This window comes from Nicotiana attenuata, chromosome 7, assembly GCF_001879085.1.
Source record: "Nicotiana attenuata strain UT chromosome 7, NIATTr2, whole genome shotgun sequence".
In the NCBI taxonomy this organism is placed as follows: Eukaryota; Viridiplantae; Streptophyta; class Magnoliopsida; order Solanales; family Solanaceae; genus Nicotiana; species Nicotiana attenuata.
Window position 1 is genome coordinate 3,366,659 of NC_031995.1, and position 72,089 is coordinate 3,438,747.

Sequence of the window (72,089 nt, forward strand, 5' to 3'; positions counted from 1 at the left end):
TATTATTGGAAAATGTTGTACCGTACTCCCTTAGAATCGCAAAATCTCACGTTGCTAGTGTGCTAAGAAATCCCGTTGGATTTTTGGTTGAAGAATGAAAATCTTCACTGCCGTAGTGAACTTAATTTGCTAAAGAACGATTTGAAGTTGGTAAACATTGGTGATCGTTGGCTGCTAAGTTGGTGAACATTGGGTTACGTTTGAATTCTCTTAATTCTCATCAGATGCAAGCTTTTTCACTTGGATTATTACATTCCAAGACTTATATTGGCTTTTCATTTACTAAATGAATGCCAAATCTTATATTCTTTAATTGCCACGTACTACAATGCCTTAAAGAGTCATCATGGACTTTGAGGGGGTGCTGCCACGTTACTTCTTCCATCCTTATCCAATGTTTCTCAATTAATTTAATTAGGTAATACCCCGCTACCCGTTAATTAATTAATTACCCGCATAACTAAGAATTGTCTCAAATTACTTAAAATTCTACTTATTTTTAATACACTTTATATATATTCCACTATCATGGTCACATGGTACTTTGTATGGTACTAGTCCGTAAATATCGGGTATTAACACTCGACCCGTATTTTACTCCCACATGCCAAACTTGGACAAAAATTCATTTTTTTTTTACTTGCTTTCCCTTTCACCTTCACGAATTACTCATCACTTGTGAAATAGCATAATCCTCATGGTCTCCAAATAATCTTTTACTTGGACTGATGACAATTACCTTACGATAAATTCAACGTACAATACTACAAGGTGCGACATTGCCATAATTTAATACTGCGAAGCGTAACATCATCGTAATGTATTACTGCAAGGCGTAACATCATCGTAATATAATACTGCGGGACATAATATCGACGTATTATTGCGGGGCGTAACATAGTATTTCAGTTTCCGACATTTCAATTAACAATCTATACTTCAAGGCATTTTAAGTAGTTCAAATCACAGAAGGTACTAAGCAAATAACATGCGCAAATAATGCCGAGGTCGTACGGCCCGATCCAACATAATAATAAAGTGTGCACTATCGGAGGGTCGAACGGTGCGAACCATAGATGCATCTATTACGCCGCTCGCGAATCATACATGCGACGCGGTAAAATACAAATAAACACATCAAGCAGTCAATCAAGAATTCATCAGGAAGGCAATTACCCAAAGAAATGTTAATTTCTCTTTAACGGTCAAGCAAATGATGTTTTAACTTTTTAGAAATTCATTTGCCAACTTCGATATGATTTACGCAGTTCAAATTGACAACCAAGTTGCAAGTACGGCAAGTAAAGCATGCTTTCGGGTCCTAGACTACCCGGACTTAAGCATAATAGTAGCTACGCATGGACTCTCATCACCTCGTGTGTACGTAGCCCCCACAAATAGGAGCACATAACCAATTAATTCACTGATGGGGACTATTTCCTCTTACAAGGTTGGAAAAGAGACTTACCTTGCTCCGAAGCTTACATCCAAATTCAAGAATGCACTCAAACACTCAAATCGGAGCCGAACGATCCAAAACTATTCAAATAGGGTAAGAACTAGTCAATACATACTCAAGAGTTCATATTCTAGCTATTAAAGTAATTTCCCAACCCTAAATGCAAGGTTCCTAAAATTCATCCCTGAGCCCACGTGTCCGGATTCCAGAAATTTTCGAAGAAAGTTGTTACCCATAACCTAAGGATCAAGAATATATGATTTTTACTTCATTCCATAACGAATTTCGTGGTTAAATCTTATTTTTATCAAAACCCTAGGTTTTACTCTAGTCTCATGATTTTTACTAATCTTTACATGTTAATCTACCCAAAATCCAAGTATTTAACTCACATATAGTAGGAATTACTTACCTCCAAAAGCTTGGTGAAAATCCCCTCTCAAGAGCTCTAAAATTGCCCAACCAATGAGTGGAAATGAGCCAAAATGGCTAACTCCCGCAATAAATGAAGGTCTCTGCCTTCAGTGGTTTCCACATCTGCGGTCCTAGGCCGCACCTGCGCCCACTGCATCAGCAAAAAAGGGTCCGATCTGCGGAACTCCAATGGGCCGCCAGGGCCGCATCTGCGAGAAGTTAACCACTTCTGCGGAAAGGAGGCCACTTCTGCGGTTTCTGGGCTGGACACCCATGGCCGCATCTGCGATGGCTTAGCCGCTTCTGCGGGCTTGCACCTGCGACTGGCCAACCGCAGGTGCGGTTATGATAGATGCCTGGAGCTTCAGCTCCTTCTCATATTTTTCAACTAATCTCGAGCCTCGTTCGATTGATGCTCGGGGCCCCCCGGGGCCCCGCCCGAATATACCGACAAGTTTGGAATGATAAAACGGACTCGCTCAAACCCTCGGAATGCCCGAAACAACGTTAAATATAAGAATCACACCCTAAAACCAATTGAATCAAAATTATGAACTTCAAGTTCTTCAATCTACTTCCAGTGTGACGAAACACATTTATGCTACTTGGATTGACACCAAATTTTGCGTGCGAGTCTTAAATGACATTATGGAACTATTCCCGATCTCGAAATTCTGTTCGGACCTCGATATCACAAAAACCCGCTCCAAACCAAATTTAAGGAACTTCAAAATCCTTAAGGAATCAACTTTCGCTATTAGCCGCCAAAATGCTCCCGGGTCATCCAAAGCCCTATCCGGACATACGCCCAAGTCCGAAATCATCATACGAACCTGTTGGAACCTTCAAATCCTGATTCTGAGGTCGTTTACTCAAAACGTTGACCGAAGTCAAACTTGGCCTTTTAAGCCAACCTTAAGGAACCAAGTGTTCCGATTTTAACCCAAACTCTTCCAAACCCGAACCAACCATCCTCGCAAGTCATAAATCAGTAAAAACAAGTACGAGAAGTCTTGTTTAGGGGGACGGGGTTCTAGAAAGCAAAATGACCAGTCGGGTCGTTACATTCTCCACCTCTTAAATAAACGTTCGTCCACGAACGGGTTTTGATTCATACCTGGAGTGCTAAATAAGTATGGATATCTGCTCCGCATGTCCTCCTCGGACTCCCAGGTGGCCTCCTCGACTGGTTGGCCCCTCCACTGGACCTTTATCGCAGAAATCCTCTTGGATCTGAACTGGCGATCCTGTCTATCAACAATTGGCAAATCGCTCCTTGTCGCGCCCCCTTTTTCTTGCGAAATCGGGTTTATGACATTTGGGAGGACAACTCATTCCTTTTGGGAATTGGGTTTGATTTAAAGAGTTACCTAATGATTAGGGTGCATTAGGACACCAAGGAGATTTGATTTGAGTAACCAGAGATTGGGTTAGGGCTTGAAATTATTCTAAGGGGAAGGTGTTAGCACCCCTCAGAATCCACTAGTGTGGTTTCCGGCCAGACTATTATTGTGGATTTGGGTGCAATTATCATATAGACAGATAGGTCTCAGATAAGAGGGGATTTCATCACATAAAGGTTTGAAAGTAAACAAGGTTTGAAAGAGTAATAAAAAAACTGGTTTTAAAAATAAAGAGTTAAAATGCTGAAAAAAAAGAAATAAAGGGAGAGGAGTCCTAGGTTTATTAATAATATGGATCACCCCACATAATATCCGGTAATCACTCCTCAATGAGGGGCTACACGTGACATTATCGCGTGGTCATCATATCCATATCTACCCTTCCCACCCTGTTAAGGTATTAAAGCGCGGAATGGTCACGTTTACCTATTGCATGCTACTACCCGTCCCAATCCTGTCAGTCCCGGAGGCACGAGGACTACTAATCCTAAAGGGAAGGGATGTTAGGCTAATTTGTGGCTTCAAAGGCAAAAATTTTAAGGCGACATACAAAACATGTATAGCAAGTTGGAGGAAAGTACATAACAAGCAGAGGGTTAGATATACCTCCTTGAACAAGGAAACACGAATTAGCATGACTTATACATACTAGTTAAGGTCTGATTAAGTACTGAACATGCAAGAGCTTAGAGGTTGAGGCAGACTGATTTATTACACGATTCAGATAAGAAGCCCGAATCAGGCATGCCAGCTGGTTGTATTTATTAACAGAACTGATTTAATTTATAACTTTACCCTAAGGCTTGCCTAAGTGTTGGACAAGGATCCTATAGGCATGGTATCTATTGAATTCAGAAAGCAACGATATAACATGGTTTAAAATAGACTGGACACATACTGATTAAAAGAGGAGTCAGATTGTCAAAAGAAAGGCCAGTTTTTAACGAAGATTATAAGTTCTACAACTAACAGTACCCGTTGTTACTGATTTTAGTTCCATATGTGAATGAAGCGATTCAGATTCGATTAGGAGTTCCTATAGACATGCTTTCTACTCATAGTTGATTTTGAACATGGTATAAAATGCAGAAGGCTCGTTTTAAACTTATGAACATGATATCTAGGTGCTGAATTTTGTTTAAGACCTATGAACATGATATCTAAGTGCAGAAATTATTTAAGACCTATGAACATGATATCTAAGTGCAATTGAACGTACAGATTTAGATAATCCTGTAAACATGATTTCTATATGAATGTAGCAGTCCTATGATCATGATTTCTATGTGAATTATGGGCATACAGAATTCAGAAGGTCCTATAGACATGATTTCTATGTGCATATACAGAATTCAAAATTCCTATAGGCATGGTGTCTATCCTTTTTGCATACATAGTTACCCGTCCTTTTCACTAACCATCCCAAGAGTTTATTATAAATTATTACAGCCCGGAATAAGGTAAAATACATCAAAAAATAAATAAAAGTACAACCAAGGAGAGCCTGATTTAGACTTCATGTTTGAAATATGAGATAAACCAACTCCAAGAAATCATGATCCAAAGCCTTTCTCCTATTTGAGTGTGTCAAAGTTACCTAAGAGCCTCGAAGGGACTCTGGGCAATGCTCAAACTCACATGCATTATCATATTGGGGATGAGTGTAGTGTGGAAGGGCCAGCCCTCAAGTGTCCAAGTTCAGAGGGAACTCAAAGGGTCCCAAGGCAAGGCTCACAAGAGGGGGGCAGATCTTAAAGGCTAAAAAGGTGTGTGCAAGTGCAGAACATAATACTAAAGGGGAAAGGGAGAGGGAACAGCTACAAGTAAGCACACATAAGGGGTTCAGGGGAGAGAGGAGATTGTAAAGAGCCTATTGCTTAGGCAAAGGCAGACTTTAGGCATGCCTAGCAATGGAGAGTGCTGGCACACCTATAAGCCTGATAGAACACATACTATTAGAGGCTAGGATCCCAGGGGATCAAGTCTGATTCATGGACAATAACGTGCAGTATTGCCATGCATCAAACCATAGCTTAAACACATAGGGGGTAGGGGTTTTGGATTCCTAGTAGAACATGCAGAAAGAAATCAGTATGATAGAGTAAGTGTTGAACTATACAGAAACAGTAAGTAGACATGGATATAAAGATAATAAATAAACACATTGTTATGGTGCTGAAACTTAAATCAGGACATACCAATTTCAAAGAAAATCGAGAGAGAAAGCAAGCAAAAGGTCTTGTAACCGGCCACAGAATAAGCAAACAAAAGAGAATAATTTTTGAGTGTAAGTATAAGTTCAGAAAGACTATGAGTGACGGCCCCTTGTGTTAATGAAAGAGTCGTGTACTTATAGTGTGAAAAACAAGCAGAAATAAGGTAAGAAAACAATTAAGGAACTGGGTATCAATTAAAATCAATCAGTACAAGACTTCCTTTAATTAAGGAATTCAGACTTAAACGGTAATGAGTAATAAAATTGTTTAAGGAAAGAGATCAAACAAGCATCTTGTGCAAAGTAGGCATTTAGGGGTAAATACATAGGAGTTTATTTAATGCCAGAGCTTTGAAATACACGATTACATAAATAAGGTAAGAAAAATGAATTAGTAGACGGTAAATCAAGGATCAAAGATTTTGTAATCACTGGTCCATGAATGAACCAAGTCAGAAAAGCTGAGGAAAGTTTTTTACTTAAATCGAGTCACAGGGAAATCAGCAAACAAGGAAAGAAATCAATCAAACCTATACAAATGGAAGTCTGGAATTAATCAAAATTGAAAGCTATTTTAGAGGGAAGTCCAGCACATATAAAGAGCACACAAACATGCTAAGCTGAATTTAGGGCAAAGAAAGAAAATGTCATGTCATTGCAAGATCAGTAGGTAATAGGCTATAGGATCATGGTAGTCACATAGGTCAGCAATGTAGAAGAGAGATAGTATCAAATAGCATACAAAAGGTCCAGTGTAAAGACCTTAGAAGAGCTTAGTGGAGAATCAGAATTGCTTAAAGAAACAGAGGTTGAAACAAAGATTTCAAGACTCAGTTGAGCAGTAGATGAAACAAATTCAGAAACTCGAAATAGTTAGGGTTTCTAAAATCAGACAATTTCAAAGATGAAGTCATATCACATAGCCAATGATCTCAAAGTCGGATGAATCCCCAAATTCTAGGGTTTTACCATCAATCGAGTTCAGAGATGAGAGGACAAGTAATCAAGGAAAAAGATACTAATCGAAATAGGTTCAGAGGTCTCAGAAAGGAACTGAGACCTTTAACATTCTCTTTCAGTAGCAGGAGCTCATGAGAAGCATAGTAAAAGAACAACATGTGAAACACAGTAGAGGAACTCACAGAAACATAGTAGAAGAACTGATAAGAAACCTAATGGGAGAAACTAATAAGAACAGTAGGAGAAGCATATTAAGAAGCATATTAGAAGAAACTTAACAAGAACACAGTAGGAGAAACATGTAAAGAACACAATAGAGAAACATATAAAGAACACAGTAGAGAAACATATAAAAACAGTAGAGGAAACTGATAAGAACATGGTAGAAGAAACAAGAAACATAGTAGAAGAAACACACAAAGAACACAGTAGAAGAAACATCTAAATAACCCAAAAAAGAAAACCCTAAATCGGAAAAAATATAAAGGTTTTGAAAGCATAACTTTTGAAAGAAATCGTTTAAAAGTTTAGGGAAAACACGGATCTAGAAAAGATCCAAAGAAAATAGAAGAACCTCAAAAGCTAGAGTTTCAGAGGAACCCAAACGGTGAGAAAGGCTTGGATAGATTTAAGCAGGAGGAGTCGAGGCCAGGCTCGAAACAGACATGGCTTGCCGGAGCAAGGCCGGAGATGGCCATAAAACTTGAATCCAACAAAGTCTGGATGAAGCTTCTTCATGGTCAGACCATGAAACCTCAGCAACCAAGCGTGTATGCACCATGGAAGGCTAGTAGGTGGTGAGACCACCATAGATTCAGGCCAGGACGTGGCCGAAGAAGGTGAGTAAAACTCATCGGAGCGGAGGGGAAGGGGGAAGGTTCTAGAGAGAACCAGAGATAGAGAGATAGAGACGAGTGAGGAAATGAGAGGGGTCTTGGGGGGTCGTTTGGTTTAATTTGGTAAGGGCGGATCTAGACCGTTGATCAAAATTGATCAACGTCCAAGATTTAATCCGGGTTGGGTTGGGTAGATTTAGGATTGGGCTTGGTTATTTGGGTTGGTTTAATGTGGGTTGGGTATTGGGTTTAATTAGGCTAAATTAGAAGGCCAAATTTGGCTATAAATTAAATAGCCCTTTTTTCCCCATTTAATTTATAGAAAATAATAAACAAATTTATGAAAATAAATTGAAAGCACTGAAATAATTTATAACATATAATTGTCGATTTAAAAATATAAAATCCCGTTTTATAAACATGAGACGAATTTAAACCTAAAATGGCTAATATTGCAATTATGCATTTTTATCCTTAAAACTGCTAAATAAATTTGTAAAAATATGTAAAAATATCTTAGCTATATTTTAGTATAAATATGAGAATCCAATAAATGAATCACCAAAAAAATGATAATTTTGGTGACAATTATTGGGTTTTTCTTGATAAAATAGGGCAGTAACTTGATGTAAAAATCTTTTAAAAATTAAAGAAAAAATAATGTAACCTTGGGATATACTTATATATGCATATATAGGCTATTTTGAAGGTATTTTGCATATTCTAAAAAAAATATAGGGAAAAATTGGGTATCAACAATCCCTGCCCTCATCTTACCTTCCACGTTCGCGAGACTACCTACGCGAACGCGAAGAAGGGCATATCAGAACAACTGCTGCAGCAAAAATACCAGATTTCTATGTTTAAAACATCCCGTAGCCTATTCGAAACTCACCTGAACCCTCGGGGCTCCAAACCAAACATGCACACAAGTCGAAAAATATTATACGGACTTGCTCGTGCGACCAAACCACCAAAATAACACCTAGAACTACGAATTTAGCATCAAATTGCATGAAATTTTCAAGAAAGTTCAAAAGTTCTATTTTCTCAACCAATGGTCCGAACTACGTCGAATCAGTTTCGTTTCTTACCAAATATCATAGGTAAGGTATAAATATCATAACGGACCTATACCAGGCTCCGAAACCAAAATACGGGCCCGATACCAAAAAGGTCAAACATTATTCAATTTCTAAAAACCATTATATTTCCAGTTTAACAATTTTCTTCAAAAATTCATTTCTCGAGCTAGGGACATTGGAATTCAATTCCGGGAATACGCCCACGTCCCATATTTTACTACGGACCCTCCAAGACTGTCAAAGTACGGGTCCGGGTCCGTTTACTCAAAATGTTGACCGAACTCAACTTAAATCAATTTTAAAGGCAAAACTTAATATTTTCTCAAATTTTCACATAAAGGCTTTCTGGAAATGCGCCCGGACTGCGCATGCAAATTGAGGAGAAAGAAAATGGGGTCTTGAAGGCCTCGGAACCCTGAATTGGGTTCTAAAACACGAGATGATCTTTTAGGTCATCACATTCTCCACCTCTAAAACAACCGTTCATCCTCGAACGGACATAGAAAAGTACCTGAGCTAGTGAAAAGATGGTGATATCTGCTCCGCATATCGGACTCGGACTCCCAGGTAGCTGCCTCAACAGCCTGACCTCTCCACTGCACACAAACCGAAGGATAACTCTTCAATCTCAACTGACGAACCTGCCTGTCCAAAATGGCTACCGACTCCTCCTGCTAGGTCAAATCCTTGTCCAACTGGACAATGCTGAAATCTAATACGTGGGATGGATCGCCGTGATACTTCCGAAGCATGGACACATGAAACACTAGATGTACCGCTGATAAGCCTGGTGGCAACGCAAGTTTGTAGGCCATCTCTCCCACTCGATCAAGAATCTCAAAAGGCCCGATGAACCTAGGGCTCAACTTGCCCTTCTTCCCAAATCTCATCACGCCCTTCATGTGCGACACTCGAAGCAACACTCGCTCTCCGACCATGAATGCCACATCACGAACCTTACGGTCGGCATAACTCTTTTGCCTGGACTGAGCTGTGTGAAGTCTATCCTGAATGAGCTTAACCTTATCCAAGGCATCCTGTACTAAATCTGTACCCAACAACCGAGCCTCCCCCGGCTCAAACCATCCAACCGGCGACCGACACCGCCTACCATATAATGCCCCATAGGGAGCCATCTGGATGCTCGACTGATAACTGTTGTTGTAGGCAAACTCCGCTAAAGGCAAGAACTGACCCCAAGAACCTGCAAAGTCAATAACACAGGCGCTGAGCATATCCTCCAAAATCTGAATAGTACGCTCGGATTGTCCGTCCGTCTGAGGCTGAAATGCTGTGCTCAACTCAACCTGCATACCCAACTCACGCTGTACTGCCCTCCAAAAATGCGAGGTAAACTGCGTACCTCGGTCAGAAATTATAGACACGGGTACACCATGAAAACGAACGATCTCACGGATATAGATCTCTGCCAACCGCTCCGAAGAATAGGAAACTGCCACACGAATGAAATCCGTTGACTTAGTCAGCCTATCCACAATAACCCACACTGCGTCGAACTTCCTCTGAGTCCATAGGAGTCCAACAACGAAGTCCATAGTGATACGCTCCCACTTCCACTCAGGAATCTCAATCTTCTGAAGCAAACCACCAGGTCTCTGATGCTCGTACTTTACTTGCTGACAATTCAAACACCGAGCTACATATGCAACAATATCCTTCTTCATCCTCCTCCACCAATAATGCTGCAGCAAGTCCTGATACATCTTAGCGACACCCGGATGAATAGAATACCGGGAACTATGGGCCTCCTCAAGAATCAACTCACGAAGTCCATCCATATTAGGCATAAATACGACCCTGCATCCTCAAAACTCCATCATCTCCAACTGTAACCTGCTTGGCATCTTCGTGCCGCACCGTGTCCTTAAGAACAAGCAAATGAGGGTCATCATACTACTGATCTCTGATACGCTCAAATAATGAAGACCGAGCGACTGTACAAGCTAGTACACCGTTGGGCTCAGAAACATCCAACCTCATGAACTGATTGTCCAAAGCCTGAACATCAAAAGCAAGCGGTCTCTCACTGATTGGAATATATTCAAGGCTACCCATACTAGCCGACTTTCTACTTAAAGCATTGCCCACCACATTGGCCTTCCCGGGATGATACAAGATGGTGATATCATAGTCTTTCAATAGCTCCAACCACCTTCTCTGCCTCAAATTGAGCTCCTTCTGCTTGAACAAATACTGCAAACGCTTATGATCCGTGAACACCTCACACGACACGCCATATAAAGAATGCCTTCAAATCTTCAGCGCGTGGACAATGACTGCTAGCTCCAAGTCATGAACTGGATAATTCTTCTCGTGAGTCCTCAACTGCCGCGAAGCATATGTAATAACCTTGCAATTCTGCATTAACACCGCACCAAGTCCAATATGAGATGCATCACAATATATCATATATGGCCCTGAACCTGTGGGCAACACTAACACCGGTGCCGTAGTCAAAGCTGTCTTGAGCTTTTGAAGCTCGCCTCACACTCGTCCGACCACCTGAATGGGGCACCCTTCTGGGTCAATCTAGTCATCGGGGCTGCTATAGATGAAAACCCCTCCAAAAACCGACGGTAATAACCCGCCAAGCCCAAGAAACTCTGAATATCTTAGCTGATGTGGGCCTAGGCCAGTCTTTGACTGCCTCAATCTTCTTAGGATCCAACGGAATACCCTCTGCTGATACAACGTGGCCCAAGAATGCAACTGAACTCAGCCAAAACTAACATTTCGAAAACTTAGCATATAATTGGGTGTCTCTTAGAGTCTGAAGAACGATCCGAAGATGCTGCTCATGCTCCTCCCGACTGCGGGAGTAGATCAAGATATCATCAATAAAAATAATCACGAAGGAATCCAAATAGGGCTTGAACACTCGGTTCATCAAATCCATGAATGCTGCTGGGGCATTTGTCAACCCAAATGACATCACTAGAAACTCATAATGTCTATACCGAGTCCGAAAAACTGTCTTAGGGACATCAGATGCCCTTATCCTCAACTGATGGTAGCCAGACCTCAAATCAATCTTTGAAAACACCTTGGCGCCCTGAAGCTGATCAAATAAATCATCAATCCTCGATAATGGATACTTGTTCTTGATGGTGACTTTGTTCAACTACTGATAGTCTATGCACATCCTCATCGATCCATCCTTTTTCTTTACAAACAACACTGGTGCCTCCAAGGCGAGACACTGGGCCTAATGAAGCCCTTACCCAGCAAATCTTGCAACTGCTCCTTCAACACTTTCAACTCTGGCGGCGCCATACAGTATGGAGGAAAAAAAATAGGCTGAGTGTCGGGAGCCAAATCAATGCAAAAGTCAATGTCCCTGTTGGGTGGCATCCCCGCCAGGTCTATAGGAAATACATCTGTAAACTCACGAACAACCGGTACGGAATCCATAGAAGGAACCTTCGCACTGGAATCACGAACATAAGACAAATAAGCCAAACACCCCTTCTCGACCATACGCCGAGCGTTCATATAGGAAATAACCCTGCTGGTAGAATGACCAAGAGTCCCTCTCCACTCCAATCGAGGCAACCCTGGCAAGGCTAAGGTCACGGTCTTGCCGTGAAGTCCAATATAGCACGATAAGGTGACAACCAATCCATCCCCAAAATAACATCGAAGTCAAACATATCGAGAAGTAGGAAATCTACACTAGTCTCAAGACCCCCAATAATAACCACACACGTGCGATAAACATGATCTACAATAATAGAATCACCCACCGGTGTAGACACATATACAGGAGCACTCAAAGAATCACGAGGCACAACCAAATACGAAGCAAAGTAAGATGACACATAGGAGTATGTAGACCCTGGATCAAATAGAACCGAAGCATCTCTACTGCAAACTGAAACCATACCTGTGATAACGGCATCAGATTCCTCAACCTCAGGCCTGGCTAGGAAAGCATAACATTGGGGCTAGGCCCCACCACTCTGAACTACATCTCTGGGATGGCCTCCTGCTGGTTGACCTCCACCTCTAGCGGCCCGACCTCCACCTCTAATACCTCGACCTCCACCTCTAGCTGCCCGACCCCTACCTCTAGCTGGCTGAGCGAGCGGTGGAACACCCGGTGCCTGAACCATGGCACGAGAACCCTGATGCTGAGAACTGCTCGATGCTCTAGGGCAAAATCTAGCAATGTGCCTCGAATCGCATTAAGTATAACAAGACCTCGGCTGCTGAGACTGCTGACCCTAAAACTGACCCTGTCGGCTGGAGTAACCACCCTGAATACTTTGGAGCGGAGGTGCACTGATAGGAGCTAGTGGTGCACTGTAGGGTAGCTGATTAGAATACTGCATATGAGAGACACGACCACCTGAAGCACCGTGAGAAGCCTGAAGTGCTGAATGAAATGGCCTGGGAGGATGACCTCTACCAAAAGAATCCCTGTCTCCAGATGAGGCACCACTGAACCTACCAGAATGATGAGGCCTCTTGTCAAACCCCTGACCACTCCCCTGAGCTAAAACCATCTCAACCTGCCTGGACACATTGGCCGCATCCTAAAAAGAAATCTCGCTCCATGTCTGCTTAGCCATCTGGAATCTGATAGGCTAAGCGAGTCCCTCAATAAAACTCCTCACCCTCTCTCTCTCTCTCTCAGTGGGGATTATAAGAAGAGCATGACGAGCCAAATCCACAAACCTAGTCTCGTACTAAGTGACAGTCATAGAACCCTACTGAAGATGCTCAAACCGCCTGCGATAGTCCTCTCTCTGAGTGATAGGAAGGAACTTCTTGAGAAATAGCTGAGAGAACTGGTCCCAAGTCAAGGCAGGCGACCCAGCTGGTCTAGCCAACACAAAATCATTCCACCATCTCTTGGCGGACCCTATCACCTGGAATACCGCAAAGTCGACCCCATTGGTCTCCACTATCCCCATGTTCCGCAACACCTCATGGTAGTGGTCAAGATAATCCTAGGTGTCATCAGAAGCTGCCCCACTGAAATGAACCTGGAAAAGCTTGGTGAACTTTTCCAACCTCAACAAAGCCTCAAAAGACATAGATGGTCCACCAGCGGCCTGAGCCGCAAGAACTGGCTGAGCTACTCCCACTGATTGAGCTGCTGGAATCTTAAACTGAGGAGCCATCTGCTCCGGAGTGTGGGTAGCGGGAGTCTGGGCTCCTCCCCCAGCCTGAGAGATGACTGGTATTATAGGAAATATGCCAGCCTGGGCTACGCTCTCCATAAGGCCCACTAGACAGACCAAAGCATCTTGAAGTACCGGGGTAGCGATGAACCCCTCTGGAACCTGAGCTGGCCCTGCCGGAACGGTCTGGGCTGGAACCTCATCATCAATCTCCACCTGAGGCTCCGCTACTGGTGCTGCTGCTCGAGCTCTAGGCTGAGCCCTGCCCCTTCCTCGGCCTCTAGCACGACCTCAACCTCGTTCTCTGCCCCTCGTAGGAGCTGCCGCTGGGGGCTCGAGCTGCTGGTTAGCTGATGAAGCGGTACCTGTTCTCGTCATCTGCGAAAAAACAAGAGTTGAGAGTTCAATTAGCATTGAGAAATCAAATCGCACGACAGAGAAGAATAGATGTAAAGTTATTCCTAAACTCTATAGCCTCTGGGGGATAAGTACAGACGTCTCCCTACCGATCCGTCAGACTCTACCTAGCTTGTTCGTGAATTGTGAGTCCTACACAACCTAGTGCTCTAATACCAACTTGTCACGATCCGGATTTTCCACCGTCGGGATCATGATGGCACCGAACTCTTAGAATGCTAGGCAAGCCAACAGATACAGTTCAATCACATCAATCACTAACCAAAACAGTAATTAACAGTAACTTAAACTAAACCAATAAGAAGTACGGAAATTCTATAACAGTTTAGAACACTATTACACGACTACCCAAAGATCTGGTGTCACAATTCACGAACTTCTAAGAGTTTCTACAAATATTGGTTTACAGAAAATACATCTATTCTCGAAATAAGGGAAAACACGATAAACTAAGATAGAGGGAAGGGGACTCCAGGGTCTGCGAACGCTGGCATAAATACCTTGGGTCTCCTGATGGACTGAAGGCAGCAACCCAACTCTAATCACCGAGGTTCGGCACCAAAATCTACACAGAAAGTGCAGAGTGCAGTATTAGTACAACCGACCCCATGTACTGGTAAGTGCCGAGCCTAACCTGGTGAAGTAGTAACGAGGCTAGGACACGACAAATAACATGAACCTATACAATTAAATAATATACGAGGAAATAACGATAAGGAAAATTCAACGGAAAATAATGGGAAGGGGAAAACATGCTGAGGGGATTGCAAAAACAAGAATCAAACCAGTAGGGAATTTAAACAGCTACTACACCTTGAACTAATAACAACAAGCAAATACAGTAACGGAAAAATGCACGGCATCACCCTTCGTGCTTTTACACTCAACCTCACCATATAAATTAGATAAGAATGGCACGACATCACCCTTCGTGCTTTTACTCTCGTCCTTCCATAAGAAACAATAGAAACGGCACGGCATCACCCTTCGTGCATTAAATCTCTTAAAACATGGCACGACATCACCCTTCGTGCATTATCAATATCAGAATACGGCAAAGCATCATCCTTCGTGCATTAACACTCACTCACAATATATTGCACGGCATCACCCTTCGTGCTTTACACTCTTCCTCACCCAAACAACAGAAACAATAACAACCCAGCAAGGGAATCATCAATAACCAACCTCGTTTCAACATTTAACTTCACAATATAAATCTCAACTTGAGTCAATAATCAACCAATATCCATTATCAGGAAAACATAATAAGACTTATTTAACGTGAAGAATAACCAGTTTAAGCATGAATGATACTTATAAAGAAATACAACAGTCACAAGTACAAGACTCACTCACATGCTATGACCCGACAACAACGTATAGATAATCGTCACCTCACTTATCCCGATTCTGGTCTGTTTCTTAAAAAGACTGGACAGGCCTTCATCGCGTTCGCGATACGCAGCGGCCAAAGGCCTTCGCGTTCGCGAGATACTCTTTGCGTTCGCGAAGGCTTATTCCCACCAGCCTACGCGTTCGCGAGCCACTTGCCACGTTCACAAAGAGTATAGGTTTTCCCCTCCCCCGAGTCCCATACCCACGCGTTCGCGAGGTCCTGGTCGTGTTCGCGAAGGGTAATGCCCCCCTATGCTCCGCGCTCGCGACCAGTCCTGCGCGTTCGCAAAGAAGAAAATATCCCTGCCCTCATTTTACCTTCCGCGTTCGCGAGACTACCTACGCGAACGCGAGGAAGGGCATATCAGAACAACTACTGCAGCAAAAATATCAGATTTTCTAAGTTTAAAACATCTCGTAGCCTATCCGAAACTCACCCGAGCCCTCGGGGCTCCAAACCAAACATGCACACGAGCCTAAAAACATCATACGGACTTGCTCGTGCGATCAAACCTCCAAAATAACACCTAGAACTACGAATTTAGCATCAAATTGCATGAAATTTTCAAGAAACTTCAAAAGTTCTATTTTCTCAACCAATGGTCCGCACTACGTCGAATCAGTCCCGTTTCTCACCAAATTTCACAGATAAGCTATACATATCATAAAGAACCTGTACCGGGCTTCGGAACAAAAATACGGGCCCGATACCACCAAGTTCAAACATTATTCAATTTCTATAAACCATTATATTTCCAGTTTAATAATTTTCTTCGAAACTTCATTTCTCGGGCTAGGGACCTCGGAATTCAATTCCGGGAATACGTCCATGTCCCGTATTTTACGACGGACCCTCCGAGACAGTTAAAGCACGGGTGTGGGTCCGTTTACTCAAAATTTTTTCTGATGTCATCTTATATCAATTTTAAAGGGAAAACTTAATATTTACTCAAATTTTCACAGAAAGGCTTTCCGAAAATGCGCTCCGACTGTGCACGCAAATCGAGGAAAAGAAAATATGGTCTTGAAGGCCTCGGAACCCTGAATTGGGTTCTAAAATACGAGATGACCTTTTGGGTCATCACATGTTCCTCCAAACAGCAAAATTTAGGAAATAGGGTAAATGCAATGGTGGGAGATTTGTCGTAGGGTGTAGTGGTGGTGGCAGGATTTTCGGTAATTCGAAGAAAAAGTAAATACTCATTCCATCTCATATTAACAACTGTGGTATTAAAAATAGTTGTCTCAAATTATTTGTCATTTTAGAAGTTCCAGACAAAATTCATTATTTTTTTTCTCTTTTACCCTTAGTAATAATTATTTTTGAAGATGGACATAACACATAAACAGAACAAATATTCAATGAAGAGAGATTATATCTTAAGACATAAATAATGGTAGAATAGTCCAATCCCTTTCCTAGTTAATATTTCTTAAGGGGCGTGCAAAAGAGAAACACGACACATAATATGAGACAGAGGGAGTATTTTTTTTTTGTTGCTAATAAGGCTTTTATTTAAAAAACAGAACTAGTGTATTACAGACGTCGGAACTGAACGACATGTTACAATTCCAATTACATCGGAAGCTAAAAGCGATAAAGCAAAAGCAGGTGGGTTTGAGAAAAGTAGAACATCATTAGGTTGTAGATCCGTGCTTATGTATATGAAGAAGCCAAGAGCAAACAACGTCTTATATACAAACATAAAACAAATATTCTACATTATATACAGTATAATATTTCAACAAAATAGGTTCTAATTAACTTCTGTCGAACCCTAGCTCTGTACATACATAGTTTTAAATTTTTTAAAAATAAACATTAATTTTTTTGAAAAATAAACATTAATTGTAAAAAATGAAATAAGCTATACCTAGGTATTCAAGCTACATAATTCTTTTCTTAAAATACTTAAAAATTGTTATCACTTAGTACCTTTGTTAAATACTTCGTCCGGTCCTCAATAAGTGACTAATTTGCTTTTTTATTTTGGTTCAAAATAAGTGTCCATTTATATAATCAAGAAAATATTCAATTTGTTTTTACAAAATTACCCTTATATACATATCCCAAAAAAGTTTTCTTACTCCTCACATTAAATATTTAATTAAGATTAATTTAGTCATACTAGATATTTTTGTATAGAATTTAATATTTTCTTAATGGGTGTGCCAAAAGTGAATTGGTCACCTATTTTGGACTGGAGGGAGTAAGTAATAACTATATATGGAGCCACCGGACGGCTCCAATCCGGCGCATACGATAGCCCAATCAAAACACCAAGCTGGACCGACTCAACCTACGGAAGGAAACACAGGGAACAATTCATATGCCACTAGAGTGACTTCTGTCGCACCCACATCCGCGATGTCATCTCGACATGGATGCGAAGCAGTAATTGCAATATAGACTACGCATAACGGAATTCCTGCTCTGATATTCAAGGCCAAAGACTACTATGGAGTCCTGGCATAGGAATGTAGAAGAACTATTGAGGAAGATTCATCAAAATCAGACCACAAATTGAGAAAATTAGGTCAAGATTTTCGGAGAAATTTGCACTAAAGGGATCGGTTAAAATTGGATTTTATGATAATCACAATGTATTTCTGGATTTTACCAATGATGAGGATGTCAACACTATATGGTTCAGGAGGGTAATGGAGATTGAGGGCCGTCAAATGTGGCTTCAGAAATGGACGCTAGTTTTCAATTCGGAAGAAGACATCCTAATTGTTCCAGTTTGGATTCTATTACCTCAACTATCATTTCACATGCACACTTGGCACTATGTCAAGTAAGTAGCTAGTGAAGTTGGGACTCCATTAGAGATAAATATTGCGAATTCTTGTAGAACCCCTCCTAGTATGGCGAAGGTTAGAGTGGAAGTCGATCTATCGAAACCATTGCCAACTAGTGTCTGGGTGGGATCAGAAGATGAAGAATCACCATTGAATGGATTTACACAGATGGTGGAGTATGAAGGGATCCCCAAGTATTGCAGGCACTGTAAAAAACTCGAACGTTCTTTGATTGAATGTAGGGTATTAGAGAAGAAGAAATAGGCAAAACAGAGGGAATTAGAAAGAATTGAAGAAAAGGCTCAAGAGGGTAACAAATCAGCAGACAAGAAGGAAAATGAAATCAAATAGAAAAAAAAATACAGCAGGATAATCAACATATAAACAACTTCCGTGATGAGGCAAGTAACAAAGGATCAGTTGATATAGAAAAGATGATAGAACATGGAGTAGGGAAAGTGAATGAAACTAGAGAGAAACAATATAACAAAAAAGAAAGCCATCCTCAAAATGCAGAAAGGGAAGAAAGTACCAAGATAGAGAATACAGGAAAGGAAGAATTAACCAATGCAAAAAAGGTAGAGAGAACAGAAGAAGATAACACCATGAGGAAGAGAACAAGAAGAAAGAAAAAAGAAATGAAAGTGCAAAGAAAGATGCAGACAAAACCAAATGTGACATTCAAACCGGGGATAATCATGATGATGGGGAACAGAAAGAGGGCAAGCAAAGGATCACAGATAACCTCACAAAAGGAAAGGAAAAAAGCCAGTCAAGACGAGGATCAAATAGCATGGACAAGTCACAAAATGGGAACTTCCAATAATATAGTTAATGAGGAGGAGAAGATAAATGAAACACCACAAACCAGCTCAGAAGTCTAGGGAAAACTAAAGCAGGACTCTATTGAAAAATTAGACAGTAATATTCAGAGAGTGGAGAAATATATAATGGAGTCGTCAAGTCTAGGATCAGAAATTATAAACCAACTGGGTATTCAGTTGGTGGTGGATCTTGGGAAACATTAGATGACTCTCCAAAAAACAAAGAAGGATTGCTCAAAACAACTTGAGGTGCAATCTTCAAATAACTCGGAAGATGAACATGTTGATAGCTTGATTAATGATCAAGAAGATAGCTATCATCAACATCTAAAACAGGTGGTAGATAATGAAGGGCTGACACCTAGTGGAAGAAGTTGAGGCAAAAGCAGAAGTAGGAGCAAGAAAAGTGGAAAATAAGGTAAATTAAAATACAAACCTCGCTCAGAGGGGAGGACACAAAGCCAACAATCTTAACTGATTTTATGATCAGTGCTATATTTTGGAATATAAGGGGAATGAGACCCCAAAAAGCCAATCATAGGCTTAAAAACTTAGTAAGGATGAATAAGGTTCAGTTTGCTGCTATTTTTGAACCATTTGTTCACAAACAAAAAATAGAAGGATACAAAAGATTTTAGGGTTTTGAACATTGTATGTCGAATGATATTGGACAAATATGGTGTTTTTGGACAGAGTATGCGAATGCTACTGTGCCAAGTATGGATGACCAATAAATGACTCTACGGTTTGAAACAAATAATGATGATGCTGGGATTTTTATAACTGTTGTTTATGCTAAGTGTCCCTCTATTGAGAGGAAAGATCTTTGGGAAAGTTTGGTGAATACAGAGTCACAGATTGATGGTGCATGATGTATAGGAGGGACTTTAATGTTATTCTGGGACCTTGTGAAAAGTTGGGAGGCGGACCATATAGAGCCTCAAAAAGCTATGATTTTGCAGAATGTCTTGATCTTTGTAGGGTATCAGATGCTGGGTTGTTGGCTCAATTTATACCCGGTGTATTAATTGGTGTCCTAAAAAAAGGGTCTGGAAAAGGCTTGATCGAGTCTTGACTAATGATTCATGGATCCGCACATTTCAAAATACAGTAGTGAGGCATCTCAATAAATTAGGATCAGACCGTCGGCCTTTGTTAGTAAAGCATAAAGAGGATCAAGCAGATCATATCAAATCTCTTCGCAATGTTATTTTTCATGTATGATGTTGTTAATCCCATGGACAAGTTGTAACAAATATACAATTTGATTGTCCTTGTTGTAGTAACCTTGATGTAGTTCCAACATGACTGCTAAATCTGCATAACTGCTAAATTTTCATAGTGGATATTCCTTTTCTTTGTAAATATGCTTGTGGAATAAATGAGTTAAAGTAATATTCATATATGTATGACTTTTAGACATTTAGTTTTTTTGATACTCAGTCATCGGACTTCCCTGTTATACACTCTAATAACATGGCTAATACAAATAATGTAATGGACATAAATGTTACTTTAAGGATAAGCCTTCAGAGTATTTAACTCAAATAGGTAGTGTAGTACAGAATTGAAGGATGAGACACATTATTAGTAATTTTCTGAAAAAAGCAAGGGAGGAAATCTGGGAAATAAAATGTAACACATAGAGAAGGATGAGGGAGCACATTTAGTCCAGAGTGGCAAAGTCCAAGAGTGGCATCGCTAAAAGTTTGATATGAGAACTTATTAAGATTATGAACAAACTTAAGAAAAATAATTATGATCATGACCAAACACTAATCATCTTCCTCATGACACTTGTGTCTTTGAAATATACCTTTTTGGCTCAAATGAAGCAAATTGTAAATCCTTTTAGAATGTCAGAGATCCCTATCTGAATGAGTATTTTTTTACCAGGGATGGGGGTGACATTACCAGCAGCTTTGAGTCTCTCATACAGCTGGTCAATGGGTTCGGCGATGGCTGTATACTGTTTTGGAGGTCTGCGATCAAAATTTGTATGAGGTCTAGGGAAGTTTTGGCGTGCGGGGGGTGATTGATAATGGGATGGTTGAGCGTTATAGATTTGGTAGACATGAGTGGTTTGGGAGTATCTGGGTGAAGCAGGTTGACATGTAGAAGGTGGAGATGACTGATAAGTTGGTGGAGGAGCTTGGTACGGGGGTGAGGGTGCTTGGTAATTTGGAGTTGGCTGATATATGAGTGGAGGTGTTGGGTAAGTTTGGTATTTGAGGGGAGACTTGGTCCTTTGTGTAACCATCACGGCCCCTACGTCCCTCTTCTTGGACACACCACCGGACTATAAGGCCTTATTTGTAGCTTGCAAGGCCTAGAAGTTTGTAACCATACCGCTTTTGATACCTTCTTCAATTCTTTCACCTAATTTGATAATGTCGGAGAACTTGTGTTCTCAATCATCATCAGCCGTTCATAGTACTGTGGGTCTTGAGCCCGGACAAAGAACTTGTTCATTTGCTCCTCTTCTAAGGTAGGTCTGACCTTAGCAACTTCGAACCTCCAGTGAGTAGCATACTCGCGAAACGTCTCTGTGGGCTTCTTCTTCAGATTCTGTATATAGAACACGTCTGGTGCATTCTCCGCACTAAACCTGAATCTGTCCATAAAGTCAGATGCCATGCCTACCCAGCTTGACCACTTCTTGGGATCTTGGCTGATGTACCAAGATAATGCGTCTCCTTTCAAACTTCTCATGAAAAGCTTCCTGTGGATTCTCTCGTCTTTCCCTACTCCCACCAACTTGTCGCAGTAAGTCCTCAGATGGACCCTTGGATCACCCGTACCATCAAACATTTCGAACTTAGGAGGTTTGTACCCCTCGGGCAGTTCGACATCGGGTTGTATGCAAAGATCCTCATAGTTCAGCCCTTCAATCCCTTTGCTTCCTTTGACGCCCTGAATCCGGCTAGTCAACTTCTTAAGCTCCTGAACCATATAGTGTTCCTGATCAGCAGATCCTTTTCATCAGACTCAGGCGGGCTTGAAATTGGTTAAGTGGAGTGTGGCATGGTTTCCACGTAGATAGGGGTGTTATGGGCGTGGAAATGGTCGTTTGCGGGGTTTTGAGGTTCTGGGATGAGCAATGGAGGGAACTCCCCATAGGATTTGGTACTGTTTGATATGTGAGCACCGTGTATGTGAGGTGACGAGTACGTAAGAGGGCTAATTGTTGTGAAAATCCGATTTCTACTGAGTAATAACCTATTTTCTTCCTATTTGAGTTATATCAGCATGTGTAGTATCCGTTATCTTAGAATAGCATGTCTACTTGCCTTAATTGTTTATCTGAACTCTGTGCATCATGTTTAGTGAATTTCCTGTTTTCCCTTGACTTGATCTTAGTCCAAACTGTAGGTTTTCTTGCTGTACTTGTTATTTCCGTTGTCTAAACTGCATATTTACTTTGGGATTATGGAACAATATTCCGGGAGATCCCCCTGCATATTTATGTTTGGGACTACGAGACGGTATCTCGGGAGATCCCCTATTATTATCTTTGTGTACTGACCTGTTACCTCCTATGACTTCCTTGTTGAAATTCAGTCTTTATTTTACTGTGATATTTCATTCTGTCTTGTTTTTATTATACATATACCAGTAGGTCCTGACCGGACCTCATCAATACTCGATCGAGGTTAGGCTCGGCACTTATTGGGTACCGTTGTGTTGTACTCATGCCCTTCCTTGCATATATTTTCGTGTGCAGATCCAGGTACCTCCTACCAGCCGCGTTCTTAGTTGTTCAGTTGCTGCCATTCCGGAGACTTCAAGGTACATCTTCCGCGTCCGCAGACCTGGGAGTCCCTTTCTATCATTTCTGATGTTGCTTCCCTTTTATTTATTCTAGTACAGATGTATAGAACAGTTAGAGATTCGTAGAAGCTTGTGACTTACGGTGTTCTGGGTCTTGGGAGAGTTGTGTATATTTTCGGAAGTTGATTATTGTATATGCCGGGTGGCATCTCAAAAGTTTCATTTAAATTATTTGTTTCTGATAGTTGTTAATATCTAAGTTTTTTGATTTCTTTTCCGCAAATGTTAGGCTTACCTAGTCGTAGAGACTAGGTGCCGCCACGATAATTCACGGAGGGAGAATTTGGGTCGTGACAATCGGTGGGGGTAGCTTGTGGAGGGGCTACAAAAACAGGAGTGGGTGTCGGAGCAGGGTATGAGGTTGTTTTGGCTGGCGGAGCATGGAATGTTTTGAACGAGGTGCCATGATAGTTGTGGTAAGGGGTAAAGCCTGGTGCATGTTGAGGGGAAAGGTCAACGGTAATGGGAACCTGGGCTTGTGATAGTGGTGGGATAGTTACAGGGTTTTCAGTGTAGTTAGAGGGAAATGAAGGTGGAGGATGCCCCCTGATACAAGCCTGATACATTTTTGCCATCTGCTGTTTCAACCTTCAGACCTCCTCCTTCAATTCAGATTCCGACTCCACAATCTCCCTCGACGGGTCAAATACACCTGTGTCCAAGTCTTTGCTAGCCATGGCTACCTTGCTCTTTGACCTTGTGTTGTATGGATGACTCGCTAGAATGCCACAAACTAACCACCTTCTGTTATGATAACAATGAAAGTAACAAAAAGGAGCAAAACAAAGCCAACATGTTAGCGTTAGGGCATTTATCAGATAAAAATATCACATTGCGTGCAATGCACCTAGCAAAAATTGACGATTTTAAAATGACTTTGAGGGTCACAAGGTCACTTGGCATCATCCAAATTTTGTTCATTTCAATCTTCGCTTTTATTTCTTTTCTAGCACTTCTTGGCTTGCTCATTTTTCTTCCTCGCTTTTTCTATCTAATTATCACTCTTTTCATTCTCTCACCCCTCACGTCCCACAACTTCATTCTCTTTTTTTCCTTTTCTCTTTTATTTTCAAAAACGATTCAATCGAACCCTATGTAGGTTGCCTACGTATCATATTCTACATGAATCCGATCAAGCGTAGTTCTGGAAATGTAATGGACAAAATAAACTAAAACCAAAATCTTTTTTGATTTTTCATTTATAACTTTTTTTCCCAAATACATCAAAGGAATTACGATAACAAAAGATTCAAAAAATTCAACTAGATTATGACAAACTGTGATACCACCTAAAAGACTCGATACTAATGTAGAAGACTAGAAAGTAAAAGACAACACGAATGACAGACTCAAAACATAAAAGTATCCTCAAGCAGCTCATGTATGTAACGGTCCTGACTGGAATGGTCCTAGGGTATCTGTCATGATCGAGCTCTGGTACATGTATCCATACCTTAATAAGAAAAATAAGACCAAATAGAGTTAGTGACTCGAGACACTATGCGACACCACAACACCTCCTATTGGACACATGCAAGATGTGATTGGGCTATTTTTGCAAAATGGCCTACGTGGCCAAGGGTGGCTATTAGCAAACTCAACAAAGGTGACCTCAAAGACATGGAAATGCCCCACTAAGACTTATGGCCTCAAACTTCTAAAAATTATGGCCCTAGAAATCGCTTCGCAAAAATGACCCATTTTGCAAAGATGGCCGATGTAGCCAAACGCGGCTAGAGATGCAAACTCAACAAGGACGGGCCTTAAAATAATATTACACCTAGTTGTGGACTCAAGATTCTAAGACATGGGTCACTGAACCACTTTCGCGAAAATAACCCCATTTTGCAAGCATGATCGATGTGGCCAAAAGTGGCTAGACATGCAAATTCAACAGGAATGGACCTTAACTGAGAGGAAACCTTGTTGTGGACTTAGGGCTCTAAGACATGGGATAACAAGCCAGTTTGAAAAAATAGGCCTATTTTGTGAAATGACCAATGTGGCCAAACGTGGCTAGACATGCAAGATTTGGCTACAACCCCCGAAGCCAAGAACCTAACTCACTAGGAAGACCAGACCCTATGTGGGCTGCCTACGTATCCCGCCCCGAAAGACGAAAATAAGGTATGCGTAGTTTGGAGGATTGGATATGGGAGAAAGCTTTTTAAAAAAATGCAGCTAATTTGGAAAAACTATTTTTTTATCTTTTTTTTAAAAAAAATGATAAGAAAGTGTAACATCTTTTTTTCTTTTTTAATCTTTTTAGAAAACTGGGCAAGAAAATAAAAGTGATAAACCCTCAATAATCTCTCTTACTTTATTTTTCACCCTTATTTCCCAAATATCAGTCCGCAAATGACCTTTCTACCCTCAAAGATGCAACATTTAGCACATAGGATGATTGATTGTCATTTTGGGCCGGCGGGCCCATTTGACACAATTTGGACAGGTTTCCTACAAAGGACACGGCACCTAAGACCGGGCCCTGCTAGATCATAATGATATGATGCAAATAAAAATGACCTAAAGGCTTACCTACTTTTGGGGTTCACTAACAAGGCAATTCGGAGGAGCGTATGGTCGATAGTGGCTGCTCAAACTTTTCACCCACTCCATACGTCCGACGGCCCCCCTCCTAAAATAAGGATGACTCAACAAAGAGTTCGTGTACGTGACGCGCACAACGAGACTTGTTGAAGAAAACACAGGATTATGCAAATGATGACAGTTATAAAGTAGTAACACATAAAGGAAAAATTGTAAAAAAATAAAAAATTAGCAGATAATAAAAAAACATAAACAAAATGAAAATCAAACAAAGCAGAAAAATAAATAAAAAAGACATAAAAACCTCTACCGAATATTCTAAAAAGCCAATAAGATCATAGTATCAGCTCGTACCTGCAACTCCCCAGTAGAGTCACCAAAGCTGTCACACCCTTTTTTTTAACCCACTAACCCCTTTTAAATAATAAAAGTGATTTTGAAGCTCCAAAGGGTTTTCAATTTTAACGTGACAAAAAAATTGTGTTTCGAATGATTTTCAGAGTCGCCACCTGACATTTGGTTTTGGTGTGCCAGGTCACCGTTTTTTTTTTTGAATAAGAATTTTTCTTCAAAACACATTTGGACTCTAAAACCAGTTGCACCATAGATTCAAGGTAAGGGGGTTCGTTTGACTCGGAAGAAGGTTTTAGACATTTTCCGAGTCCCGAGAAGGTCACGGTTGCGCACTTGATCAAATTGGCTCTTAAGAGTACTCAGATTGAGGTGTAAACACACTAAAGCGAAAATAAACACGAAAGAAGCTTGAGGTCGTCCCTGTCTAATAAAAGAAAAATAAGAGAAAAGAAAAGAAAGTACTAGAAGAAAATATACTAAAGCTCTAAGCTATCCTACATTGTGCTTCCTCCACGATGCAGCATCGACCTTCATTTACATTCACTTCGGGGCATACCCCGGATAATAGTATATACAAACTCTTCGGGGCATTCATCTGATGAAACAATAATAAACTAAAAGGGGATGACCTCTTACCTCGAAAATTCGAACAAAATCCTAAAGGTTTGCCTACCCAGATTTTGACGGCCGCAACATGCTCCTAGCGGCTATGGAAGAAAAATAAAAATAAAATAAATTAAAAGGAATGAATGAAGGTCAGTGCATGCTAATTTCTTTTTCCTGTTTAAAACCCAAATCTCATGGCCCATAGAGATGTATACAATATTTAAACAGTCCAAACATGAAGCACCCAAACAATTCCAGCAAATAATAATTCCAACAGAACGTAAACGGAGAAGAATTGAGAAACAACAGATAAGTATCATGCTATACATATCACATTTAAAATTGACGCAAAAATAAAAGTAAGAGTGGTAAGAATTGAACCTGAGATTGCTTCTTTTAAATTAGTAAAATCAAGTACAAAGATACGCTCGGACTGACTGTGTGCAAGACCCGACACGAAATTGGAACCTGCAACAACAAAAAAAATGAACAAGATAGAAAAAATTGAACTGGGAACCGCGAATTGAACCAATGACGGGAATCACATTGAATCGAATTTCGAATCAGCAAACCCAAAAACCCGAAATTGGACTGAGCAAATTTTTTTTTCCTTTTTTTTAAAAATGTTACAAATATATCTTTAAGCTATAATTTCTTTTAGAGCACAAGGCTGCAAATTTTAGGACCTAGAATCCGTCCCCAGAAAGCTGCCGCAGTTTTGGCTAATGGCCTACTCTTTTTTCACCACGCCTACTGCCATCTTTGTCTTTCTTTCTTCTTTTTCCCTTTTCCTACTAATGATAATCTCCGATCACTCCCAAATATTTTAACCAAAAGGTTTCACCCTATGTGCATTAAAGAAGAGAAAAACTAGTTTCCTTTTTTTGACCGTGTGTGTGTGCGCTTCGTTCTTGGAAACAAGCGCTAGTACGGCGACGAGCAGTAAGAGGGAGTGTTGCGTGTTTTCCGGCAAGTTTTTGGTGGGAAGGGGCTGGTTTTTGGCAGTTGGGTGGAGGCTGGCTGGTAGGAAATGGCGGCTGAAATTTGGAGATTTGGTGGGGTGGAGTTGAAGGCTCGTTGACGCGGTGGATCAAGGCTGGGCGTTGGGCGGCAGTGAAGGGAGTATTCAACTGATTTGGCGAAGGAGATGAGATGAGGTGGCTGATCTCTTCTTCAAGCTTATATAGGATCAGGGGGTTAATATGGACCATTGGATTAAATGAAATAAAAGGCTAGGATTGAAGGGAAATTGGGCTGCTGGGTTAGGGAAGAAGTGGGCTCCGAATTTGGGCATAAGATTTGGCCTGAATAGGCTCAAAATGTTGGTCTTGTGAAATAAAAATAAGAACTAATTGAAAATTTCATTCTTTTCTTTTTACAAAAATAATATTGATAACAAGATATACTACCAAAATACTAATTAATGTTAATTAAGGAGAATAAGCTATTAAAATTAAATTAAATATGCAACTACTACTTTTATTTTTTATTTTTGAAGATTATACTTAAAACAAAAGAAAGGAGAGATAGGCTAAAATTGAAGCAACGTTAAAATAATATCACTACAAAAATACGAATGACCTAAATTTAATAAAAATAAGAGAAAATATGAAACTATTCTTTGTGTTTTCAAATTTATGTTGTAAATTTAAATTAAAAGTAAAAGTAGACTAAAATCCTACGGAAAATAAAAATTAAAATAAGTAAATATTTTAGAAATACTAACTATAAAAATAGTGCGGGTCAAAAATTACGTGCTTACAAGTTTCTTCGTGATGGTCTTTGAAATATGGCAGAACAACTAATAGACGAAAGAACTGAGCTCAGGCAAGAGATAGACCAATTTGGCTCGATATCCATGACCTGCTGGGTCAATTGAATAAAAAGGTTGAGGCGTCTTATGCCCTACAACCAATTTTTGTGGATAATGGATAGCTTGTGGAGCGAAAAGAGGAACTCCAACTACTCGACCACAATACTATTAATGATGCCAAGGTTGATGAAGTGTGCAAAAGTGAGGATGTTAAAAGTGAAGCGATTTTAGAGTTGGAGCGCATCGGGCCTCATTCTAACCATTGTTCCACATTGTGCTTGGTTGATGTCACGAGAATTAATCCGTTCGAGCCTATGGACGAGTCAATGAATGAGGAACAAAGTGCTTATATTCTGAAATTTCTGATGCCAAGGAGACAAAACGACATCCCTCACTTAAAGGCCAAGAAGTGCAAGATGCAATACCTATTGCTTGGTTCCTTTATTTTCACACCACCGCCCCAGGAAAGTGACAGAAAAATTGATACAAAATTGGGGGCGCAATTCATATCCTCAAAGTGGATGAAAAAATGGTGCAAGTGATGGCGTCGTGGCGCGACGTTAAATCAAGCGCTTGTTGGAAGGCAACCGAATTCTATTTTTTTTCTTTTTCTTTTGTTTATATTTTATTTTATTGTGTTATTTTTTTGTAGTATTATTTATGTGTTTTGTAGGAGTAGGAGCATGGAGTCAAAGCCAATAGGCATGTGCAAAAGCGAGCAGGTGGTTAAAACTAAGTGTGAGGTACCCGCACAAGGGATCATACCTAGGGGAAGTCTGAGTACCCGTGAGCTGCTAATTCTTCGGCCTTTGGCCTACCAGAGAGTCTTTTTTACCCTCTTATTATTTATAGTGTGCATTGAGGACATTGCACAATTTTAAGTCTGGGGTGAGGAGATTGTTTGGGTGATTTTCTATGCTATCTTAGCTTAGTATAGTAGTTTTGGATTGCGAAAAAAAATCAGAAAATTGGAACCTTTCCTGACGATGGATCTCCTAGACAGTTTTCTTGAGGGATTTAAGTCGAAAGAAAAAAGACAAAAAGATTTTCTTTGTAGGTAGTGTAATAATTCCCCCTTGGTTTTTCTTTGTACCACGGTTCTTTTCCAAGGGTTTTGTTTGAACCAGGTGTAGTTATGTGCCATGTGTGTGTGAGATTGTGTCTTATTCTCTGCATTGCATTTGATGTCTAGAACTTGCCCCGTGTGTTTGCAAAGCGAAATAGTAATTTTGTTCAGTCTTGGAAGTGATATAGGCGTTTCTTTGTTGAGCCAGATATATATAGTTTACCCGCCTGATTATTATGAATCGTAGTTAATTGATAAAGAAAAAAAAATATAGTTGTATTGTTGTGCATATATTCCTTGATAGTGGCAACTTTTGATGTAATTATGCTAAAAGAAGCATGGAGTTAATATACATTGATGTGAAGGTGGAGTTATCGTTTGACATAAATGTGGGGTTTAAAATGTTAAAGTATGTATTAAAGTTCTTAGGGAGGTGTAGTCACTCTTATATCTAAATGTATCCTAGTCGTCCTGCAGCCTACATTACAACCAAATAAAGTCCTACTTGATCCTAGACTGAATGGGGAAGCCTATAGTGCATCTTTTGTGGCATATGAATGTTATTTCTAAGAGTGAGTGAATTCTTCTATCTTGAGTTCCTTACTGTTCTTGAATTTTATTGTGTGTGGTACTACTCTCTTTTATTGTGTGAGGGCACATGATTCATGAAGGAAAGGTAATGTCATTGACCTCTATGTTAGAGCAAGTGAATGAGTTGTGAATAATACATGGTACTTGTGAATCAAATCTTGAGTTGAAGATGTTATACTCTTGTGCTTAGTCTATTTTAAAGATTCTTGGTGTGATGAGTTAGGAGAATTATTTAAAGAGGTCATGTCTATATAAAGTATAGTTTGATTGCTCGAGGACGAGCAATGGTTTAAGTTGTGGGGTGTTGATGGTAGGCTATAATTGCGTATTTTAGTCACTTATCGCACTCTAATTTACTGCACTTTAATTGTGTTTGAGCTATAAGCGCTAGTGTTTTGCACTTATTGTGTATTTTATGCCTTGTAGGAGTGATTCTGAGCTATGTAGATGTTATAGAATAAATTCGATCTATTTGGAGCTTTGATGTCTGAGTAAAAGCTCAAGGGATTAAGTCGGGATCGTGTTCAGGGGTCGAGGATTATTTCTGGACGTCAAATTCAAGGAAGAAGCAACTGCTGAAGAAATGCACTAGTGCGAGGCACAGAGCGAGGCATTAGCGTAATTTTATGTCAGAAATTTCCAATGTTCAGAAACTGGATTGTTTTTGGTCTGACAAGAAAAAGCACTAGTGCGACGTATGGAAAGCACTAAGTTTGCAAGTTTTCCTATTTGGCCAGGAAAGGGAGATTTCGTCTTGGCCCAACCCTACTTGGTATAAATATGTAAAACGTTATTTTGGGGGTCACCGTTTGACTTTTGACATTCTTTAGACCTAAGGAAGACACACCACGCTTGGAGGAGGCTTCTAACTAGTTTTTCTTCTCTTCTCTTCCTTTAGTTTCATAGTTTATTAGTTCTAGAGTTTTGGGTGTTGCATGAACGTTGTAGTTTGAAGCTTGAATTGTTCTTACTTTTTTTATCATATTGGTTTATTTATTCAATCTTGCGCTTAATTATTTGATTGCTTGCTCAACAATTGAATACTATCTACGAATCTAGGATTGAAGTCGAGAGAGGGAATTCTAGATTTCATATATGATTGAGTAGAGCGAGATCTTGAACTCGAGTATCGGGAACAGATTTGCGGTTAGGATAGCAATATAAATGCGTTCTTGTTATTATACGTGAATTATAAATGCGTTCTTGTTAATCCTAATTCCATAGGAATATAGGCATTAGGTTAGCTTGAATAGTCAAGTTGTACTTCGGTAGAAGGCTATGAGCATTATTAACCCCGTCAATAAATAAACTAGATAAATTAATTAGACAATCTACGTAGAAAACTCAACGAGATTGTTAGCTAACCTATAGCTCTACAATATTATCTTCCATTGAATTCATCTTTAAGCTTGTCGTCGTTGTTTTTTTAATCTCTTAATTTGTTACTCTAGATTAATTTTAGTTAAATATTCATAATTTAGGATTCACTTGAATAGATTAATTGTCTTAGTTTGATTTAGTGGATAGTTAATCACAAGTCCCAGTGGGTACGTTATCTGGACATACAATCCTATATTACTTGTTGACCATGTATTCTTGCGTGTGCGTTTGGGAACAACAGCAAGTAAAAAAGTTGATTGAGGAGCTGGAGTGCACTTCCCTTGATATGCAGAGAAATGCTACAGCTGAACTCCGGTTACTTGCCAAGCATAATATGGATAACCGTATGTAATTGCAAATTGTGACGCTATCAGCTCGTTGGTTCACCTACTTCACTCAAAATACATGAAAGTACAGGAACATGCTGTTACTACACTTCTCAACTTGTCAATTAATGACAACGACAAGTGTGCCATTGCAAATGCTGATGCAATCGAACCTCTGATTAATGTCCTCCGGACAGGGAGTGCCGAGGCCAAAGAAAATTCTGCTGCTACTCTTTTTAGCCTTTCCGTGATGGAGGAGAACAAGATGAAGATTGGGAGGTCTGGAGCAATCAAACCTCTTGTTGATTTATTGGGAAATGGGACTCCAAGGGGCAAGAAAGACGCAACGACAACTTTATTTAACTTGTCAATGCATCATGAGAACAAGTCTCGTATTATATAGGTTGGTGCGGTAAAATATCTCGTAGAGTTGATGGACCCTGCTACTGGGATGGTTGACAAGGCTGTTGCAGTTTTATCCAACCTCACTACCATTCCCGAGGGACGAGCAGAAATCGGTTAGGAAGGAGGGATTCCTCTTCTCGTTGAGGTTGTTGAGCTGGGTTCCACAAGGGGTAAAGAGAATGCAGCAGCTGGAAAACTTCATACCCATCACATTTGAGGACAAAACCAGACTATATGAACCCTGGAAACAATCCATAATTATTAAACTACTGGGAAAATGTATGGGGTACAACTTGCTGCGAACCAAGTACAAAAAACCTGGAAGTCATATGAATCCCTAAACTTAATTGACCTGGGAAATGATTACTGCCTTATAAATATCTCTTCCACCGACCACTACCTAAGAATCATCAACCACGGACCTTGTTTTATTGGATCACAGTACCTTACGGTCAGGAAATGGAAACCAAAATTCAACCCAAACGCAAACCACATCAATTTTTCCACCATCTGGATATGACTTCAAGAACTACCCACGGAATACTATGACCTTGAAATACTGAAAAAAAAATAGGCCAAATGATTGGCGATGTTTTAAAGATTGATAGTTGCACAACCAACACAACTAGGGGACGGTATGCACGGTTATGTATCCTGGTGCCACTAGGGAAACCACTACGAAGAAATGTCATGATTGAAAAATACCTGCAGGATATCCACGACGAAGACACCAACCCACTGTGCACAATATGCGGATGCCTGGGACACAACCCATACCAATGCCCAAATAAGGCAACAACTTCCGCAACGACTAAGGAAAGCGACAAACCAGAAAGAGCATCTGAACAGTGGAAGACAGTGTCATACTCCAACAAAAGGTACACCACTCCAACTTCACTTCCAAAAAATCGAGAAAAAGAAAAAGAAGAAGAAAAGCAAAAAAACCGAACATTAATAATAATGAAAAAAAGGATTGGGAAAGTCAAGAAGTAAAACTTGTCGACAAAACTGATGGTAAAAAAAAAAAGAAAACGATATATGAAAAGACACTTACATCATGACACCTACTACCTCAACACCTAGAAACACTCTAAACTCGGGGACAATGACATCTGCTCCCTATTCCACCTCTACAATATCTCAAGAGTCAACTATCCTTGCACAAAATAACCAATTCATAGTCCTTAGTCAACTGAATTTAGGAAATAAACTACCAAAACAGAAGAAAGAGAAAACTGACACCAAAATCCCATCACCATAGCCTTCATCTGCCCCTTACAATCAAAACCAAAAAAATCACCTATTTCTATTTTCACCCAAAGCATCTAATTGCCCACCACCTGTACCGCATACCAAATCTACCTTTTCAGCTAATACCTCTACTACGCCCTCAAAAATTCGGACTCTAGCAAACAACAACAATACCAAAAAAGGAACACCCAAAGGTACTCAAGGACACAAGCAAAATACCCCATGCAGCAATAACTCACACATTTCTATTACTAACAACAACACCCCAAATGCTCCTCCTAGAAAGACTACTCTGCATGAAATCATATCCAATTATGAAGCCTACTCCCTCCGTACTACCCACACTCTCATTGATGCTGTCAAGACCCCTCACATCCATCACTCACCCAATCCCTTCCCCTCAGTCACCTCACCCACAAGCCCAAGAAACCCCCTTCCAGCCGGCCACTTTATCTCTTCCCCCTCACTCCCTTCGATAGAACCAATCTCCATTTCACCTCTACTAAAAATGTATCGCCACTACCATCAACGTCCCAACAAACGCTAGCGCCACCAGTTCCCACAACACATGAGGGAGATGCACCAACACCCTGCATGCCACCACAACCACTTTACTTCCAAACAACAGCCTTCCCAGTGATGCCAATTCCTACAATACATCACCTGCCACCGATCCCTGGGTTGGATGTAGTGGGATTACAACAGCTTGTCCAGTTCTTCCTAGAGAACACATAAGACATCGACGACCAACTACAGGATTGGGAACCCCACACAGAAGTGTGAATGGAAACCTTGCAGAACATGGAGATGTCAACATTGGAGATGGTAAACCACCTCACAGAAGCCACTCAATGACAGTAACAAATGCATGGGATCTACCAGCAACCATATACGCAACAACCATTGCAGGTTCAGATCACCATAGAAGCCTAGGAGGAACAACAAATTCCTAAACCCCCGTTGCTCTCATCACCGAACACGGAGGAATTACAACTACCGGCAAACCTGGATATCGAAGAGGAGGCACAGGAGGCAACAACAATGGAGACATTACCAGCAGCGCCATTATCCCCTTTGAATCCGGAGGCAGACATAATCAATTTAATTAACAAGGAGTGCAGTCACTAGACATCCTACATCAAATATTGTAACACATCACTCTACGGGAATCACTATCGATAATACTTCACGAAAACAGAGAAAAACGATATTTCCTCACAGTTCCAAAAAATGTGCTTCACATAACAGTGAACATCCACACCTACCCCTTCTCGATCCTCCACAAATATGCAGTTCTGATTCTCCCCACACTGATGGAGGATCGCTTAGTTGCGCACCTGCCATGTCACTGGCCCCGGGTGGGAGCTCACGTATAACAAATGAACCCAAATTGAAGATACTCCTTTGGAACTGCAGAGGCTGCAACAACTAAGAATTCAGGCGCAATTTTAAAGACCTTGTGGACTGGAACAACCCATCCATCCTCTGCCTTACTAAAACACGCATGCAAAGCCATTATGACCTCATGGAATTTATTAATTTCACTGATTTATTTGAAATTAGTGCAAATGGCTACTCTGGTGGAGCTGTCCATACATGGAAGCATGAAGAGTTGGAGATGGACCCAGTAGTTGTGACAGATCAGGAAATCCATGCAAACATACATGTCAGTAGTAACTCAACACCTTGGCTGCTCTCCTTAGTTTATGCCAGTACGTTACTAGCAAACAAAAAAATTCTTTGGAATAACCTGGAAATATTAGCAAAAAATAATACCTACCCGTGGCTACTATGTGGAGACTTTAATAAAGTAACAGCCACCTCTGAAAAGTTTGGAGGAAGGCCCATAAACAGTAGTTGAAGCACTGTTTTTTTAACTGCCTCAGCACCATTAATATGATTGCATTGGATTTTGTGGGCCCACGTTTCACATGGACAAATAGAAGGAAACGACGGCAACACCAAATTTATGAGCGGTTAGATAGATTCCTTAGGAATTCTGACTGGTTAGAAAACTTCCCTGACGCGACGGTCACACACATGCCTCGTACACATTCGGATCACTGCCCACTAATGCTAAGTCTGACAAAAACTATTAACAAACCTACACCCATTTTTCGCTTTGAAACAATGTGGCTTAGTCACTCACTTTTCACAAACATTGTAAAACAACACTGGAACAACAATAAAAATAACATGCATGCTATCACCTCTTTTACATAACACGTGGAAGAATGGGACAGGTCCACTTTTGGGAATATCTTAAAAAAATAGACTTCTTTTAGCATGTATACAAAACATGGACCCACATCATAAGACCAATTTCCACATTACTCTTGAGGACAACCTTATTCATGATTATAACCTAATCCTCCAAAATGAACATGATTTTTGAAAGCTAAAATCAAGAGTCCAATGGATAAATGACGGGGATGCCAATACAAAATGCTTCCACCTCTCAGCTATCCAGAGAAGTAAGAAAAATAAAATACTAGGACTTAACGACACTGTTAGCAACTGGATTTTTGACACCAAAGGAATTAATGATATTATTATAAAGCACTTCTTAAACATCTACACAACAGATCTGGAATCATATATATATTTGACACACACTAACCTAAGCACACAAAATATCCTTTCACAACAAGACAAAACAGCTCTCACTAGGCCTCTCACAATAACTGAAGTTACCAAAGCTATTAAAACTTTCAAACCTCTTAAGGCCCTGGTTTGGATGGTGTCCACCCAATCTTCTTCAAAAAATACCGGACAGACACAGAAGAAGCTATCACCCATCCTTGTACTCAAGCTTTTAATACACTATCAATACCCCCTGACTTTAAAAAGACCTATATAATACTCATTCCTAAGGTAAAACACTCCCAAAACATCTTCCAATATAGACCCATATGTCTTTGTAACACTGTTTATAAAACTATAACAAAAATTATCGTAAACGTATTCGCCCTTTCCTTAACAATATTATCAGTCCTAATCCATGTAGTTTTATTCCAAGAAGAAGAGCAACTGGCATTGCAAAAATTGTCTAAGAAGCAATCCATTCATTCAAGAGTTATAGGGGTCGGACTGGGAAGATGATACTAAAAATTGACCTCGAAAAGGCTTTTGACCAACTTGAATGGTCATTCGTCAGAAGCTCATTAAATGCTCTAAACTTCCCACAGGACCTAATCACGCTTATTATGAATTGTATAACTACAATTACAACCTCAATCATTGTCAATGGCAAGTCTACTGATTTTTTTGAACCGTCAAGAGGCATCCGTCAAGGAGACCCGCTATCTCTATACCTCTTCATCATCTGTATGCAATCACTAACACGATGCATCGACCACCAAGTAGATATCTTGAATTGGAAACCTATTAAAATAAGTCACAATGGGCCAGCCATATCTCACCTCCTTTTTGATGATGACCTAATCATATTCGTTGAGACTGAAAACTCTAACCTCTATCATTAACATATTCAACTTTATTGCCCACCAATCCGGCCAAAGAATAAACTTTTCAAAATCAAAAATTATTTTTTCCTATAATATACCAACTACAGAACAAGCAACGCTGGCTACGCCACTAAACATTAACATAAAAACCAATGTAGGAAAGTATCTGGGTTTCCCAATCATTAACATACAACCAAAAAGCTCTTATTACCAATTCATTTTGGACAGGACGAATACTAGGTTTAAAGGATGGAAAGCCAATTTACTCAGCTTATCTGGTAAACTAACCCTTATAAAATCCACTCTCTCAGCAATACCCACATACTCAATGGAAATAAACCTCCTCCCAGCCAATATTAGAAACAATATTGATCGCATACAGCGAAATTTTCTGTGGCGGTCAACAACGGAACAACGAAAAATTCATCACATCAATTGGAATGCAGTAGCTTCTCCTAAAAAAAGGGTGGCATGGGACTGTACAAAGCAACAGATATAATATTGAACTCCTTTCTAACCTACTATGGAGATCACACACAAACCCTGACATCTGTTGCTCAAAAATTCTTAAAGCAAAATACACCAACACCCAAAGAAGAAATCACACAGTTTTCAAAAATAACGACTCTTGCATCTTGAAAAGTGCTTCCAAAACATATTCTTTCTTCTCCAAAGGCATAGCCTTGAACATTGAAAACGGGATAGAAGTACGACTGTGGGAAGATAGGTGGGGTACAGACAGCCACACACCACGGGAACTAATTGAGGGACCACCCGACAAGAAAGATTCTACAAAAAAAAGTAAACAATATCATTACCAATAATAACTGGAATCTAGACGCAGTAACATATGAACTACCAAATACAATCTTTGACATCATACAACAAACTTACATTCCTTTCTCTGAACACCTAAACAACTCCTTTTCCTGGGAGGAAACAAAGGGTGGATAGTTGACAAAAAAATTAGCTTACTATCTCTTCACTAGATTAACAGGACTACCCGACAACAGGAGCCTTTTCACCAGTTTTGGTTATGGAAAGCACACTGCTATAACAAACTAAAAACTTTCCTTTGGCTTCTACTACACCTACGAATACCAACTGCGGTTGTTCTATACCAAAGAAATATAATAGAGAACAACTCTTGCAAACACTGTGGAACAGTGGAAAACACATACCACCTCCTCTTTAAATGCCCCATTAATAGCAACATATGGGGAGAACTAAACATCAGTCCACCAACACAATCAAACCAACTTGATTGGATAAAAGAAAATTGTACCTCAGATGCGACAATTTTTCCATACCTTTGGCTTTTTTAACGCCTATTATCCTTTGGTATATTTGGCTAATCCGCAACCATAACCTTTTCAATAATGACTCCCACCACATTGATAGTAGGAAAATAATTATGTACGTAATGGAATATCTGTGTCTCACAAATCAGAACTCCAAACACCCTATAACGTCTAAAATATCATTAAAATGGACCCCCCCACCACACAACATCTATAAAATCAATATAGATGGTGCACACAAAAAAAAACTCCAACAAAGGAGGAGCATGTGGAATCATCAAAGATTCCGAAGGTCAATGGATTGATGGATTCTCCTACCATACAATGGCCTCATTACCCATACAAGCTGAAATCATCGCCCTACTGATAGGATTGGAACTTGCTTTCACAAAAAATCAAATATCACTTATAGTGGAAACAGATTGCCATGTATTACTACAACTACTACATGAAAATTCTCACACTAAAGCTAAAGCTAATCTTCTTTATGATTGCAGGTTCCTGTTAGAAACACTGGACCAACCGGATGTTAGGCATATATAACGTGAAGGAAACCAAGTGGCGCACGGGGTAGCGAAGTTTAAGAGCAACTGTAAGTCACATACTAATGCCGAGTTTGGAGAGCACTTCTGAAGTGAACTACCTTTATTTGCTTTCTCTAGTTTCCACAAAGACAAACTAGGGACTGTTTCAATAAGATCAGTCCGGCACTATAATAACTCTCTTTACTTTAATGCTTAATAATAATAATCAGCGCCTCCAGGTTCCTTTATCCAAAAAAAAGTTTGACCAAGAGTTGATTTTGATGTTATTGGACTCCAATTGGTGTTCCGAGACTTTGGATAGGTTTATATAGTTGACTAGAACTTGTGTGCAAAGTTTGAAAGCAATCCAAAGTGTTTAAGTGTGATTCAGACACTCTTTTGAAAGAATGAAGATTTAACAACTTATGAGAAATTCTATTCGGTTTGAGCCTCGATTCTTTGCTGCGATGTTCCCGTGGGCGTTTTGAGGCATTGGATATATTTTTATGATGTATTTATACTTGCTGGTATGATTGGATGGGGTCCCAAGGGTCTCAGAAGTATTTTGGAACATTCGTTGAGAAATTCGTTAAGTTTAGGATTGGAAGTTTGACCATGGTCAATATCGGATCTAGATGACCTCTTTTCGGTTTTTTGAGTACACGATCAGGTTCGTAACATGTTTTATGATTGAAATGTATATAAGGTTTGTGTCCAGGAGGTTCCAGATGAGTTTTGGGGTTCCAAAGGTTTTCTTATTGATGGTTCTTTTTTCTGGTGTAAATAATTATGACAATGCCATTGAAATTTTCAGATTTCTTTTAAAACTTCAAAATATCATATCTCCCTCGTTTTAAGGCCAAATTGGGTGATTCAAGAGGCTATATTGGGTGTAATCTGGCAATGATCGTGTTGAGATTATCAAACGTAGGTTTTGGGATTATATAGGACCTGAATTGAGCTGGGACAGCCGTTGCATTTTTTTTCTTCTTGTTTTTGGATTTAGTTAATTTTTCTCACAAGCTTTTGGAGCTCGATTTTGGGAGATTTTACTACTTGGATTAGAGTAAGTATTTTTTACGCGGATTTGTTATTATTTTATGATTTCAATCTCGATTTTAGTGTTTAATTAATAATTTGAATTGGAGATAGTGAAGATTTATTAAAAATTTTCTAAAATATAAACTGATGGTTTGAAGGATGATTTGAGATCAAAATTGAATGATTTTGTTATGATTGGACTCGTATCAGAATGTGAGTTCGGAATTTATGAGTTTTATCGGGTTTCGAGGTGCGCACCCGTGATTGACTTTTTGGTTTTCATTAAAGATCGAAGCTTTATTATCCGAAATATTTCCTATGGATTTTATTTATGGTATTAAGTTATTTTGGCTAGATTTGAGTCGTCCGGAGTTTGTTTCACATGGGAAGAACTTCTTAGAGTATTGATTTTGCTTCTTTTAGGTAAGTATCATACCTAACTTTGTGTGGGGAAACAACCCCTTAGGTTTTGGGTTGATGATACTATTTGAATTATGTGGAAGACGTGTACACGAGGCGAAAAGTGTGTACATAGGCTTATATGTGGTATTTGACCGGTGTAGACTTCTTCCATGCATTTAATTGTATTTTTCACAACATGTTATATCTTTCATTGTTGAATTTGCTCTTACGTGCTTTACTTGAAGTTGTTAGTACATGTTCTATCTTTTATTGTCAAGTTCACTCTTATATGTTTTATTTATTAATAGTATTATATGTTTTATTTATTAATAGTAATTACTTGTTGAATTCATGCATTATCTGTTACAAGCCTTAATTATTAATTAATTATTGATAATCGTGTATTTATATATGAATTATCATTACTTGCTATTTAATTTTGAGAGTTGTGTAACTTTATCATCTGTTTGCGACTTCTTGTGTAGCTTCGTTATTGCATTTGGTTTTATGATACATCGTGGTTAGTTGTAGTTGTTTGTGGAATGCCCATTGTTTGGACATCGGGGTGCACGCCACAACGGTACTGAAATGATATGAAAAGATATGATATGGAGCGACAAGGAAGGATGATATGATATAGATGGAATCGGGTTGCATGCCACAACCGATATTGTTATTGTTGTGTGGAATCGGGTTGCAGGCCGCAACGAATTAATATGTTATAAGTGTTGTGACAGCAAAGTTATCCTAAATTGTTATTTCCATGGTGCGTTATATGTTGGATATGTTTATCTATTGAATGGTTATTATTTTTCCTTAAATCATTTCACCGGTATTTGATCATATTTGGTTGACTGTTGTTAATCCAGTATTGGAACGATAGTAATGTAACGACCCGGCCGGTCATTTCATGAGTTACCGCCCCGTTTTCCCCATTTATGCTTCTTTTTGCTTTGTTCATCTGTGTTATATGGTATCAGGTTGGTCGGTTCGAATTCGGAATGAGTTTTGGAAAGGTTTGAGACACTTAGTCTCTTAAGTTGGTCTTTTAGTTGGAAAAGTCAACCGGAAGTTGACTTGTGAGCAAGCAATCTCGGAATTTGGTTTTTATGATTCGGATAGCTTCGGGAGGTGATTTGGGACTTGGGAGCATGATCGGAATGAGTTTTTGAGGTCCGGAGTGGATTTAGGCTTGAATTGGCGAAAATGGATTTTTGCCATTTTTCGGTTGATAGTGGAAATTTTGATATCGGGGTCAGAATAGAATTCCGGGAGTTGTAGTAGGTTCGTTGTGTCATATGGGACGTGTGTACAAAATTTCAGGTCATTCGGACGAGGTTTGATAGACTTTTTGATCAAAAGCGGAATTCGGAAGTTTTTAGAATTCTTGGGCTTGAATTCGTGGTTAATTTGATGTTTCGATGTTGTTTTAGGTGTTTCAATGATTGGTATAAGTTTGGAAGGTGGTATATGACTTGCTCGTACTATTGGTTGAGGTCCCGGAGGCCTCGGGGTGATTTCGGATGGTTGACAGGAGGTTTTGAGTTGGAATTAGCAGTTGAAGTGATGAAGTTCTTGTCATAACCGCACCTGCGGCTTGGGGATCGCAAGTGCGGGCCCGCAGAAGCGAAAAGGGGATTGTAGATGCGGCCAAGGGGATAAATGGCATGAGCTGCAGATGCGGGTAACTTGGCGCACCTGCGTCGGCGCAGTTGCGAGATTTCGATCGCAGGAGCGGTCTTGGTGCGGTTAAGTGGACTCCACAGATGCGCACCTGGGACCGCAGGGGCGGGTCCGCGGGTGTGAGAATTGTGATTGCAGATGCGGTTTTGCTGGGGCAGAATAAATATATTTGACCCTTCGCGATTTTGAGTGGTTTTTCACCATATTTCATTCGGGAGAAAGCTTTGGAGAGCAAATTCAAGGGGGAATTCAAGAGAGTTTCGTAGAGGTAAGGTTTTGGTCCCTAAACTTGTTTTTATGATGATTTTTAACATTGTAAGCATGAAATCTATGGGAAAATCAGTAGCAAAAATTGGGTTCTAGGGCTTGGGAATTGGAGACCTAAATTTAGGGATTTGAGGGGTCATTTGTGGTTGGATTTTGGTACTTTTGGTATGTATGAACTCGTTGGAGGATGAGGATGTTTTTGATGTATTTTTTATCGGAATTCGAGACGTGGGCTCGGGGGTCGGGTTTGGTCAATTTCGGGATTTGGATGTAATTTGATTAATTTCGTATGGGTTTCACTCCTTTAGCATATATTGATGGTTATAAACTAATTTTTGTTAGATTCGAGGCATTTTGAGGCCCAATCGAGAGGAAAGGGCGTCGCGGGCTAGAGTTTGGCTTGGCTTGAGATATGTAATTCTTCGAATCTTGGTTTTGAGGGTTCGAAACCCCGCTATGTGTTCTATGATTATTATATAGGTGACGCAACGCCAAGTTACGGGCGTGTGGGCATGCACCGTGAGAAGCGCGGCCTGGATCATTCCAGAGCACCGCTTAGTGGTTCTTTCTTACCGATATCTGTGTTGTAACTATGTGATATAGTTGATGAGCTGTGAATCATGATGATTATCATGTTAAGGCTTCACGCCAATATTATCGAGACCCAAGAGGTCGTTTCTTGCTGTCATATCATTTGTTTTGTTGATATTCAGTACTCAGTCCTATTCATGCATATTATATTATGTCTCGGTCTCGGTTTTTGCTATTTGACATATCATATTATTGTCCGGGCTAGTATCATGACATTTTGAGCCTGCGTGTGTGAGAATGGTGAGTTATGACTGAGTGAGGCCGAGAGCCTGATATTGAGTGGCTGTATAGGATCGGGCTGCACGACGCAGCGAGATATTGAACAAGCCTTTGTTGGCTTTGTTATAGCGCTTGGGCTAATGAGAGAAGCCCCTCCGGAGTCTTTACACCCCCAGTGAGCGCAGTTGATGATATTGAGGGATGGTTATTCCCTGGGCATGGATCTTGTCCGAAGTATTATACCGGGAGATGGATCTTCTCAGTGAGGCTGGATTGGCCTGTGTCCTCGGTACTGGATGAATGCGGTCAGTGATATATATTCTGCGATGGATCTTTCCTGGGCTGGACGGCCATATACAGTACCGAGTGGTTGAGCACTTGTGAGTGGAGGTTCATGAATATTAATCATGTTAGTTGTGCATTAGTATATATAAAATCTCTGAGTTTTGAACTTTGTACCGTTCAGTTGCATTTAAATATTGACAAGCTTTACTTGAACTGTAAGCATGTCTACTTTCCTGTTCAGTTATACATTATTACCTGCTGAGGTTTGGTTCATCACTACCTGTCAGTCCATAGGTTGGACTTGTTACTTACTGAGTTGGTGTACTCACGTTACCCCCTGCACCTTGTGTGCATATCCAAGTATTTCGGGTCACGGTAACGGCTGCTGATCGTATCGTTGTGGACTGTTCTTTGGAGATTGCGAGGTAGCTGCTTGGCGTCCGCAGTTCCGCCTTCTCCTTCCTTATCTTGCTCTTAGCATACTTGATGGATATTCTTAGACTATGTAGTCTTGTTTATTTTTAACAGTTGTAGTACTTCTGCTCATGACTAGTGACACCGAGGTCGGGCTTGTATTTCTTTCCGCATGTTTTGGATTTGGACTTTTATCTTATTGGATTTCCGCTAAAAATATAATTTTTCTTAAGTTTTAATTGGTAAATGGAGTAGTTTGAAAATAACTGGCTGGCCTAGTTTCACGATAGGCGCCATCACGACCGGGTCGGTTTTCGGGTCGTGACAAGTAACTTCTTGTGAGAGTCATGCATTCTATGTTATTTGTTGTGTTACTCTAGTGTGCCAATATGTGCCTCCCTTATTACTTGGTAAATTGAATATCTAGGTGAATTTACTTGTGTAGGGTCGTTATCTCATATTTTGTTGAGTTGCGGGTAACATACCAATTTTAAATAAAAGAATTATTAACATGTCTTATTCTATATGTCTCTTAAGATAGGGCTCGTTATATCACTCGTTGCTTTATTATTGTTAAATGGTTATCACATTTTTACTTTAGTTGGGTTCTAATATTTTACTCATTACCTTATTGATGTTTACTTTACTTAAAATTGTTATCACATTTTGTTTTTAACAAATTCTATATTTAACTCGTCAATTTAACTGATGTTTTACTTTGTTTAGATAAAATGTTTTTACTTTATCTTATTAATTTCTAAACTAAACCATCTAATACTCTATTTGTACAACCTGTCCTTTATTTTACTTATTTGAATCCTAAAATAAATTTATTTCTCATTTGATACCTCACTTTATTCAAGACTGTTATTATGCTTTATTGTGTTTAAATATATCTATTGGTCATCTTAATTGATATTGATATAGATGCAATGTACATGGTAGCACGAAGACTTTGTCGTGCGAAGGTAATCGTTATTGTGTGCACGAGGTTCTATACGTGCAAGATTTGAAAATTGTCGTAACGACCTAACTGGCCGTTTTGCTTTCTAGAACCCCGTTCCCCTAAATAAGGCTTCCCGTACATACTTTTACTGATTTATGACTTGCGGGGATGGATGGTTGGGGATTTTGAAGAGTTTGGGTTGAAACCGAAACACTTGGTTCCTTAAGGTTGGCTTAAAAGGCCAAGTTTGACTTCGGTCAACATTTTTAGTAAACGATCTCGGAATCGGAATTTGAAGGTTCCAACAGGTTCGTATGATGATTTCGGACTTGGGCGTATGTCCGGATCGGATTTTCGATGACCCGGGAGCATTTGGGTGCCTAACAGCTAAAGTTGATTCCTTAAGGATTTTGAAGTTCTTTAAATTTGGTTTGGAGCGAGTTTTTGTGATGTCCAAGTCTGAGCGGAATTCCAAGACCGGGAATAGTTCCATAATGTCATTTAAGACTTGCAAGCAAAATTTGGTATCATTCCGAGTAGTATAAGTACGTTTCGGCACATTGGAAGTAGATTGAAGAACTTGTAGTTCATAAGTTTGATTCAATTGGTTTTAGGGTGTGATTCTTAGTTTTAATGTTGTTTCGGGCGCTCCGAGGATTCGAGCGAGTCTGTTTTATGATTCCAAACTTGTTAGTATGTTCGGGCAGGGCCCCGGGGGCCCCGAGCGTCAATCGGACGAGGCTCGAGCTAAGTTGAAATTTTTTTGAAGGAGCTGAAGCTCCAGTTGCTGTCATAACCACACCTGCGGTTCGCCAGCCACAGGTGCGAGCCAGCAAAAGTGGCTAAACCATCGCAGATGCGGCCCAAGGTGAGGAGCCCAAGTTCCGCAGATGCGGCTCCTCTTCCGTAGAAGTGGAACCGCAGAAGCGTTCACCTGACCGCAGATGTGGCGCCAGCTGGCCCGGCCCATTTTCGCAGAAGCAGACGATCTCCCGCGGAAGCGAGACCGCAGATGCGGTTCCCTAACCGTAGGTGCGAAAATCATTGTAGGCAGTGGCCTTCATTTAATACGGGAGTTTGTCATTTTGGACACATTTCACTCCATTCTTGGGCGATTTGGGAGCTTCCAAAGGGGAGATTTCAACCTAGCTTTGTGAGGTAAGTAATTTCTACATAATGAGAGTATAATACATAGTTCATGGGTAGATTACAACATGTAGTGAAAATTACGGGTTTAGAGTAAAACCACGAAATTGGTTATGGAATGTAGTAGAAATCATGTATTCTTGATCCTAAGGTTATGGGTAGCAACTTTCTTAGTAAATTTCAAGAATCCGGGCACGTGGGCCTGGGGATGATTTTTAGGAAACTTTCACTTAGGGTGGGGATATTATTTCAATAGTTAGAATATGAACTCTTGAGCATATATTGACTAGTTCTTACCCCATTTAATAGTTTTGGATCGTTCGGCTCCGATTTAAGGGTTTGAGTGCATTTTTCAATTTGGAAGTAAGCTTTGGGGCAAGGTAAGTCTCCTTTCTAACCTTGTAAGAGGGAATTATCCCCATAGGTGGAATAATTGAATATGTGTCACTATTTGCGGGGGGCTACGTACGCACGAGGTGACGAGAGTCCGTGCGTAGCTACTATTATGCTTAAGTCCGGGTAGTCTAGGACCCCAAAAGCATGCTTTACTTGCCGTACTTGTAAATTTATTGTCAATTTAAATTGCGTAAATCATATCGAACTTGGAAAATGAATTTCTAAAAAGTTAAACTTCATTTTCTTGACCGTTAAAGAGTAATTGACATTGTTTTAGGTAATTGTTCTCCATGATGAATTCTTGATTGACTGTTTGATGTGTTTATTCGTATTTGACCGCATTGCATGTATGATTCGCGAGCGGGATAATAGATGCATGTGTGGTTCGCGCCTTTCGACCCTCCGGCAGTGCACACTTTATTATTATGTTGGATCGGGCCTTACGACCTCGGCATTATTTGCGCATGCTATTTTCTTGGTACTTTCTGTGATTTGAACTGCTTTACATGCTTTGAAATACAATTGTTAACTGAAATGATGGAAACTGAAATTCTATTTATGAAAGAGCCTGCCACTTCCTGTTATTAACTGTTATCTATTCATGACATCTATGTTTAACGTCACACTTAATTATATTATTTTCGGCGTTTCAAATCGACCCCTCGTCACTACTTCTTCGAGGTTAGACTGGATACTTACTGGGTACATATTGTTTATGTACTCATACTACGCTTCTGTACTTAATTGTACAGGATCTGAGGCAGGTGCATCTAGCTACCCGTCCAGCGCACGTTCTTGATACTTGACCGAGATTCCACGGTGAGCTGCCCTTCAGAGGCGTTCAGCAGCATGCCGGAGTCTCTCTTTTGTTATTAGTGTCTATTCAATTTCAGCCAGTAGGATAGTTATATTTTGTACATTCTACTAGTTGCCCTTGTACTTGTGACACTAGATCCTGGCACACACATTAGTAGACTATTATTTTAGGTTGTATCCCTATTATTATGATTCCCTTTAGTCTTTCCCGATTCAGTTGCCTTATAAATTTGTTAAATTATCGACTGTTTTAAATTTAAGTTAAGTAAATGTTTGGATTGTTTTATTAAAATAAATGAGGACTCATTAGTTGATTAGGGTTGGCTTGCCTAACAATGGTGTTGGGCGCCACTACCACTTATAATTTAATTGGATCGTGCCAATTGTGGATCATGATTTGTGATTTCAAGGAGTGGTACCTCGGGGTAAATCTTGTTGCAAGTTCATGCGGTGAGAACGATTTTATTACTTGAGTTGTTATCTGTTTTCCTTATTGAGTTCATTCATATCCCATCGGTGTTCTGATTATGTTGTTGTTCTATTACCCGTCTACTTCTTGCTGGCATTTGAGTTTCTATTATCTTCGTCGTTGGTTGTAAATTATAATTCTTCCGTTGTTAGTCCTACATTGATGTTCTTTCCATTGTTAGTTTTATGTTATATCTTGCACATGTTTCTAGGTCTAGTAGGTGTCTTGACCTGGCCTCGTCACTACTCTACCGAGGTTAGGCTTGATACTTACTGGGCACCGTTGTGATGTACTCATGATACGCTTATGTACATTTTTGTGCAGATTCAGGTACTTTCGATCATGTTGTTGAGAGTTGTGTCTGTGCGGATGGAGACTTCAAGGTATACCTTTTTTACGTTCGCAGGCCTCGGAGTCACCTTCAGTTTCTACCCGTTAGTGGTTTATCCTTTTATGAGACAATGTTTTATTAGAGGTTTTAGTATGTTTCTATAGAGCTTATGACTCAATTTCAACAGATTTTGGGAACGTTGTATTGTGATTTTGCATTGGAGTTATTATAAGACTTATGAGCTTTTCTATAATATCTCCTTTTTTATTAGGCTTACCTAGTCTTAGACACTAAGTGCCATCACGACATCTAAAGTGGAAAAATGGAGTCGTGCCAATTCCATTGTACAAACAAGATTGGTTGGCCGTATATGCCAAAAAGTAGTATTGGAGCTGAATTGAGAAAACTAAGCCACGTCCGTTATAGTAAAAAAAAAAGTGATGGTTTAATTAGGTTTCCCATCAGGTGTTTGTTGGACTTGAATAGCACCGGCCCGTTATCCTTCCACTGCATAGAGCGGAAGTTCTTCGTTGCTCTGTGAAACCAGCCTCACGCAGTCCACCCCACTCTAGGAGCTAAGAAGCCCATATTTTCATTTGGGCCACATGACTCAACTCCATGCTTGGATAGGGCAGGGCAAGCATTAGCCATTTGAAGCCCAGCCTTCAAGATCAACCTAACATTCCACCATATTATTGCCCCTACTTAGGTTACAAGCCCACATTACAAGGCTCGGCAACGTAAGATCTCATGTCATTCAATTATATAGTAAAAAAAGTCATTCTTAAAAAACGATGTGGGAAATTTGAATTAGATATGTCATACGTTTTCTTTTGCAAAGTAGTTAGACAATGAGATTACTATTGAAAAAGAAAACAATGAGATTACTTATATAGGAAGAGAATGAGTGACGAATACATATGAATACTTATTTTCCAGCTGACTAAAACAACTTTATCTTTAGATCTCCTTGGAATCATTTATAGTACTCGATAAGTACTCCTGTGACATTAATTTCTTTTGGTTTTAGCTCCATGGATTCAATAAGGTTTTTAGCATTGAGTCATTATAAATTAAAAGTTATGGTGTTCATGTCTATTATATATATTTTTATAATTTTAATAATTTTATACACAAATTTATATTGCGCATGAAAGGTACTGAGTTCAGATGAATCCTCAACTCGAAAGCTATATCTGTCCTTCGATAGGGATCCGACTAGATACTGAATTTACTCCGAAAAAATTCTACATTGGAAATAAAACGCTCTCTAACAAAGGAACTTTCAGCTCTTCCACCTGTACAGTACCACTTTTATCTGGTCTAGCACGCTACTCGCTAATGATGTTTTCAACATATTCTCCACTAAAGTAAATACTCATATCTTGTAATTCCAGCGCTACTACTGAACTTAGAGAAGGAAATAATTGGAAATTAGACCATCCTCTCCTCACACTATTTTTAGCAATATGAGATTGCATTTCTTATGAAATAACTAAAACTACAAAAATTTAATAAAATCTACCATGGAGGAACTTTACTGTGCTTCCAAAGAGGCGAAATATTTTAATGAAATTGACACTACACAAGATTTATTACTATAAACATTAAACAAAAAACAAAAAGACAGAAAAAAAAAACATAATGTTCCCTTTGTTCAGATAATTTAACTTTTCAGTTTGTGAAAAATAATTAAAATATAGTTATTTTTATGGAGCTTAACTAAATGTAAAAAATTGTAGCACGCACTCAAAATGTTAATAATTCCAATTGAAGCTTTGAGTTTACTTGCGATAAAAGGAGAAGATATATTGACTTGTAAGGAAAAAAGAAATTAGAGAAGAGAAGGGCTTATAGATAAGTTTAATTTACCATGCAACACTAAATCTATTCACACTTAAATGCAACTCGATCATTGTTTTTCAAGGAAAGATAGGTAAATCTTTAGTAGGATCATCTGCACGATTAAGAATTTTACTAAATCAGAAAAATATTTCGAGGATAACAAACCCCAAAATAACTAAATCAGGAAAACATTACACGAATATAACAATAACAAAGAATTTAAAACTGTATGTTATATGCAATTTAATCATATACATATAAGTGGATAAGCAACATATGGAAATAATTCTAGAACAAAAAGAACAAAAAAAAAACTTATAAATAGAAAACCGGTTTTAACTATTCCATGCTGCATTCTCTAGGTAAATGCAATATTACAACCAAACATATATATAACGGTATTAGGTGGTTTAACGTCTTTTAGTTCATATGAAATTAGTTTGGGTTTTAGTAAGAAATCAGTGCTTGAAAGCACTTGTAGAACTCTAGCTAGTTTTGGAAATCAAAATGCCGTAGATGGCATTAATGCTATGTGTAATGATCCGTTGGATCTTTGTACCAATGCTTCCTAGTATTAAATAAAAGTATCTCCTTGTTACACAAAAAAAGGAAATTAGTTTGGATTAGAACTTGAAGAATGGTAGAACATGACATCTCAAATAGCTAAAAGATTGTAATTGAACTATAGTTCGAATAAGAGAAGGATCCAAATATTACATTTTTATCCAACATAAGTTTATTTCTTTGAAATAATATTAATTTTATAAAGGATGAAAAAGTCGATCAAATTTTTGAGGTTATTTTGGTCTATCAATATTTAGCTTTTCAATATTCGTGCTTTTATAATAATATGGATAAGGAGAATTCCCAGTTGGGATTCTTATTTTTAGCTCCTCGAATCCTAGGAAAATAGAATTTTCGAGGCGTTCCTCCAAACAACAAAATATAGGAAATAGGGTATATGGAGATTAGCCGTAGGGTGTAGTGGTGGAGGCAGGATTTTCGGTTCAAAGAAAAAGTAAATACTCATTCCATCTCATACTAACAGTTGTGGTTATTAAAAATAGTTGTCTCAAGTTATTTGTCATTTTAAAAGTTCAAGACAAAATTGATTATTTTTTTTTCCTTTTTACCCTTAGTAATAATTGTTTTTGAAGATGGAGATAACACATAAACAGAATAAATATTCAATGACGAGAGATAATATCTTAAGATATAAATAATGGTAGAATAGTCCATTCCCTTTCCTAATTAATATTTCTTAAGGGGCGGGCAAAAGAGAAACACGACACATAATATGAGACAGAGGGAGTATATTTTTATTTTTTGCTAATAAGATTTTTATTTAAAAAATAGAACTAGTGTATTACAGACGTTAGAACTGAACAACATGTTACAGTTCCAATTACATCAGAAGCTAAAAGCGATAAAGCAAAAGCAGGTGGGTTTGCAAAAAGTAGAACATCATTAGGTTGTAGATCCGTGTTTATATATGAAGAAGCCAAGAGCAAACAACATCTTATATACAAACATAAAACTATTATTCGACATTATATACAGTATAATATTTCAACAAAATAGGTTCTAATTAACCTATGTTGCTCCCTAGCATTGTACATACATAGTTTTTAAATTTTTAAAAATAAACATTAAATTTTTCTTTTAAGAAAATAAACATTAATTGTAAAAAATGAAATAAGCTATACCTAGGCATTCTATAACGACCCGGTCGGTCGTTTTGAGAATTTACGTCCCGATGCCCTATTAACTGCTTTTCCCGTGTCTATTTCTGCTAATGTGGTTTGGTGGGATGGTTCATTTTGAGTTTCGGAGTGTTTTGGGACACTTAGTCCCTAAATGTGAGCTTAAGACATAGAATTTGGACCGTAGTCCGAATAGTGTGAAGACGGCTTCAAAATGGAATTACGTCGATTCCGTTAGCTTCTTTGGGTGATTTCGGGCTTAGGGGCATGTCCGGATCATGTTTTGGAGGTCCGTAGCTTATTTAGGCTTGCAATGGCGAAAGTTGAATTTTTGGAGTTTCGGGCCGATAGTGGAATTTTTGATATCCGGGTTGGAATCGGATTCCGGAAGTTGGAGTAGGTCAGTGGTGTTGTATATGACTTGTGTGCAAAACATGGAATCAATCGGACGTGGTTTGGTTGGTTTCGGCATCGGATGTAGAATTTTGGAAATTCAAGTTCATTAGGTTTGGATTGGAGGGTGATTCGTGGTTTTAGCGTTGTTTGATGTGATTTGAGGGTTCAACTAAGTTTGTATGATGTATTACGATTGGTTGGTATGTGTGGTTGAGGTCCCGGGGGCCTCGGGTGAGTTTCGGATGCATAATAGAGGAGAATGTGGACTTAGGATGTAACGACCCGACCGGTCGTTTTGAGCCCTAGCACACCGTTCAACAGTTCGAGGCCATGAGCAGCTTCAATTCAAGTATTACGACTTGTACGCATGGTCAGAATTGAATTTCGGGAAGTTCGGGGTTGACGCGGAAGGAGAATTTTCATTTCGGAAGCTTTAAGTTGAAAGAATCGACTAGGATTCGATTTTTGAGTAAACGACATCGAAATCGGGATTCGAAGGTTCCAGCAGGTTTGTATGAGGAATTCGGACTTGGGCGTATGCCCGGATCGGGTTTTGGATGACCCGGGAGCATTTTGGCGCCTATTTTGGAGGTTAGCATTTTGGAAAAAATTTCATAGGTTTGGGTTGCAGTGCATTTTAGTGTTACTGACGTCCGTTTGGGAATCCCAATCTGGGAGTAGCTCCGTATGGTGATTCTGGAGCTGGGAGCGCGATCGGAAGTGAATTCGGATGTCCGTGGAGCATTTTGGAGTCATTTGGCTAAAGATAGAAATTTTAAGGTTTTTGAGAAGTTTGACCGGAGGTGGACTTTTTGATATCGGGGTCGGAATCTGATTCCGGAAGTTGGAGTAGGTCCGTAATGTCGAATATGACTTGTGCACAAAATTTGAAGTCAATCGGACGTGCTTTGATACGTTCAAACATCGAAAGTAGAAGTTTGAGATTCTAAAGTTCATAAAGTTTGGATTGGAGGTCGATTCTTGGTTTTAGCATTGTTTGATATGATTTGAGGCCTCGAGCAAGTTTGTAACGTGTTTTGGGACTGGTTGGTATGATTGGATGGGGTCCCGGGGGCCTCGGGTGGATTCCCGATGGTTAACGGATCGAAAATGAAATTCTGAAAAGTGCTGAAGCTGCTGCTTCTGTCATAACCGTACCTGCGGTTGGTGGACCGCAGGTGTGAGACCGCAGATGCGGTCCTCCCATCGCAGAAGCGGCCAGGGCAGGCCACGCAGGAACCGCATATGCGGCTCCCAAGCCGCAGAAGCGGTTCCGCAGATGCGGTCCCAGCTCTTTGGCCCATTTTCGCAGATGCAGCCTATTTCTCGCAGATGCGAGACCGCAAATGCGGAAATGCTGGAGGCAGTGAGGTTCTTTTAAATCGGTGGTTGGGTTCATTTCAACCCACTTTTTCCATTGGAGCTGATTTGGAGTAACTTGGAGGTGCCATTTTCACCACCAAGCATGAGGTAAGTAATTTATGTTAGTTTTGAGTTAAATACATGATTATATACGGATTTGGACATGGAAATTTGTAGAAAACTTGGGGTTTGAGGGAAAACCTAGAAAATTGATATTCTTGGAATTAGACCACGATTTTGGGTATGGAATTAAGAGAAAATCATATATTTGAGTTCATGGAGTCATGGGTAAGCTTAATCTTCAAAAAAATTCGGAATCCAGGCACGTGGGCCCGAACGCATTTTTGTCAACCTTTCGATCGGGGTTAGGAGTTGTTATAAATTGGATTAATATGAGTAGTTTATCATACATTGATGAATTTGCATAATTATTGGCTAGTTTTGGGAGTATTTAGCATCGATTCAAGTCTTCGGAAGGGCGTGGAATGCCGGTTATGGATCTTCGGAGCGAGGTGAATCTCCTTTCTAACCTTGTAAGAGGGAATAGTCCCCATAGGTGAAATAATTGGTTATGAGCTCCTATTTGCGGGGGCTACGTATGCACGAGGTGACAAGAGTCCGTGCGTAGCTACTAATATGTGTAAGTCCAGGTAGTCTAGGACCCAGAAAGCATGCTATACTTGGAATATCTGTGATCTTATTGACAATTGAATTTCTTAAATCCTATCGAATTGGTAAATGAATTTCTAAGAAGATTAAACACCATTTTCTTGAATTGTTAAAAGAGAATTTGGCTTATCATTGGATAATTATTCCTTGATAAATTAAGAATTGACTGATTGTCGTGGTTGTTTATATTTGACCGCGTCGCACGTATGATTCGCGAGCGGGGTAATATATGCATCTATGATTCGGACCGCTCGACCCTCGGCAGTGCACGTTTCAAATATTGTTGGATCGGGCCGTACGACCTCGGCATGAGTTGCACATGCTTGTATTGCTTGCTTTGATATTTGTTGATGCTAATATCTGCTCTCCCGACTTGAGAAAATTTGTTAATTAATGGATTATGAATCCGGAGACTTTTAATAAAGAGGAACTTTTACCTGTTTAGTAATATACTTGAATCTACTGTTGTTCTTAATAAATCTGTGAGTCATCGCATTAATAATAATATCACTAGACCTTTAGTAAGTGTCGAAGTTGCCATGGCGTCTCTACTTCTTCGAGATTAGGCGGGATACTTACTGAGTACACGTTGTTTTTGTACTCATACTACACTTATGTGCATTTTTTGTTGCACAGGCACATGCGCCACTAATGGCTTAGCAGGCGTAGCAGCATGGTTGACACGGAAACTAGGTGAGCTGTATCTCCTCGAGGCGATCCGCATTTAATATAGTCTCTCTCAGGATTCTATTTATTTTCTGTCCAATTGTATTCGGACAGATGTTGTACTTTATTCGATTTTTCTTAGAAATTGCTCATGCACTTGTGACACTGGGTTCTGGGATGGTTATGAAGTATTTTGTATTAAGTGCTTATTATTTAATTTGACTTGAAGCAATTATCTTCTTAAATTGGTAAATTTGAAGAAAAGTCATAGTTTTCAAGAGAATTAAAATGATAATTTAATTAAGTATTTTGGGTTGGCTTGCCTGACAGTTGTGTCCGGCGCCATAACGACCTTTAGTGGAATTTGGGTCGTGACAACATGGTATCAGAGCGCTAGGTTCCTAGGGTCTCATGAGTCATGAGCAAGTCTAGTAGAGTCTCGCGGATCGGTACGGAGACGTATGTACTTATCTTCGGCAGGCTGCAGGACTGTTAGGAGTACTTTCCTTCTTGATTCTCATCGTGCGATTTGATTCCTGGAGGCTTGTGCCCCTGTTTCCTTCCTACTCAATCCTACGCGACACGAACCGCTTGTTATAAATCGAGAATGGAAGAATTGTAATGGTACTACCGAGGTGGTGCGGGATGTTTCTCCCTACATAGTTGTCTGAGCTATTATCATCGCCTTGTGGAAGGATATTCTGTCGTTTCAGCTCAGTAGCGGTACTTCTGAGAGCACTGAGGCTAGGCACAAGTTGCCATGATGCTATGAACGATTGTTCTGCAGTATTGATATGATGGTAGGATGTTTGCCTACGTGTTGGGGCACAAAATGACTTGAAAGGAGGTTTACTCAGTGCATGATTCAGAGATTCGGTATTTTACTTCTGGCGGAGGAAAGGCAATCGGACTAAGAATGTGCAGATTTGGGTTGATGGAGTAATGAGATTTGGTATTTGCGAGCATGGTAGAGTTTTCTTCTATGATCAGGTGTAGTTGTCCCAATTGAATGTACTAAGTTCGCCGGTGTTACGATCTTCTATAATTCGCCTTTGGGTTAAGATATTGTGAAATAGTATTGAAGAAGCGGTTGTCAGATATCACGGGGTGCGGTAGTGCAGGATTGAATCAGTGTTCCCAATGTCTACGGTTCGAGGAAGATGATCTTCAGAGAGGTTTAAAGTTAGCAGCAATTGTGGGTTCAAGTGCCATGAAGGTAGATTTTATTTAAGGCAACAACTGAGCAGCAAAGGATGAGGAAGGACATGTGGGGAGTGTCAGGCGGTTGTTAAAATTTCTGGAAGGCCAGGCATAAAAAGCAAAGGTTGAGTAGTCGACTAAAGAGATGAGTTTCGCCAAAGTGGGAGAGTTTGGGGTGATTTGGGAATTTTTGTGATTGATGATTTGGGCCTACGGATTTATTTGAAGTGTGGGCTATTACGCGGCAGGAGATCTAATATAACGGAAAGGAGCTACTAGAAATAGAGAAGGATACAGCCTAACTTTGAATGGGAAGGATGTTGCCCCGCACTTAATTGATGTCCACGAGGGGTGAATGGACTCGTGCAGCTAGAGAGTGAGCTTGGACTCAGGATGGTTCATTAATGTCATGGTGTTTGCACCCCGTGTAGCGGTGTTGGAAGACGTCGGCACGTAGAACCCACAGGCGGGATATCTCCAGTGAGCAGGACGGCGGTCGCATGGTTGGCAAAGTTTATGCAAAGGGGTCTATTGGCTATACAATAAGGAGATCGGCCGTGTGAACGTGGTTGATGATTCAGAGTATAAAAAGGGGTTTTACAGAAAAATTCTGAGAATTTTTTCGGTTGATTGCGCAAGGTTATGTCAATAAGAAATAAAGGATCCCGGTGGAGTCGAGAGTTGTGTAATAATGGCTTCAAGCTAAGTGGGAGAGTCCCACCGCCTATGATTAGGGTTACATGGTTAACTACTTGCGAGGTTTCTGGTTATTGGCATATTGATGGGTCATTTCAGCTACGGAAATGACATAAGCGGCGATTTGAGCAAAGGAATTATTAAAGGTGTGCTATGGTTGGCCTTATTGGCCCATGTTCGGACTTGGGGAAGGATTCAGGATTTATGCCTTGTATAGATGTGGGTTTCAAAGGAAGTGATTCTGCCGGGTGCTTCGTCGAGAGGGTATTCATGTGCTAGAAGATTTATGGAGTTGAATATATTCGGGGCCAAGCTAGAGCGGGTGGCTCTCAACAACGGTCCTAGTGGATTCAAAGGGTAAAGTGTGGTGCCTAATGGCTTCAAGCCTATAGATACAGTTAAGAATCAAGCCTTGTAGCAGCTTATGAGGAGGTGCCCAGAAGATTCTATCATGTTTTCACCTGCAGGGTAGCAATTGGGAGGCATGAAATGGTTCGTGGTATTTGAGACAGCATGGTCTCGTGAGTCAAGGTCACTCGAGATGAGTGCGGATGGAGTATGCTATTTGTTGAATGAAGTTATTATTATTTCTAAGGCAATCAAGGATAACTTGGAAGAAGATAGATTGATTAGACATAGTTGAATTGGTTCCTTTAGCGCGATCAACTTATGCAAGGGATTTGTGGCGGTACATGTGAGGCTTGTCGGCCGCCGTAATTGATGTTATTTAGAAGTATTCCACTGTTATGGCCTGTCATGTGTAGGCGGGTCCCGGAAGGGCTATGGTGGCTTAAGGCCACTACTTAGAGATTTGGCGTATTCTACGGTTATGAGAATTCACTTCTGTGTCGCAATGGTTCTCCTAAAGTTAGTTAAGTGAAAAGTTTTTATATGATGAAGTGTTAAACTATTAGTGGTTCCGGAGTTATGATGAAAATCATGTTCGATCGTATTTTGGCGTGTTGGGCGCAGTGAGTGGTATGGAATTTGAAGTGGGGATCAAGGTTACGGTTCGGCGTTGACTAGAATGTCACGAGCTCGGATGAGCAGGGAAGTAGTTTCGATGTTTAAAGTAAGTTGGTATGTCTTCAGCGTCACCTGAGATCGGTGTTGGTGGAAAAAGCGCTTTGCATCCTGGTTAAGAATTCTTGATCGCTTTTAGCGTTAGCGCGGCCGGTGAGTTGGATGTACAAATTTGTTATTTGCTACGGAAGGTTGTGGGAGCGTGCCCACGGAAAGGTCGTATTAGTGTGGCATTTAGTCACTTGATCGGTTGAAGGGTTAAATCAAGTATGAAATTGTAGTGATGTCGTTAAATTAAGAATTTATGCCTGGAGGGCACACGGTTATTTGGGTTGTGGGCTGTGGAGGATTACTCCGGTTATGATGGTTGTCCTTATGCGTTATGAGGAGCAAGGGGAGTATTTATGGACCTTTGAAAGGTTATTATCCCAGTTCGGTGCGATCAGAACCAGCTTGAGATCTGTGGAGGGATTTAAATGTGAATACGGGCTCTATATCAGGCCAGATGTGTCCATTTCAGTAATGCGCTGCTTATGGAAGGGCGGTCAGGGTGTTATTCCGTCGTCAGTTATTTCATGTAATAATATATTGCGCCGTATGAGTAGTGAGATGGCTTGGGAAATTGCTTATGTGTCGAGGTTCCGCGTAGAGATGATGTTATATGAGCAAAATGGCACTTGAGATTCAGATCGTATATCGCACCTCAGTTGTGCTCGAGTTTGTAGCTTATGGCACTATATGTCCCCTCAGGGATGGTACATGCACTTAGCGTGCTTGTGACCGATATTCGGTATCTTGTTGTAATGAGCAAATTCAGCTCGATGTGTATCTCCTTATGTGAGTTTTATGTGCGGATCGGGTTGCACGCCGCAACAGTGAGATGATTATTACAGTCCCTTATATTCTATTCTATGTGTTCTGTTACTCTATTTTCTGAGGAAAAGTTCATATTAGTTGCATGATTTGAGTAGCCCCTTCTAGAGTTCATTTTCCCTATGTGTCGCATTCGAGATGGTAGCCTATTGGCACGTTGTGGCATCACATGAGACTTTTGGTCATGTCAGGGGTGACTTGCTGCCTGAGCAGCTCGTACAGAGTAAGATAAGGTTACTGGATCTAGGATCAGTGCGATCGGATTATATGAAGTACATTAAGGAGCTAAGGCCATTATTTGGTTCAAGATGTGGTGATGGTTCCTGACAGGATTATAGATCCAATGATTTGTTGGTTCGGCAATTCATTATGAATTTCTACGCATCTCTTCCGTCGTGGCGGTATTGTAAGAGTTAGAGCAAGACCTATGTAGGTCATGAGGTGCAATGGGAGCATCAGAATCGTGGAATTTCGATTTAATCTATCAGAGAATGCTATTGTGGTGAGCGTATGTTGGAACAGGCCTGGCAGAGAATTCCGGATGATGGAATTGGGCTCTAAGGCTTATTTGCTTAAGTGAAAAAGGATATCGTCAGATTGACCGAGCTAGGGCGCCCAGCTGAGTTGTGGTAGCACGGGTAGGTGCTCGAAGTGTTAAACAGTGAATTCAAACAACCCCAGCACAATCCCTAGCACTTTCGAAGACGAACGTATGTTTAAGTGGGAGAGCATGTAACAACCCGACCGGTCGTTTTGAGCCCTAGCACACCTTTCAGTAGTTCGAGGCCATGAGCAGCTTCAATTCAGGCATTACGACTTGTACGCGTGGTCAGAATTGAATTTCGGGAAGTTCGGGGTTGATTCGGAAGGAGAATTTTCATTTCGGAAGCTTTAAAGTGAAAGAATCGACTAGGATTGGATTTTTGAGTAAACGACATCGGAATCGGGATTCGAAGGTTCCAGCAGGTTCGTATGAGGATTTCGGACTTGGGCGTATGCCCGGATCGGGTTTTGGATGACCCGGGAGCGTTTTGGCGCCTATTTTGGAGGTTAGCATTTTGGAAGAAATTTCATAGGTTTGGGTTGCAGTGCATTTCAGTGATACCGACGTCCGTCTGGGAATCCTAATCTGGGAGTAGCTCCATATGGTGATTTTGGAGTTGGGAGCGCGATCAGAAGTGAATTCGGATGTCCGTGGAGTATTTTGGAGTCATTTGGCTAAAGATAGAAATTTGAAGGTTTTGAGAAGTTTGACCCGAGGTAGACTTTTTGATATCGGGGTTGGAATCCGATTCCGGAAGTTAGAGTAGGTCCGTAATGTCGAATATGACTTGTGCGCAAAATTTGAAGTCAATCGGACGTGATTTGATAGGTTTAAACATCGAAAGTAGAAGTTTGAGATTCTAAAGTTCATAAAGTTTAAATTGGAGGTCGATTCGTGGTTTTAGCATTGTTTGATATGATTTGAGGCCTCGATCAAGTCCGTAATGTGTTTTGGGACTGGTTGGTATGTTTGGATGGGGTCCCGGGGGCCTCGGGTGGATTCCGGATGGTTAACGGATCGAAAATGAAATTTTGAGAAGTGCTGAAGCTGCTGCTTCTGTCATAACCGCACCTGCGGTTGGTGGACCGCAGGTGCGAGACCGCAGATGTGGTCCTCCCATCGCAGAAGCGGCCCAGGGCAGGCCGGGCCAGGAACCGCAGATGCGGCTCCCAAGCCGCAGAAGGGGCTCCGCAGATGCGGCCTGGAGACCGCAGATGCGGTCCCAGCTCTTTGGCCCATTTTCGCAGATGCGGCCCATTTCTCGCATATGCGGTCCCCTGACCCCAGATGCGGAAATCCTGGAGGCAGTGAGGTTCTTTAAAATCGGGGGTTGGGTTCATTTCAACCCCATTTTCTTCCATTGGAGCCGATTTGGAGTAACATTGAGGTGCCATTTTCACCACCGAGCATGAGGTAAGTAATTTATGTTAGTTTTGAGTTAAATATATGATTATATATGGATTTGGACATGAAAATTTGTAGAAAACTTGGGGTTTGAGGGAATACCTAGAAAATTGATATTCTTGGAATTTGACCACGATTTTGGGTATGGAATTAAGAGAAAATTATATATTTGAGTTCATGGAGTCATGGGTAAGCTTAATCTTCAAAAATTTTTGGAATCCGGGCACGTGGGCCCAAGGATGTTTTAGTCAACCTTTCGATCGGGGTTAGCAATTATTATAAATTGTATTAATATGAGTAGTTTATCGAATATTAATGAATTTGCATAATCATTGGCTAGTTTTGGGAGTATTTAGCATCGATTCAAGTCTTCAGAAGGACGTGGAATGCCGGTTATGGATCTTCGGAGCGAGGTGAGTCTCCTTTCTAACCTTGTAAGAGGGAATTGTCCCCATAGGTGAAATAATTGGTTATGTGCTCCTATTTACGGGGGCTACGTACGCACGAGGTGACCAGAGTCCATGCGTAGCTACTAATATGTGTAAGTCCAGGTAGTCTAGGACCCAGAAAGCATGCTATACTTTGAATATCTGTGATCTTATTGACAATTGAATTTCTTAAATCCTATCGAATTGGTAAATGAATTTCTAAGAAGATTAAACTCCATTTTCTTGAATTATTAAAAGAGAATTTTGCTTTTCCTTGGATAATTATTCCCTGATAAATTCAGGATTGACTTATTCTCGTGGTTATTTATATTTGACCGCGTCGCATGTATGATTCGCGAGCGGGGTAATAGATGCATCTATGGTTCGGGCCGCTCGACCCTCGGCAGTGCACATTTTAAATATTGTTGGATCGGGCTGTACGACCTCGGCATGAGTTGCGCATGCTTGTATTGCTTGCTTTGTTATTTGTTGATACTAATATCTGCCCTCCCGACTTGAGAAAATTTGTTAATTAATGGATTATGAATCCGGAGACTTTTAATAAAGAGGAACTTTTACCCGTTTAGTAATTTACTAGAATCTACTGTTATTCTTAATAAATCCGTGAGTCATCGCATTAATAATAATATCACTAGACCTTTATTAAGTGTCGAAGTTGCCATCTCGTCTCTACTTCTTCGAGATTAGGCGGGATACTTTCTGAGTACACGTTGTTTTTGTACTCATACTACACTTCTGTGTATTTTTTGTTGCACAGGCACATGCGCCACTAATGGCTTAGCAGGCGTAGCAGCATGGTTGACACGGAGACTAGGTGAGCTGCATTTCCTCGAGGCGACACGCAGCTAGTATAGTCTCTCTCAGGATTCTATTTATTTTCTGTCCAATTGTATTTCGAACAACTATTGTACTTTATTCGATTTTTCTTAGAAATTGCTCATGCACTTGTGACACCGGGTTCTGGGATGGTTATGAAGTATTTTGTATTAATTGCTTATTATTTAATTGGACTTGAAGCAATTATCTTCTTAAATTAGGAAATTTGAAGAAAAGTCATAGTTTTCAAGAGAATTAAAATGATAATTTAATTAAGTATTTTGGGTTGGCTTGCCTGACAGTGGTGTCCGGTGCCATCATGACCTTTAGTGGAATTTGGGTCGTGACATAGGCAAATTCCGAACTTGGCTGCTTCTAGTATTTTTGCACCTGCGATGGGGAGCCTGCTGGTGTGCCCCGCAGAAGCAAGGAAGGAGGTCTTAGGTGCGGTATGAGGCAATAGGACCAGTGGTCGCAGATGCGACTCAAGAACCGCAGAAGCGGAACCGCATCTGCGAAGAATTGAGCGCATGTGCGGTGCTTGTCACACCTCCTTTTTCACTACACCCCGCGTAAGGAATATAATAAAGGGAGTTTTTCCAATTAAAGGAGAATTGAAACGGGATTTATTATTAACAGGTTCAGAGTCGCCACATGGGAGATTTATGGTGTCCCAAGTTACCGGTTCAAATCCCGAATCGAGGAAAGGGTTGACTCTGTATTACAGTCCGCGAACCAAAAATTCGGGTAAGGAATTCTGTTAACCCGGGAGAAGGTGTTAGGCATTCTCGATTTCCGTGGTTCTAGCACGTCACTCAACTGCTATAATTGGCATAATTATCTGATTTTAGTACATGTTCAAAACCTATGTGCATTTTAACTTTTAGCCGCTTTTATTCATTTTTAAAGAAAGATTTAACGTCGTCTAAAATATGTCTTTCGACCGCGTCACATGAAATGCACCCGCAATCCGAAACACATTTTATTCAACGTTATAAGGATTTGGATTTGGGTCACATGAAATGCACACCCGAGTTTAGGAAGGTAATATTATTAAATATACACGCCTAAAGCAACTACGCGTTTTGACTTTGCGAGGGCCATGGAAATTTGCTAAATGGCATGCCTCGGATTCTAAGGATTTAAATTAATTAAACGAGGGCTACTGATTATCTAATTTTTTTTATGGCGCACCCCAAGTCAATTACAGGAAATTATTAAGGAAATAGGACTAAAGTGATTACAAGCCTCTTACTATAACTGAATTCAAATATGGGCCCAAAAGCTGAGACTAAGCGAAGTCTATATTTTTAAGTTTTTTTTAGAATTTTGGCTTGGCCTAACATGAGACCCGGTGGCCCAAGACATCATTAGGAGGCTGGACTATAAACTTCATGAAAAGCCCTCTCAAACCCCAAACCACGAGCCCAATTCAAATAAGGTATACACAAGTTAAACATTCAAAGGTGCACATACCGAATCCTTACACCAATAGAAAATGAAAACACAATAGCTGCTGCAACTTTTGGGCTCAAAGTGAAGCCCAACAGCCCATATCAGAGCTGGCTGACTTTTAATGACTTAAACTGGGCCAAGGAAGCACAATCAGAATATAGTGCCATTCACAATGCAGGACCCAGGTTCGAGTCCCTCCAATGGCTCTTACAAAATCACTACTTAATTTCTGGATTTAACATGTTTCAATAAAACATGAAATGATAATCTTACTCACACATCATTATTTAGTTTCCAGATTTAGCATGCTTCAGTAAGAAATGAACAGATCATCATTTGAAAACTTAAAATTAATAAACATCAGGCAAACATGTTGAACCCCATTTTCAAAACCAATTTCAAAGACAATTTCGAAATACAACCTCTAAACTAAATCAGTATGACTTCACAAACCGTCATTTGGGCATTCAACAACACTAGACTATACTCCAAATCATTTGCAAGCAAATCTAAAGGAATGGTTAAAGGGAGGTAACAATAAACCAAAGTGCTGAGCCTATAACACGAGCAAACCAAACTAGTAGCGTCCCATTATACATGTTAGGCTAGATTGAAACTTTGAATGAATCATAGTCAAAGGAAATCTCAGCTCCAACCTTAAAACAACAGATGATACCAAATGACTATTCCTAAGAAGGTAAACTATAATGGACACTAAACTAAAGTACTGTAAGGTCATATAGCTAAGAAATAACAAGGAATTAGCATTTTGACAACTACTTCAACTTGAATTAAATAACTCAATCCACAACTTAGCTAACAAAAACTTCATTTCCACTCATGGTATGAGGAGAGTACCTGGATACAGCAATCAAAACAGAAGGAAAGGAAATGGTTAAGGATCAGAACTGTAGTCTACAACAACTATGCAACAGTGAAACCCAATTGCAAACCAAGATGATGCACAATATCCCAAAACCAGCTTCAATTGAACAGAGACCAGCAAACCTCAAAACCAAACTTTTACTAACCCAGAATCAATCCATTTTAAACCCCAAATGAATCAGAAGTTGCATCGGGAATTGAAAATCTTAAGAATCAACCAAAAGAGAAATTAATGGAACAGTGATTTCATCCAATTTTTAGCCGTCTATTGTTTTTCAGGATTTTCTATCTCTAATTCCCCTAGGTCTCTTAGGTCTTTTAGGTCTAGCTCTAAATTCTCAGATTTTTTCTCTTCAGGTCTCTAAGGTCTCTCCAGGTCTGCCTTGCAAGGCAAGAATAAGATGCCTTTATAGGCAAGGCAATAGGGCAGACCTTAGGTTTAAATTTTTCAATTCTATCCCCTTTCCAATTCTTATTTTAGCTTAGGTGTCCCTCAATTACTGACTTGTTAACCAAGCTAGTCTACTACAAGTCTGAAATTCAATTAAAAACCCCCACCCAAACTTCATTGAAGCTTTCTATTTGTGTTACCACAAGATTCCCTAGATCAATTACACAAGCTACCCTCTAAAATCCTTGTTTATTACTGCAGCATACCACATGAGTCAAATTGACCCAGGGTTCAGCCTCAAACCGGACTAATTTTCCTTTTCTTTGGGCTTTCAAATTAACAGAAACCCAACCCAATCTGCAAGACTTAAACGGGCCTAACCAAGGTAAAAAAAACCAAAAATTCTTGACCCAGAACTTAGCACACAAAGAGGAAAAACTGACTAACGATAACAAATAAAAGGCCTACAACTAATAACAGCAATTGATATGAATCTAATCATGCAATCAAGAAGCATTTGTTCACCAGATTAAAAAAATTATGGAGAAGAAGATAGAACAGTATCAAGATGAGAAACAAGGAGTGGACAAGAAAAGAAAGAAAAGATGAAGGAAGTGAATACCCTCTTTACGCCTCTCGAATTCAACGAACAGAATAACCCATGAGGACAAGAACTCCGGCCGGCATCTGGGGAATCTGAGATGAATCATAACTTGCATTAATCAACAGCTTCTACCAAAAGTCGTTAACTAATGCTAGTTTTGACTCAAAACTAACGAAGAAAAGCGAAGAAGCAGAGACTGACATTTCCGGCCTACTTTAGATTTGAAACTTAGGGAATTCTAAGGTGTTTTGAAAGAAATTGCAGTGGGATATGAGATGAGGGAGGTGGGGGGGTTATTTGGTATCAACTTGGGGTTGAGTGGGCACGCCGTCACCGGGCTGAGATGGCTAAGAGGTGAGAGGCGGCGTTAGGGTTCATTGAAGGAGATGAGAGACAGAGGGGACTTCTGGTTTTAGGTTTTTTTGTTTGGTCGTTTGGACAGTCTTATGTGGTTGGGGTGGAGACTCTGGACCGTTGGATGAGGCCAAGTCAATGGCTCGGATGAAACAAAACGATGTCATTTGGTCTCAGTGGGGGAAAGACCGGGTCATGGGATTTGGGCCTGGGACAGGCGGGTGCAAAGGGGAGATGATTGGGCTAGGTTAAATGAGTTGAAGACTGGCCCAAATCTCTTTCTCTTCATTTCCCATTCCTCATTTCCAATTAATTCTTCTTAGTTCCTTTTCCTTCTCTTTTCTTTTTTTTTTAATTTTCTCAAATTAACAAAAGTCTAATTTAATTCCTAGGACCTAATTAGCCTTAAAAACACCAATTAAACCTAAATGATAATTAACAAATAAAAAAAAAGCCACTCAAAATAAAGTTAAAATTAAAAGGTACAAATTAAATTATTTTTGTGATTTTCTTTTTTATAAAATGACTAATTACTAATTAATTATTAAAAACATCAAATTAAATCCTAAATGCAAATGCACATATATTTTTGTATTTTTCATTAATAAAATTGCACAAACAAAATGCAAACAATTAACAGAAAATACCACAACAATCCAGAAAATTGCAAGTAATGGGAAAATTATTTTGTTTTGAATTTATGGGAGTAATTCGTATAGGGCAAAAATCACGTGCTCACAGCTGCCTCTCTTTGCTCGGAAACATGAAGAGTTTTCGTGAAAAGATAAAGTGAGCGGATACGAGCGATTTTTGCCCGTTTGAATACTCCGTGGGAAGCACTTTTGAAAGATTTGACCGCACCCTACTTCCGAGGTGCCTACATATCCTTGGGTAAAAAGGAATCAGGTCAGTGTAGTTCAGGAAGTTTTGGTAGCTGGGACTACCATGAAGCTGTGATTTCACTGTTGCTGCTGCTGCTGCTGCTGCTGCTTAATAAATCCCTTATTACACCATGTCAACAATAAAAAGAAGCTAGACTAAACTATGGTCTATGAATTACAAAACCTATCTATATCCTCAAACTTGATTCTGCAGCTCTTGTTGCCATGCTGACTTGTATTCTTCCGGTGAAATTCCTCTGTTGTCGGCTTGAATTATAATCTGAGATATTTTCCTTTTCTTCAGGTGGATGCCTGACTGTCAACTTGAACTACACTTTGAGATGCTTTCCTTTTCTCCAGGTGGACGCCTGACTACTGAACTGTATTTTGAGATGTTGCCCCTTTCTCCAGGTGGACACCTGGCTGCTGAACTTTAATTGTATTCCCTTGCTTTCCAGGCGGGCTCTTGATTGCTAAACTTGAATGTATTCCCATGCTCTCCAGGCGGGCTCCTGATTGCTGAACTTGAAATGTATTCCCTATTCTCCAGGTGGGCTCCTGACTGCTGACTTGAATGTATTCCCTGTTCTCCGGGTGGGCTCCTAACTGCTGACTTGAATTGTATTCCCGTGCTCTTCAGGTGGGCGCCTGATTGCTGAACTTGAAATGTATTCCCTGTTCTCCAGGTGGGCTTCCGACTGCTGACTTGAATTGTATTCCCTGTTCTCCAGGTGGGCTCCTGACTGCTGACTTCAATGTATTCCCTGTTCTCCAGGTGGGCGCTTGATTTCAACAAAATAAATAAAAATAAAGAAAATTTCTGCCCCAGTTTGGTAGTTGGGCATATATATGAGTGTAAACCGAATCATGTTACCAAATATCAATAAGAACTTGAAAGCTGAAACTTGAACTGTACTCCCTTGCTCTCCAGGTAGGCGCCTGATTGCTGAAACTTGAATACAATTGAATTGTATTCCCTTGCTCTCCAGGTGGGCGCCTAATTGCTGAAACTTGAATTGTATTCCCTTTTTATCCAGGTGGGCTCCTGATTGCTGAACTTGAATTGTACTCCCTGTTCTCCAGCTGGGCTCATGACTGCTAACTTGAAATATATTCCCTGTTCTCCAGGTGGGCTCCTGACTGCTGAACTTGAAATGTATTCCCTGTTCTCCAGGTAGGCTCCTGACTGCTGACTTGATATGTATTCCCTGTTCTCCAGGTGGGCTCCTGACTGCTGACTTGAATTTTATTCCCCGTTCTCCAGGTAGGCTCCTGACTGCTGACTTGAAATGTATTCCCTGTTCTCCAGGTGGCCTCCTGACTGCTGACTTGAAATGTATTCCCTGTTCTCCAGGTGGCCTCCTGACTGCTGACTTGAATTGTATTCCCTGTTCTCCAGGTGGGCTCCTGATTTCAACAAAATAAACAAAAACAAAGAAAATTTCTGCCCCGGTTTGGTAGCTGGGCATATATGTGAGTGTTAAACTGAGTTTTTCTACCACTATTGATAGCTAGTTCCTATTATCCAGGGAGGTCCTAACAACTCTTAACTGAACGACAATTATAAAGCTAAGTTATATCTTCTAAAGTTATTACTTCCGCTAAGTCCTGTTATCTAAGAGGGTCTTAAAACTACATCCTATTATCCAGGAAGGTCCTGACAATTCCTAATTGAACAACAATTTTAAATCTAAGTTATATCTTCTAAAGGTATTATTTTCACTACATCTTGTTATCTAACAGCAATCTTAAAACTAGGTCCCATTATTCAGGGGGGGTCCTGACAACTCCTAATTGAATCCTATCTTAAACATAAACTTTGAAGCCAACTTACATTCCTTTGGGGTATTTATGCTAAATTATTCTACTCATGAATGTTTCAAAATTTAAACTAGGTCCCATTTTCCAGGAGAGTCCTGAAAACTTCAAATTAAATCCCATTATCCAGGCAGGTCCTAGGAGTTTCACGGTCAAACCTTTTTGGTGCTTGCCTTTCCTTGCGGAGGATTTCTCCGAAACACCGAAACTTTCTGCCCCTGTTTCAGTCAAAGAAAAATCTTGTCAGTTTAAAATGTGGTGGTTAGTTGATGGCATTATTGCTGAAGGTCTCTCCACTGTCGTGTTTTGTTTTGACCTGCTTCCTCGGACTGGCCCTGAACCGCTTGACTTTCTGACTAACTTTCAAACCCCATGACCTTGGGTGATCCGAGTGTTCTATACCCAAACCGTTGTTTTACCTCTTTGACCCCTTCCTCTGAACCTTTGCATCTCCCATGAAATTACCAAGTCATTCCACCGATGAAACTTCTGTTGACTCCTTATATCCCACTTTACATCATGCTATCTTTGGTATGTTCTGGCCACACTGTGCTTTGCAATTTTGGAAATTGGTAGTGAGCTTTGAAATCCTTTCTTATTTGCTTTGAACAAAACGGACATTGGAACATCTTAGAGAAACAAAAACCCCAAAAGAAATGAAATGCAATGACCTTGAGAGTTAAGGATAAAGAAAATCAAAAACAGGACGACTTGCTAAAAGAAAAAAGAAAAAGAGACTTATCTGAGTGGAACAACTGGCGCCAATGATCATGACATGCATTTTGGATTAACCGGCCCAATCTGTCCAACCAATCAACTTTCAATTGTCGTACTTTGTTGCCCCAGAATTTCATAACCTGATTTCTTCACCCAAACCTTAACATTGTTCATCCTGCGGTGCCCTGAAAGGTTTTCACCTACAGACCTCTCTCATTTGTTCATCTCTCAACTCACTTTCTCCTTAAGGTGCCCGTGAGGGTTTTCACCAATAAGACTCTCTCATTTTTATTTCTCTCAGCTCCCGTCGCCTTACGGTTCCCGTGAGGGTTTTCACCAATAAGACTCTCTCACTTAATTTCTCTCAGCTCTCGTCGCCTTACGGTGCCCGTGAGGGTTTTCACCAATAAGACTCTCTCATTTTCATTATTTTCCTACTTGCCACTGAAATGAATCTCCTCTACTTGCTCGACTTGGCATTTCTCGAAGACTGATCAGAAGGTCTTTCTTTGGACCGTAACGTGGGCTTTTGGACAGGGTTAGAAAGAAAGGGTATCAAGGCTCAAAACAATTCAACATAGGTTCAAAAATTGCAACTTTCGAAATCAGATTTCTTACAACAACCACAACTTCTGCCCCAGTTTCTTGCTTGGGGACTTTTGGATTTTATTTTGATGGGACCGAACCGTGAGGCTGCCTACGTATCCTTAAAAGGAATCAGGTCGAACGTAGTTCATGACATAGAAATTGCTTTGTTGCTGTGATTTTTTCTTTCTTTTTCTTCCACTTTCTCTTCTTTTCTTTTCTTTCTTCCTTTTCTCTTTTTGTTGTTTTTTTTCTTTTTCTTCTTCTTTTTTCTTTTGTTTTTTTTTCTCTTTTTTTTCTTTGCTTGTTTTTCACGCTTGTGTTTCTGATCTCTGCTACTGATTCCGAAAGAGGGGTATGAAAGAAAATAAATAAGGCTCAAAGGGGTAACAAAGGAAAAAGTTTTAGATAGCAGAACAAAATGTCTTCGTCATTCCAATCTCCAAAACATGCCAAGTACAAACAAACACAATTTAACCAAAGAAAAATCATACATAGTATCTCTTGACCGCATCGAAATTGATGGCCATTTCTACGCACTTGCCTTCTATGTCTGTTAAATACAAAGCACCATTGGACAACACTCTCGTCACGATGAACGGCCCCTGCCAGTTTGGGGCGAACTTGCCTTTGGCCTCAGCCTGATGCAGAAGAATACGTCTCAACACTAGCTGGCCCACTTCGAACATTCGTGGACGCACCTTCTTATTATATGCTCTTGCCATTTTTTGTTGATACAATTGGCCATGACACACTGCTACCAATCTTTTCTCATCGATGAAACTCAATTGCTCCAGGCGGGTTTTGACCCACTCTTCATCATGAATTTTGGTTTCAGCGACAATCCGAAGGGATGTGATTTCAACTTTTCAGAATTAGCTTGGCTTTTAAGACTGGGCCGAAGATTCCTCATGCATGTCATGTCATTGAAACCAGCATAAAAAGAACTGTACAAGGAAGAAAAGAAAAATAAAAATAAAACTATCAGGAATGATGAAAAGGGGAAATTGCATTTCATTGAAATCAAAAGATAACAAGGTTTATACATCCATACAGACAGAACATAGAATCTGAGTTACAACCCTGGAATAATCCAGAAAATCAAAGCAGACTACCAAAACTCCTTCCGGATAGAGAGAGGAGTAGCTTCCCAATTGTTAATCTTTGCACTTGGCCCGACAAATTGCACATCCGCCTTGCTAGAACCCTCTCCAACTTCCACCATGTTCACATCGTCGAACAACTTCTCGAACCTTTCAATCAACCCTTTATCAATATCAACCACACAACTAGGAACTGTTGTTACTGGGCGCTTCCTAGCGCCTGGCTTGATAATGACGGGATCTGTGTGGGCACCCTCCACAATCACGACAGGCTTGTTTGCCACTCCTGGCAAAACCACTTTTGCCATTTCTTGTTTCGTTGCGACCTCATTTGAGGACCCCTTCTTGACTACTGCAGATGGTTCACTGTTTGTCCCGCTCGACCTGATCACTGATTTCTCACTTGTTGACTTTTTAACCGGCCTGTCCTCACTAGAACGAATCATCATGATGTTTTGCGAAGGCTTCTTAGGCTCCCTTTCTTTATGCACTATCTCGATCATATTTGTCTCCTGATGGGTCGGCAATGGGTTCTGGTTGATGTTGGGCGCCTCCGGAGCTTGGGCTTCAATCCGATGTGTATCAATGAGTTCATGTATAGCGTTTTTCAAATGTCGGCATTTCTTTGTGTCATTACCCGGAGCACCAGAACAATATTCACAACTTACAGAATAATCAAGATTTCTCGGGGGAGGATTTGGCAGTTTTGGCTCGATCGGCCTCAGCATATCCAGTTGTCTTAGCCTGTGGAACAAACTAGTATAGGACTCTCCCAATGGAGTGAAGGTTTTCCTCTTCTGCAACCTCTCGTTCTTAAGTGCTTGGTTGGGCCGGAAACCTGATCAAGGAGAGTTTTGGTAGACTCTTGGGGGTGGATAGGCATTTTGTGGAGCTGGGTATGTATTTTGTGGGACTGGCGCACGCCACTATGCGTGGGCTGGAGGTCGGCTGTATGTTTGGGCATGGTGGACAGAAAAATGGGGGTCTGGTGGTGGGTAGTAGTGTTAGGGTGGATAATACGGGGTATGGGGGTAGGTTTGGTGGTGGGGTCGAGGGTGATTATAGTGGTGAGGTGAGCCCCTAGGTCCGAACCAAGCTCCTAAATCAATCATTGCTACATCCTCTTTCTTCTTCTTTCCAATTACTCCCCCAGTTTCACTCTGAATGGCCTAGGTGGTTGCCTTAATAGCTGAGTAGCTCATGATTTTGTTGGATTTGTGTCCTTCCTCTACCATGCTTCCCATTTTTACCACTTCATTAAAGGACTTTCCTACCGCGGACACCAAATGACCGAAATAAGTGGGCTCCAAAGCTTGCAAGAAATAGTCAACCATTTCACTCTCTTTCATCAGAGGGTCAACCCTCGTTGCTTGCTCTTTCCTGCGGAAGCCATATTCTCTGAAACTCTCACCGGGCTTTTTCTCAATCTTCGTCAATGACAGACGGTCTGGGACAATTTCAAGATTATACTGAAAATGGCTGGCGAATGCTTGGGCTAGATTGTCCCATATGTACCACCGACCATGATCTTGTCGGGTGTACCATTCCAAAGCTGAACCACTTAAACTTTAACTGAAATACGCCATCAGTAATTCATCTCTCCTGCCCGCTCCTCTCATCTTGCTACAAAAACCTCTCAGGTGTGTCACTGGATCACCATGCCCGTCGTACAAATCAAACTTGGGCATCTTAAACCCTGCTGGTAATTGAACATCTGGGAACAAACATAGATCTTCATAAGCCACGCTTACTTGACCACCCAACCCCTGCATGTTCCTGAAAGACTGTTCCAAGCTCTTAACTTTCCTAAACATCTCCTCCTACTCGGGATTCATAGGTGGCTTTTCAGTTTCCGCCGGGAGATCAAAATGAGGAGTGTAAGAACATGGTTCTGGTGCTTTGAAGGTAGGTTCTGGGGGGTAATAATGGTTGTCGTGAGTCTGGAACAGAGGCTCACTGGAAGATCGGTGTAATGCAGCAGGTGGAGGTGCCACAAAAACAGGAGTGATTGTTAGAGGGTATGGGACTTGTTTGGGTTGTGAAGCTGGTGGTGTTTGGGAAGTGGTGCTATAACATTGTTGGTAGGGGGAAATGCTGGAGATGAATTCACAGTAGGAGGCTCCTGAGGATGAGCCAATGGGGGGATATAAGCAGGGTTGGCGGGGTAAACCAGTGGTGGGTGCCCTTTTGCCCAGGCCTGGTACATTTCAGCCATTTGC

General features: G+C 40.3%; 1 pseudogene; it reads left to right on the forward strand.

Moving 5' to 3' along the window:
- On the forward strand, positions 18,571-32,099 carry LOC109229781 (annotated as a pseudogene).